At 41.9% G+C, this 70,954-nt stretch overlaps 4 protein-coding genes and 1 long non-coding RNA gene across 7 annotated transcripts; 3 read left to right on the top strand and 2 right to left on the bottom strand.

The window, feature by feature from the left end:
• The first annotated feature begins 21,499 nt into the window (after positions 1–21,499).
• On the top strand, positions 21,500–31,482 carry LOC121985941 (alpha-amylase 3, chloroplastic-like). The gene is made up of 13 exons (XM_042539678.1): positions 21,500–21,878; positions 22,022–22,161; positions 22,808–22,862; positions 22,943–23,065; positions 23,232–23,349; positions 24,743–25,092; positions 25,626–26,296; positions 26,967–27,156; positions 28,718–28,824; positions 29,616–29,865; positions 30,223–30,345; positions 30,632–30,799; positions 30,999–31,482. Exons 1-13 carry the CDS (start codon positions 21,603–21,605, stop codon positions 31,155–31,157), a joined length of 2,730 nt encoding a protein of 909 aa, XP_042395612.1. The 5' UTR covers positions 21,500–21,602; the 3' UTR covers positions 31,158–31,482.
• A 640-nt stretch (positions 31,483–32,122) lies between these two features.
• LOC121985940 (mitochondrial outer membrane protein porin 1-like) lies at positions 32,123–35,384 on the bottom strand. Its single transcript, XM_042539677.1, has 6 exons — positions 35,224–35,384; positions 35,052–35,119; positions 33,457–33,567; positions 33,136–33,225; positions 32,825–33,033; positions 32,123–32,715 (listed from the first exon to the last, which is right to left on the bottom strand). The coding sequence occupies exons 1-6, from the start codon at positions 35,381–35,383 to the stop codon at positions 32,409–32,411; spliced, it is 945 nt and encodes a 314-aa protein (XP_042395611.1). The 5' UTR covers position 35,384; the 3' UTR covers positions 32,123–32,408.
• Positions 32,123–40,070, bottom strand: LOC121985939 (serine/threonine-protein kinase PBL34-like). Of its 3 annotated transcripts, none has more exons than XR_006113298.1 (12): positions 39,271–40,070; positions 37,694–38,031; positions 37,495–37,630; positions 36,802–36,938; positions 36,587–36,710; positions 35,871–36,390; positions 35,224–35,665; positions 35,052–35,119; positions 33,457–33,567; positions 33,136–33,225; positions 32,825–33,033; positions 32,123–32,715 (listed from the first exon to the last, which is right to left on the bottom strand). XR_006113298.1 is itself a non-coding variant. In XM_042539676.1 (6 exons), the coding sequence occupies exons 1-6, from the start codon at positions 39,458–39,460 to the stop codon at positions 35,999–36,001; spliced, it is 1,317 nt and encodes a 438-aa protein (XP_042395610.1). In that variant the 5' UTR covers positions 39,461–40,070; the 3' UTR covers positions 35,777–35,998. The 3 variants fall into 3 exon arrangements, 1 of the variants encoding a protein (XP_042395610.1); XR_006113299.1 differs by having other exon boundaries at positions 37,694–38,213; positions 39,271–39,407; XM_042539676.1 differs by lacking the exons at positions 32,123–32,715; positions 32,825–33,033; positions 33,136–33,225; ... (1 more) ...; positions 35,052–35,119; positions 35,224–35,665 and having other exon boundaries at positions 35,777–36,390.
• Positions 40,071–45,211: 5,141 nt separating this feature from the next.
• On the top strand, positions 45,212–45,555 carry LOC121987857. Its single transcript, XR_006113740.1, has 3 exons — positions 45,212–45,255; positions 45,374–45,464; positions 45,541–45,555. It is a non-coding gene; the product is annotated as an uncharacterized LOC121987857 (long non-coding RNA).
• Positions 45,556–45,836: 281 nt separating this feature from the next.
• On the top strand, positions 45,837–46,691 carry LOC121987856 (pentatricopeptide repeat-containing protein At4g16470-like). The gene is made up of 2 exons (XM_042541573.1): positions 45,837–46,321; positions 46,419–46,691. The coding sequence occupies exons 1-2, from the start codon at positions 45,839–45,841 to the stop codon at positions 46,443–46,445; spliced, it is 510 nt and encodes a 169-aa protein (XP_042397507.1). The 5' UTR covers positions 45,837–45,838; the 3' UTR covers positions 46,446–46,691.
• Positions 46,692–70,954: the final 24,263 nt, after the last annotated feature.

Raw genomic sequence — 70,954 nt, 5'->3', positions numbered from 1 at the left:
TAAGGAAGAAGTTTATGTTGAACAACCACCGGGATTTGTGAATACCGAATCTCCAAATCACGTGTACAAGCTCAAGAAAGCACTTTATGGGCTTAAACAAGCACCACGAGCTTGGTACGAAAGGTTGTCAACATACCTACTAGAGAAGGGCTTTGTTAGAGGACAAATAGACCCAACACTATTTCTACGTAGAGATGGTGAAAATATTTTTGTAGCCCAAGTATATGTCGATGACATAATTTGTGGCTCAAACAACAAGGGCTATTTAAATGAGTTCATCACTCACATGGAGAGTGAGTTTGAGATGAGTCTAGTGGGAGAATTGACTTTCTTCCTTGGACTCGAAATCAAACAAACTAGAGATGGTATTTATGTCCATCAAGCAAAATACACTCAAGAGATGCTCAGAAAATTCAATATGAGTGACTCTAAGGAAGTGTCCACTCCAATGGCGACAAACACTCGCCTTGACAATGATGAGAGTGGAAAACCAGTTGATCTAACGCAATATAGAAGCATGATCGGTAGTCTTCTATATCTCACAGCCAGTAGACCCGATATACTTTTTGCTGTGGGCATGTGCGCTAGGTATCAAGTCTGTGCAAAGGAATCTCATTTAATTGCAGTTAAAAGAATTTTGAGATATCTTAAGGGCACAATAAGAGTAGGTCTTTGGTATCCTCGTACCGAGTCTTTTGACTTGATAGGTTATACCGATTCCGATTATGCTGGGTGCAAATTGGATCGGAAAAGTACGAGTGGGGGTTGCCAATTTTTAGGGTCATCTTTAGTTAGTTGGTCAAGTCGGAAGCAACATTGTGTTGCTCTCTCCACGACCGAGGCTGAATATATTGCCATGGGAGAGAGTGTATCGCAATTGTTGTGGATGATACACACCTTAGAGGATTATGGATTTTCTTACAAGGGTGTACAAGTGCTATGTGATAACATTAGCACGATTAACCTAACTAAAAATCCAGTCCATCATTCAAGGACAAAACACATTGAAGTGCGTCATCACTTCATTAGAGATCATGTAGCTAGGGGAGACATTGCACTCACATATGTTGAGTCAAAGTCAAACCTAGCTGATATTTTCACCAAACCCCTTCCGGAAAATGAATTTAGTCATTTAAGGAGGGAGTTGGGAATGTGTTTGGCTCCTTAGGTCATTAGAGTTTCACCATGATCAATAAGGACTATTAAAATGACAAGAGTAATTGGGACAAAAATTTGGGCAACTTGGGAACATCTCACATACACTATAAGGTTTAACAAAATGTTTTTGTTTGCTAGAAATGGGGTGAGATGCTAGGATCAACAAATTATTCAAAATGTATCATGCATCCCTTGAATAATTAGGTTGAAGAGACATTAATTGAGTTTGGGGAACACCATTACACAATTCATGTGTATTTGGTTCCTAGATCTTACTCATACATTCCAACCAAGGAATCTTGGTTGGACTTTTGTCTAGAAATTGTCTAACATAGTTAATGTGTTTGGTTGATACTTTTTGCTTGATACATTTCATGACTTTGATTGATGTTAGGACAAGTTGATAAAGAAGTATTAGGAACTAAGACTTATTTTGACAAACTTGAAACTAATCATAGAGAGGACGAATTTTGGAATAGGTTATAGGTAGCCTATGTCAGTTTTGGGACTTTGCTTCACTACAGATTGTAGTTTCAGCAATTTCCTAAGTTTGTGGAGATTCACTGATTTTGAAGCTAAGAATCGAGAAGGTTTAAATTTTGAATTTCTAAGCCTTGAATGAGTTCAATTCTTGAGAGCAAATCATTAGGAATTATCCATCTGATATCACTAACTATAATCTATGGGCTTCTAGGATCCTAGGAAGTTGTTGGAACAAAATTTAGGACTTTTGATACGAGTTTCAGATATCAGAAGTCTGAAGTATCAGACACTGATCGGTCGCTGGACCGGTCAGGAGACTCCCTGATCGGTCCACAGTCCGGTCAGGGGCTCTCTTGCGACAATCATATCTGAACGGTCTGCAGACCGTTCAGATATCGAACAGAGAGTTTGCCGACCGATCAGGAAATTTCGATAAGTTCTGTTCGCGTTTTGAACGGTCCCGGGACCGATCTGAAGGATGCCTGATCGGTCCAGGGACCGATCCGCTATCTCCGATCCAAGGATCTGATCGTTCAATTCTTCTCCTGATCGGACGGCCGTCCGATCGGGTTGGTCACCTACCCTCTTAAAACCTCCCATTCTTTGGCGTCTCACGCGAACCCTACCTCTCCGCTTCTCTCGTTTCTTCTTCCCAGCGCCGGCCGACCCTCGTTTCTTTCTCCGACGAACGAAGTAATGCCTCCAAGGTAACTTCCTCTTCCCATTCCATTCATCCTTAGCATTTTTTTTAATTTGGTTCTCACTGCATTTGCGTTTCTGGGTCGGTACTCATATGTTGTGGTCTTGTGCTCCCATGTGTACCCCGGTCATGTCCCATTTCCCATCCTTAGGAAGAAATCTGCAGGGGAGGGTACCTCTAAGTCGGATAAGTCCAAATCTAAGGTTCCTACCTCTTCCCGACCTCAACCATCCAGTTCGGGGAGATTCCCGAACCAACAGTTTGAGAAAAACTTTAAGGACAGGACTTTCAAGTTGCTCCCGTGTAGGTCGGTTGATAAGAAGTACATGAACGAATTTTGTCCGTCCATAACCGAAACTATCGCCTACTACAAACTTGACACCTTGGTATATTTGGAGAGAGACATCAACCTTGACTTAGTCTCGGAATTCTATAATAACCTTCATCAGACTCCTGATGGTAGTTATAGAACAAGAGTGGCTAAGCAAAACATTGATCTCGACATAATTGCCTTCTTTGGGTATTTAGGTTGTCGTTTGTGTTCGGGGACGGTGTTCTCCATCTATCCTGTTTTGCCTGAACCCGTACCTCATCCTCTTAATGTCTCTTCTGACTCAATCTATGAGTACTTCTTTGGTCATCCGAGACTGGATGGTTTAGATGAGTTAGATGACGACTTTCCTACATTTGCAGCCCTTAGACTTTCTGCTCCTGACTACATTCTTTTCAAAATTGTCACACAATGTCTTCTACCTATCACCTCTAAACCGTTGGCAGAAATTCGACCATATCACTGTCTGATGCTTTATGGGTTACGTCGACGTCTAGATTTTGATATTATGTTGAGTGTCTATATGTCTATCATTTCCCATAGCGAACCGAGCGGCGACAACATCTATATGCCTTTTGGGCATATAATTACTGATTGGCTCGAGTCCATGGGTATTGACGTCTCTAGGGGGAGGATAGTGAAGATGGTCAGGCAGGATTGTCGACTTGGGAAACGTGCGTTTTCCAAGTCCGGAATCCTAAGTCAGGATGGGACGGTTAGGTGGAAGGATGGGAGGGCACTGGGTGAGTTACCACTCCCACGACAGGGTGCTCGTGCTCCTGCTCCAGCTGCACTTGTCGAGGCGGATCCAGATCTGCGCTGGCAGATCGCGGAGTTGGAGGACCGATTTGATCGCCACGAGGAGATGGTGGCTGCTGAGTTCGTTGGTCTACGTCTCCACATTGACCGACGCTTTGAGACCCTACAGAGACATCAGCTGGCTACTCATCAGGCGTTTATGGGATGGATGGCCAGCCACCCACCACCTCAGCCTTCTACAGACGATCCATCTTCAGGCAGCGGCGTGCCCCCTCAGGGATTCTCTTATCCTGTTGCTGATGACACTGCTCCTCATGATGAGGATGCGAGTTGATTTTGATTATGTGATTGATTGTTGATTGTGCTACTTTGTTCTAGATACGATGTTGACTGCCTGTCCTGGATGGTTGCTACCTTAGACATTATGTTTATTTTCATGCGTTTTGTTCTCCTATGATATCTTTTTCATGCTATGTATATGACATTGCTTGAGTTCTATCATATCTTACTTCTTTTTGTGGATTATGATATGGGTTTAAGGGGGAGGTGTTTGTCAGTCCTCATATTTTTTTATATATATATACCTTTTCGGTGTTTGACAAAGGGGGAGAGAGTATTTGAAGTTTAGAGACGAATTGTAAACTCAATATGAAAAAGGGGGAGAAGATATTTGAGATATATCCGTCTTAGGGGAAGGATCCCGATTTCCCTAAAATTATGGATATGAAAGCATTTCTGATCTAAACTTAAATCGTGTTGTCAAACAACAAAAAGGGGGAGATTGTTGATACAGTCTGACCTGGATGTTGTTTTGATGTTGACACTGATTTAAGTTTCAATCAGATATTGAATTGACTCAGACAAATCAGGGTTGACTTGGTTGACCTGATTAATCTGATTGGGAAAAGTCCGAGCAAGGAGCTTGGCACGGGAGAAGTCCTGGTGAGTGAAGCCAGGCAATTGGAAAAGTCCTGGTGAGTGAAGCCAGGCAATTGGAAAGTCCTGGTGAGTGAAGCCAGGCAATTGGAAAGTCCTGGTGAGTGAAGCCAGGCAATTGGAAAGTCCTGGTGAGTGAAGCCAGGCAATTGGAAGTCCTGGTGAGTGAAGCCAGGCAATTGGAAAAGTCCTGGTGAGTGAAGCCAGGCAATTGGAAAGTCCTGGTGAGTGAAGCCAGGCAATTGGAAAGTCCTGGTGAGTGAAGCCAGGAAAATCGAGATGGATCAAGGGTGATCGGACATCCGGTGTTGGGAAGTCAAGTATGGAAACTTGGCATGTATAGTCGGAGAAGAGCTCGGTAGCTCGGTCTTCTGGACTGTCAGGATTAAGGGTAGCAAGCTTGGAAGCTTGCCTCTTAAATCACTGACCTTGGATCGGTCGATGGCCGATCCGATGCTAAGTAGATGGTGATCGGTGGCGAACTATCATGACAAGAGATGTCTGATCGGTCTACGGACCGATCGGTCACTGGAACACTCGAGCATGTTATGCCTGATCGGTCCGCCGACCGATCGGTGAAACTCGATAGCATCTGCGAATACTCGATATGCTATCGATCTTGACGGTCTCGGGACCGGTCGATTGATCTGATCGGTCGGAGACCGATCGGGCTTATCTTGTGACACTGATCGGTGCGAGGACCGATCGGTTAATTCTGATCGGTCGCGACCGATCGAACGATCGAAAAAGAGATTTGAGCGTATGGATCGGTCTGCGGACCGATCCATATTCTAATCTGCTTCATGCTTTCTCCGATTCTTTCTGATTCAAAGTTGCTTTTGCCTAAATATTTCTAACCATCTGCTGCAAGATTTTGAGGTGCAGGTTACTGGTAATTTGCAATTGGTTGATTTCAAATTGAGCTTCATTAATAGAGGATACCAGAGAGACTTTTGCTATGTTCCACTGTAAACCTGTTAAAGCAGCAAAGTCGTGGCTGCGATCTGGCGGTGATCTGGCATCGATCAGCTCAACTCATGGTGATTGGGTGGAGCTCAGAGACACCAGTGAAGACCAGAATTCCATTGGTGTGAGCTCAGATGATCAGATGAGAAAGAAGCGTGATTGGCGATGCTATGGCTGGATGCAGAGATTTGCTGCAGTTTGGCAGGGATCCGTTGCGGGCGAAAGGCAGAGATGGCAGAGACATAAAAGGCTGGTTGAAGAGAGGGTTAAGTAGAAGTTTTCTTAGGGAAGAAAACGAAACTCTCTGTCGATCGGTGCAAAAGCTTTGACGCTCGGGGCTGAGAAGCGGCTGTCTCGACTTGCTCTCTGTTTCACTGACCTTCGCGTGACTGTAAGCTTAATTTTCATTCTCCTAAGTCACCAAGCTCAGTAAGTCTTGTGCTATATTCTACATACCTGTTGAGATTTTGTTGAGAGGTCACTCCACCGAGAAGGAGAAAGTTCATAGCCGGGTGTTCACCGGGGTTGATCTACCGAAGATCGGCTTGTCCACCTTACGGACACCGAGGAGTAGGGGCAAGTTATCCCCGAACCTCGTAAACACTTGAGTCACTGTGGTTTGCTTTGTTTCTTCTCTTATTCTTATTCTGTTCTTAACTTGTTTTCCGCTGCGCTAACCACTCGTGTGAGTTTTATCTTTAAGTTTTAGTTTTTGAAGAGGCTATTCACCCCCCTCTAGCCATCCAAGATCCCAACATATTCATCAAAGACGCCTTCTAAGCCATGGAAGATACATTCTCGGCTCCTTAGCTTATCTTCATCCTCGAATAATCTTCCGCTCTGGCTTCTTGTCCCTCGAAACCACTACGCGCTTCCTTCTCGTCCGCCAGCGTACTCTTCTACAGCACCTCGCTTCTCGGACGCATCGATTCAGTCGACTCTGTCCCGTGCCATCTTTCTTGCTAACTGCGTCTTTCATTCAACTTCTTGTACTCCTAAGTTCCTACACATTTAGACACAAGGTCAAATACAATAGGACCTAACTTAACTTAGTTGATTATATCAAAACTATCACGGGGTACTTACAATCTCTTATTTTTGATGTGAGCAACCCAAGTCAAGTTAAGATAAAACAAAACAAAAAAATAGTAAAATAACAGGTAAATAAGTTGCAATTATTAAACATATAATGCAGAAAAATTTATCTCCCCCTAGACTTAGTATAGAATTTTTTCCCCTTTGATCACATTAAAAATAGGGGTATTCTTTGAAAATAAATTTGAAACAAATTCTAAGGGATACAAAAACAGTAACTATCATTCAGAAAAATTATTAAGTTTAAATTTTGAAAATCTGAATTTTGGCAATTTATAAACCATATTTGAAAGAAATAATTTTAAAATTATTTTGAATTGTTGAAACATTCTGAGAATTTTTGTAAAGGTTAAACATCCATATCTAGAATAGTGATAAAAGTTTCATGAAAAAAATGAAATTAATATTATCAGTTAGAAATTATTTTCTAAAGAACAAGGCATATTTTTTAAAAATTCTTATAAATAATTTCGGAGTTTGAAAAATCATGAAAACTTTTCTAAGAATGTAAAATAGCAAGTATTTTTCAAAAAAATAAAATTTCAAAAATTAAATGTTCAAAAAATTTTAATATTAAAAATTAGTATTTTGATAAAAAATACATAGAAAATTCAAGAATGATAAAAAAAAAATCAGAAATATTTTTTTTGATAGAGAACATAACATATATTCACAAGAAAAAATAAAATTTTCAAAAATAATTTGTAAAATAGTTTTAAATTGAAATATATAAGGTTTGTTAAAAAAATTCATAAAAAATAATACAATAGTCAAAAAATTTTGAAATATTTTCCATAGATATGTAATGAAATTCACTTTCTCGGAAAATTAAAGTCTAATTAATTTTGAAAAAAAATTATATGAAACAATTTATTTAAAAATGTTAGACAATTTTAAGTAAAAAATATTAAATCAAATAAAAAATAAAAATATTTTAATCCAAGCATGATTTTAGAACCTAATATAAATTCTTACTTACTAGATTAATTAGAAATTTTTTAAGAACATATTTTTATGATAATTTTCTAATTTAGTCCTTATAATATCTAAAATGTTAATTTAGTTCTTAATAATTTCTAAAATTTGAAGTAACAAAATTCGAACATGCAAATTCTTCAAATTTTCTATTTATTCTTTCAATTTTTAATTTTTAATTTTTATGTTGTTGAAATCTTCGAGTCGACATGATTTTGCTGAAATTCCTTTTAGCTCTTTATTTTCCTTTAATATTTTTTTATTATCATTTTCTAATTTACAGAAATTTTTAGATAATATTTTAATAAACTTGTATAACTGATCAGGAGGTATAGACCGTCGTACCTCACTTATCTTGTGGATCATGCGTTATGATGCTCCCCTTGTAGTGCTGCTTCCCTCTGGCATTGCTCCCCCTTCATCGATACTCTCGATGCTTATTTCAGATAAGCTTGCTTTATCGTCTTCTTAGTGACTTGCTATCAATGCAAGTCCGACGGAGGCTTCAATCTTCGATTCTGACGATGTTTCGTCCCATATCACGTTTAAGTTTTTGTGTATTTTCTGGGTCGATCTTTTCTCCTTGTCCTTATTTAGTTTTGGGTAGTTATCTTTGAGGTACCCTTCTTCATTACAGTGATAGCATCTCACTTTCCTTTTTCTTTTCTTGGCCTAAACTTGATTGAATTTATTAGTTTTAAAAAAAAATCTTACCATTAATGTTGTTTCGTCGTCGTCAAGGGATGTTTTGGAATCTGGTTCGTCCATTTTTGCCTTTAAGGTAATGTTCAGCTCCTTCTTTACTTCTGCACATCTAAATTCATGAATTTTAAAAGTAGAAAATAATTCTTCTAGATTACTTACCTTTAAGTCTCTAGAGATGTAGTATGTACCTACTAAGGTTGACCATTCTGGTGTTCTTGGAAAAACATTAAGCGCATACCTTAATGAATCTTGGTTAGCTACCTTTTCTTAGAGATTTGTGAGTTCAATGATTAGCTCATTTAGCTTGGCATGTAGTTAAGGGATTGTTTCACCTTCCTTCAGTCGAAGATTTGTCAGCTGGTTTAAAAGTAGATCTCTTCTTGCTAGTTTAGCTTCGGAAGTCCTTTTGTGAAGCTCCAGAAATTTCTCCCAGAGGTCTTTTACATACTTATAGACTCTGATCCTATTGACCTCTTGTGGCGGCAGCGCACTCAACAGATAGAATTCTACTTTTCCGTTGGCCACAAACTTGGCTTGTTCCTTCTTTGTCCAGTTTTCTTCTTTTTATTATTTGTTGTTGTTGTCGGTAGGTATAGTAAAACCATTTTTTAAAATTAATAAGATATCAAACTTTTCTTTTCCCAGTGGGCAAAGTCTCCCTCGAACATAGGTGGGTGAATACTTACTCCGGCCATCATCTTCTTTATTTTAGTTAGCGGTTAGTCCTTCTAAAGTGGTTGGGCTCTGATACTACTTGTTGGTCCCTTGAGACCGACAAGAGGGGGGGTGAATTGCCTATAGAATAAAAGTAACTCTTTCTTGATCTTTCAACTTCATTAGAAAACACAATTAAATTGAAGCTAAAATAAACTGAACAACTTTAAAAGAAATAATTAAGAAGGCCAAAATTATTTTGTTACAACCTAGGTGGTTGTTAATCTAAGACAGATGAAAAGCACTAGAAAATCTCCTTCGTTGAAGGCGGAGAAGTCTCTTACACTCATTGAACACTCAGAGATAAACTAGGAAATCAATACAAGAGTTGTTGAATATTTCCTAACCCTAGGGGTCTTTTTATAGCCCCTGAAAAACTCTATACGCAGCTTGAAGGTGCCTTTAAAGTGGTCCAAGGCGCCTTCCATCGGATAGATTTTGTCCACCCAAAATAAAACTTTATCCTCAGGTAACGGCTAGTGAAGGCGCCTTCCAGAGCACCTTCCTTCGACACTATTCATCGAAGGCACCTTCCAAACCATGGAAGACATTCCAAGCCATGGAAGACACCTTCTAAACCATGGAAGGCGCCTTCCAAGAGACAGATCAGCTCCTTAACTGATCTTCATCCTTGAGCAATCTTCTGCTCCGACTTCTTGTTTCTCAGAACCGTCACGCGCTTCCTTCTCGTCGGCCAACGTACTCTTCCGCAGTACCCCTTCCTCAAATGCACTGAGCCCGTCGACTCTATGTCGTGCTATCCTTCTTGCTAGATATGTCATTCGCTTAACTTCTTGTACTCCTAAGTTCCTACATACTTAGACATAAGGTTAAACACAACATGACCTAACTTAACTTGGTTGATCATATCAAAACTACCACGGGATATTTACAACTCCCACTTCTTAGTAAAATGACACAAATATCTTCTCGCATACTGTATTCTTTTGGCATGCACACTCCCACCTAAATTGGATAACGTTGTAGCGATTATGATTTTGTAGCTGCTACAACTGAGTTGTCACATAGTGTAGCAACTATGGTTTCATAGTTACTATATGTATGCTGAGTAAACTTTGAAATATCATAACTTTTAACTTGGGTTGAATCATGGGATGCACAATATATCAAATTGAAGATATCTGAGCAAGTTTTGATTTGATATATATTGTGTCCTGCGATTCAATTTAAATCAAAAGTTATGACCTCTAAAGTTATAATTTGTAATTGTAGCAATTACGATTTCGTAGCTGCTACAACATGATATTGAGTAAACTTTAAAAGGATATAACTTTTGATTCAGTTTGAATCACGAGACGTGTAATATATCAAATCAAATATCTTTAAACAAGCTTCGATTTGGTGCATCTTGTGGTTCAATCTGAATCAAAAATTATGATATCTTAAGTTAAACTTGTAGTTGTAGTAGCTACGCTTTCGTAGCTGTTATAATGTATATGCTGGATAAATTTTGAGATGTCATAACTTATGACTGGTTGAATCACGGGACGCACAATATAACAAATTAGAAATCTCTAAACTAATTTTGATTTGAAATATTGTGTTTCATGATTCAACCTAAATAAAAAATATGATATCTTAAAGTTGAACTTATAGTTGTAACAACTATAGTTTTGTAATTACTATATCTTATATGCTGTATAAATTTTGAAAGGATATAATTTTTAATTAAGGTTGAACTACTTGACACACATATATCAAATCGAAGATCTCTGAGCAATTTTTGATTTGATATATTGTATGTCTCACGATTCAATTCGAATTAAAAGTTGAGACCTCGTAAAATTGAACTTATAGTTATAGTAACTACAGTTCGTAGTTACTACAACTGAGATGTTGCACAGTTGTAACAATTATGATTTTATAGTTGTTATAATGTGATTTAATTTGAGCGTAAATATAGGTGGGAGTGCATGTGTCAGAAGAATATAGTATGTCAACGGATATTTGTATAATTTTACAAAGGATGTTGTACCTTTTGATAAAAATTAAAGTACGACATAATTTGATAAAAAATGGACACTCTTTTGAGTTTTTATCCAAAAAAAATATTATAAATTTTATTTTGAGTTTTTATCCAAAAAATATTATAAAAAAGGAGGTCCTCTTCCTTAGTCAGGTACGCACACATTCGCACTCGTTTTCTATAGTTCTTTTTTCCTTCGTACACTGTTCTTCTGGGGGAAAAGTACCTTATTTGAGTGCGGAGGCCTTGCGCCAGGGATTTTTTTTCCTGGTTTCTGGTCTTTAACGCTCCGTGTGCTTGTCTGAGTGTGCACAGAGCCTAAGTACCGTCGATTTCGTCACCACTATCCCTGAGTTCCATTTGGGGCCCGTTTTTCCTGTGCACATACGCTAAGTGTGTCAAAGTCGCATCTCCATCAACACCAGCATCATCTCAGCCGACCTTCGTCTGACTCAAATTTCAGACAGGATCATCGTAATTGTTATAATGTCATTTAATTTAAGCAAAAATATAGGAGGAAGTGCGTGTGTCAAAAATATAGGTGGGAGTACGTGCGTAAGAAGAATACAGTATGTCAAAGGATATTTGTGTAATTTTATAAATAATATTGTATCTTTTGATAAAAAAAATTAAAGTACAGTGCGATTTGATAAAAAATGGATGCTCTTTTGATTTTTATCCAAAAAAATATTATAAATTTTATTTTGATACAAAATTAAAAATAATCAAAATATGAATAATAAACATAGACACAATGGGGGTGCAAGATGATTAAATGCTTGACGATTAAAAATAGTAACATAAACTTTGTATTAAAATAATACAACTAAACTTAGAAATTTTCACAGTTTCATAATTTTCTAGGTAATGGACATAGAAATGCAGATAACTTTCAAATTTCATTAACTTTAAATTCTTCTAAAAATTTTCATGCATTTTTAAATATAAACAATGTAGAATTTTCAACATCTTGATTTTCAAATCTTCATATCTGTCAAACCAAACAAAAGTTCTCACCTAAAAAATTAGTTCTATAGGAGTTAGGTCGATTAGAAGACATAAAATTTTGTAGCATGCCTAAATCGAGAGGAAAGCATAGGAAGAACTTTAATTTTTCAATGACTATTATATAGGATAAAAATAACCGACTATTGAGAAGAGAGTGAATAGATGCAATAAAAAAGTTTTTAAAAAAAAAACATGTTGGCTGTTGGACGAGGAGTTATATATTCATCCTTCTAAATTTTATCTAGTAGGTGATCTGTGAGACCAAATTATCCATCTCTAAGATTAGTTAGACAGTCACAAAAGAAAATGTGTTTATGATAAGAATGATCATGATAGCTGAAACAAAAAAGAAAATGCAGTGCATATGAAAAAGTGAAATTGAGAAAGATGTTGACGTGATTATTTAATTGGTTTAGAGATGCTTCATACTACACATCTTAGACATTAAGTGCTTTACTCCACGTAACAATCCACTAAACCACCGACTCCTCTACGAGAGCCAATGAGATAATCGTGCATCAAAAACATCTAATCTAAACACATTGACTTGCGCATATGAGATTTCCATGAGTCCACATACAATAATTGCTATCACTTTTAAAGAAGAGGATAAATTACGAAGAGCCCTTTCAATCCTTAGCCAAATTCTTGGATTCCTTAAACGCTTATCCTAATAGAGCACAGCAAATAAGATATTGAATGATGGGTTTATAATACTCAAAAACTTCTTCATAGTTTATAGGGCAATCTTTTTATTGGATTCGTTAAAGTGACACTCTTTTTTTATTTTGTTAATCAAAAGAACGCTTCATCCCACTGATCCTAATCTTTATGTATACTGTTCAATGGATTTTGATTTTTTTTTTTAAAGGTCAATTTCAAATGTAAACTCAGATCCGATCAGATAAGATTAAAATCAGAGTCGTATCTATATTTGACGGGACCTAAAGCGCATACTAAAAAGTAACCTTTTGCTACAATAAATAATAATAAAGTTCAGTTTACAAATAACATATATACTAAATACATAAATAAACTAAAAATAAATATATTACATCAAATATTTAAAATAATTATATAAATACTACTCGTCTAGCTGCTTTAGAGATAAAAATATTTATCAAAACTGCATGATCCAATTATTGGACTATTTCTTTCTCAATCGATAACATTGATAGTCCATTTAGTACATCCTGTAACACGGAGACCAATGCGGTGACTGCAGGTAGTAGCAAGACGACAAGTAGTAACCACCATGCAATTAGGTCGCAATTCGCACAAGCGACTGAGGTAGCGTGTGACAATCCCGTGCTACACAATTAGGTCACCCGAGCAAAGGTCAACCGTCAGCCCGCGTCGCATGAGATAGCCACTGCGAGAATCAACGCGATTAAGTCACACAAAACGATCATTATTGCACAATTAGGTTACAATTAGTACCACGTGTTGCAAGACAAAGAAGATGGTCAAAGAAGAAGATTATGATTACCTCTTATTCGGTGAATTCGTGCCTTAGTAGAAAGAACGCAGAAAAAGAAATCACGTGCAAAGAAGAACAACACCGGAGAAGAAATTATGTGAAAAGAAGAGTCATGCATCAGTGTGTGCCTTGGAGCCGTGAGAATAAGTTTAACGGCCATTTAAGGTCTATATCTCTCGTTTTTTTAGTATAATTAAATAAATGAGTTTTTTTATTGGGTTGGGCCCTGAGACGATTATCTCTCTGGCCTCATGGAAGTTACGGTTATGATTAAAATCAACTTTTTTTTTGATGAAAAATATGACTAGATGCACTCCTTTGAATTCTCTTCACTGCTTTAAAAATATGTCCAAAGCCCCTCACACACGTATCACACCACTTATCTACCATCTCATTAGTTTTCTCTTTATCTACTTATTTTTTATTTGATCAACTTGGAATTTCTTTTCATGTATAACCTAATTTGTCATCTGTCTGTCGAGCTTTAGGATTTGTCTAAACTATCAAACATATATGAAAAAAACTTTATTCTTGGTTTCTCCTTGGTGCCCTTTTGATTTCTTAGTTTTTAATTTTCATTACTTCTATGATATGTTTACGGTGTAAAAGTTATAATTCGTGTTGTAGCCATAGAAACTATGGCAACATGAATGTTGTATTAATAAATCTGTATTGTAATAATTATTAAATGTCACACCAATATGATAGTTATAATGTTATTGCTGTTATAACATGAATGTTAGAATAATAAATTAATTTTATATTGTAGTAGTTAAGAAATTATAGTTGCTATAATATTATAATAGTTATAATTTCATAATTAATATAATGTGTATGTTAAGTGAAAATTAAAAATTAAGAATATTTTTTTTTCCAATAGTTATAATAAATCCTAAAGAAAAGTTTGGCGGTATATGATGAGAAATTAATAAAAGAGGAAGCCAAAGTGAAAATAAAAAAATAGTAATTTCAGTTAATCTCATTGACTATTTTTGAGATAATCGATTTAATGTCACGAAAATTTCCTATTATCCACTAAGATAAATCGAGAAACGCACGTGGTGACCAGCCCAAAAGCTTAGCATCATAGCTAGGGATCGAACTGTGGATACTTGGATGATAACCTAGATATCTTACCGCGGCACAATAGCCCGGAGCAAGCCGAAGCGATAATATAAAAAAAATGATAATCCCAATTAATCTTATTGATTATCTCTGGGGTGACCGGTTCTGTCCCACGGAAGTTTCCCACCGGCCACCAGGGTAAATCGGAAAGCACACGCGGTGGCCAGTTCAGAAGTCCAGCATCATTTTGGTTACACCCCTATGTGGAGGAAAAATTCTTGCAAATACGTCATAGTTAGGGTTCGAACTATGAATATCTAAATGATAACCTGAATATCTTATCGTGGTATCATAACCCCGAGGATCAAGCCGAAGCGATAATAAACAAGTGATGTGGTGGAATTGATCGACAAAAATAGAATGAGATGAGTGAGCTAGAGATTTTGGATAGATTTCAAAATAGTAAGAAGAATTCGAAGGGACGTATCATTTTAACCCACCCAATCGGGTCAGAGTTTAAATTTAAAACTAACCTAGTAATCAATCAAAATCGATTGAAGATGTATTTGAGGGTAGCCATGCTATTTTAATTATACCAAGCGTCCTTTTAAAAAAACAAAAATCAAAAAGAGTATCGATACGATGATTCAATCAAAGGCATACTTCTAATTTTTATCCTAGTTTATATATATATATATTTTCTGATCCTGTCCGAAAATCAAAAAAATGGAATATCAAATATGTGACATTTCCGTTGATCATCTGTAGACTTAGCTCTGACCTATAACACAGATGATGTCAGTACCGAGGTAGAGAAAGGGTCCCGACGTTGGCCCTCCAATGTTCAAGTCAGTCACCGACGATGAAGTATAAGGTGGAGCGACAAGAAGATTGTAGCGTAAACAGTGAATATTGCATACCTCTGCCGATACTTGGACCCCCTCCCCCTTTATATAGAGCTCCTGTAGCACGTGTGCACGCTTCCCAATGCGAGCACGCTTCTCCAAGTTTTCTCTGAAAAGACTTGTCGGTAAAGTATCTCTGACACAGTATTTTAACAGACCGAGCATATCTCTGAAGTGACAGTGGAAGCTTCCGCCGTACGATCTTCTAGCTATTTATGCCCAGTGTCGATGGTACTAACTCCCAAAAGGATGTCGACGAATATCAGAGCCACGTTCCTGTATCTCATTTGCTCGGCCAGAACCCGACCGTGCTAGAGCCACGTTCGCTCGACCGCATTTCACTATATTTGTGTTCGTCCTACTGTCAGGCCGAGTGGGGTAGCAGCTCGGTAGAAGTTTCGCTCTGCCAATGCCAAGTCCTGCTGCCTCACCTAGTGAGGTAGCCACTCGGCCGAAGCTTTATTGTGCCAATGTCAAATCCTGCTGCCTCGCTGAGTGAGGTAGCCACTTGGCTCGGCTTCTGCACATCATCTCCTACTCCATTGAGCGTCGGTCGTTTGACTCCTCCCCGTGTCGAAGGCAGCGACGGATCGAGACCTTCTCCCCCCGGTCGGGGCTTGCTCGCCCGATCGGCTGATATTATCTAAGCATTGATCGCCTTGACTTTGACCTTCACAACGACAACTATCCCACGCAGGGTGGGCCCCGCCTTATCACCACATCACATGTCTCCCCCTCATGTCTAGTCGAAGGAGGCTGCAAGTCTGATTGACTAAACAAAGTTGTATGTGAAACTTTTCATCCGATCGACTTTGACAGTTCTTGTCCTCTGATCGGACTAACGTAACCCAACGGTCGGCTATGTGATCGCTCTTTGCTGATCGACCTATTGAGGATTGTCGATCGGCTATAGTTCTGTCCCCTTAAGCCGATCGGTACAACGAGCATTCGCACTTGGTAATTTTTTTCTTGGGCTTCTCTAGGTGAGTGTGATCCTAGCTTACATCATCCAGATTTCTGGGGAATCGTGCAAATCTCTTGGCATTATGGTTCAGCGTGCCCCTATGCCTTTTAGTTGCCCCCATTAAATGTCGGCCCGTGGCGACCCGCCACATGTCGCGCTCACTGCCGCCGCATGCCTAACGTGATAGGATATCGATGTGACATTTGGCGGTTTAAATTCAACGATCTAATCTCTGCCTGGGTTTCTGCGACCTAGATCGGACGACTCCGGTTGGTCGGCCCCGGGGTTTATAAGCACCGCCTACCTACGTCTCCTTCACTCTGCGTCATCGTCTTAGTCTTTCTCTGCAAGACTCTCATCGTCGTCGTCTTTGCCGCGCTTTGCTCCATTGTCCTTTCTCCGGCAATCTCTCGTAAGCCCTCATCTTCCTTCGATCGAAGCTGTTCATTGATTATAGAATCCTTTTTTTCGAGTTGCCTTTCTTCCCTGTTTTCTGTTGAACTTTAGTTTCGATAGCAAGCTCTTCATAGCCGCCTATCGGTGTCCTTGGGCTATGATATACCTCTACTGAGTCTAGGTTTGACGCCGGCGATACTGAGAGTTTGACAGCCACATTTGAGTTTCCTCCTGGCTATAAAGTTGTCCTCCCTTCTCCTTTCGATTGGCTAAATTCTCCGCCACCTGACTGCATTTGCTTCTTTAGGGATCAGTTTACCGCCGATCCACGATTTCCTATTCATCCCTTCTTTCTTGCCGTATATAAGTACTTCCGTATCTCCCTTCATTAACTAGTGCCGAACTCCTTTCGGCTGTTGTGCGGGGTAATGATCCTACTCCGCCTATACGACATTCTTCTCACTCCCCCAGATTTTTCATTACTTTTATTATCTGAAATTATCCGAGTTGGGAACTTTTCTTTTCCAAGTCCGAGTGGACTTAGTTTTCTTCAACAATATGTCGACCTCCAACAAGCATAGGAGGAATTTTTTTTTTTTTACGTCTTCCCAAGCGGTCGGACTTCCCGACCCACTGGCAGCTCGAAGTGGCGATTCAACCTCCCTTGAAACAGTATAAGAGTCGATCACACTACCTCAACATAGCTTCCATGTTGGACAGTTAGAAGTACGACATCCACAAGTTACTACTGGAGGGTGTCCTCTATATCGTTGGCCTGAGTCCGATCCGCACCCAGCTTCTGTTTAACCTAGGTATGCGACTTCTGTACTCCTTCCTTTGATTCTAGCTGATTTTTCTTCCTCTTTTGCAGCTGAAGTCATGCTATGAGCGCGTCTGGCCGGCAAGGCTAAACTTGCGGACACCGCGATCAATGCGGCTGCTGCGGAGGAATTAGAGAGCCACGACCTTCAGCTGGTCGGCTCTCAAGAAGACCCCCGAGATGAGAGTGAGGCGACTCCAGTCTTGGCGAGTGGCGGAGCGGCTAGTGGATTACGCCCTCCCTCCGAATGGCAACCGGTCGCCCAGGTTGAGGGGGCATCAGGCTCGGTGTCCTCAGGAGAGCCACTAATCAGGCACAAGAGGCGCCAGCGGAGACATCGTCGCGCTCCACTTCCTCAGCGATGCGGTCCGCCAAGCGGGTTGAGACTTTGACCCCCGCTCTAGTTCAAGAGATGGCGGCTCCTACGTCGTCTGATCGGACTCCCTCCCTATCTGATCTACCCCAGGGAATAGTCTACGCCGCCAGTGGCCTTCATACCACCAAAATCGACGGTCAAAAAATCTGGTATTCGCCCGGCGTCCTCATCTTAGCCGTCTAGGCGAGCAACATCTGCACAATCAGCCCCGAGTGGCCAGCGCCATATAACGGCAGTACTGCATCTGTCGACTGAGGAGTGGCATGAATCTAGTACTGAATCTCGAGCTCCTGAGCACCAAATAATCATCCAAGTGTCGCTCGTCCAAATATGGGATGATGCTCGGGCCCGTGCAGCGATGATGCCTCTGGGGGCGCTTGCGGACAGCCACACCCAGATGTCTACTGGGGTAAGTGTTGCATTTTCATAGTTTATTTCCGATCTGCGCTTATGTTCTCTTTGTTGTTTGTAGTACTGGGTGGAGAGTCCGGCCATGTGCCAAAGGCTTGTATTTTTGGAGGAGGAAGTGAAGAAACTGAAAGCATCGAGCGGCCAGTCATCCTCCTCTCAGCAGCAGACGATTGCTGCAGTGGCTAAGCTAAGGGTCGACCTGGAGAAGAGCAACCAGCTGCTAGAAGCCGAGCGGAGAAAAAGCGCAGAGCAGGTCACTCTGCTGGCTCGACTCAACAAACAGGTCCGTACCTTCGACACTAAGATCGAGTCGGCTAATGTGAGGAAGCTTTGGGCCATCGAAAACCTCGACCTAAAGAATAAAGAGGTCCGGACTCTCGCCAAGAAACTCAAGGAAGCTATGGATTTTCTGCTCGCCGAGCGGAACAGCTGATCGGACGAAGAAGCTGCCCTTCGCAGCCAACTCTCCACCAAAGATAATGCGCTGGCCACCGCGAAGGATGAGCTAGAGGCCTTCCGAGCGGCTTTGAAGACTTACCGAGATGCCAAGGTTAGCTGGTTCAAGACTATGAAGAAGAACTACATCCGCTCGAACGCTTTCAATGACAAAGTTGCCAATCGGGCACTTCATCTGTTCGACCTGGAGATCGACAGGACGATCGACCAGCTCAGAGAGGGAGGCTACCTGTCGGCAGCTCTAACTAACAGCATCATTAGTCGGGACAAACTTATCGCGTCGCTGCTTAATGACGCTTTAGATTACCTTGAGTAAGGTTGATAGTTCCTCCCTGTAAAATTTTTAAAGTTTTAATGAATGCTTGTCCGTTCGACCAAGCTTGATCTCCTTGTATTTGTTTTTTCAACTCGTGGCCTCATGACTCCTCCGATCGTCCACGATTAGTCTATCCAGCTAATCGATCCTTTTTATCTTCAGAGTTCATTATGATTTTGCGACCTTCCGATCGGTCTTGGGAGTATTTTGAAGAATAGTCCCGAACGATCATTGTATTTTGAAGACTTCGAGCTTTTAAGTAGCCCGAGTTCACAGTCGGGTATTCATCGACGCTTACCCGCTCACTGAGCCAAGGGTTTAAGGTCGTCGCTCGACTGTTGAGGAAGATTAGGTGGACACTTGGGTTTAAGGTCGCCGTTCGACTGTTGATGTAGACCCGGGTTTAAGGTTGCTGCTCGACCGTTGACGTGAACTAGGTGAAGATTGAGGTTTAAGGTCTCTGCTCGACCGTTGATGTCGACTAGAGTTTAAGGTCGCCGCTCGACCGTTGACGTAGATTAGGCAAACACTGGGTTTAATGTCGCCGCTCGACCGTTGATGTAGACTTGGGTTTAAGGTCGTCAGTCGACCGTTGGCTTGAATTAGGCGAAGACTGGGGTTTAATGTTGCCGCTTGATCATTGATGTCGACTAGAGTTTAAGGTCGCCGCTCGACCATTGATGTCGACTAGAGTTTAAGGTCGCCGCTCGACCGTTAACGTATATCAAGGTTTAAGGTCGTCGCTTGATCGTTGACGTAGACCAGGGTTTAAGGTCATCGCTCGACCGTTGACGTAGACAGGGTCTAAGGTCGTCACTCGACCGTTGATGTAGACCAGGGTTTAAGGTCACCGCTCGACCACTGACGTAGATCAGGGTTTAAGGTCGCCGCTCGACCGTTGACTTATAGCAGGATTTAAAGTCGTCACTCGATCGTTGAGGGAGACGCATCTCAAGATGCCTTCGCTTTTTATTCATATTTTACCCTGCGTTCGGGAGACATACAAAAATACATGTATTTACTCGCGCACCTCTCATCCGGCCCTGTAGGGTTGGAGATGATTTGTGCTCTACGACCTCTCGAGCTGTCTTCCCCCCTCATCCTCCAAGTAGTAAGCACCCCGAACGGAGCTTTCGCACGATCTTGAAAGGTCCCGCCCATCCTTGAAAAGACTTGTCAGTAAAGTGTCCCTGACACAGTACCTTAACAGGTCGAGCATATCTCTGAAGTGACAGTGGAAGCTTCCGTACGATCTTCTGGCTGTCCATGCACGGTGTCGACGACACTAACTCCCAAAGGGATATCGATGGATACCAGAGAGAGTACGCTGTTAGGTCGAATGGGTTGGTCGCTCGGCCGGAACTTCATTGTTCCTGTATCTCGTCCGCTCGGCCGGAACCCGACCGTGCTTGTGCCACATCCGCTCGGTCGTATTTCACTATGTTCGTGTCGCGTCCTGCTGTTAGGCCGAGCGGGGTAGCCGCTCAGCAGAAGTTCCGCTCTGCCAATGCCAAGTCCTGCTGCCTCGCCGAGTGGGGTAGCCGCTCGACCAAAGCTCTATTGCACCAATGTCAAGTCCTGTTGCCTCGCCGAGCGGGGTAGTCGCTTGGCTCGACTTTTGCACATCGTCTCCTACTTCATTGAGCGTTGGTCGTTTGACTCCTCCCTGTATCGAAGGCGATGACAGATCGGGACCTTCTCATCTCGATCGGGACATGCTCGTCTAACCGACCAATACTATCTAAGTGTTCATCATCTTAACTTTGATTTCTTCCACGACAACTATCCCCACAAGATGAGTCCTATCTTATTATCACATCACTTCAACTATCCCCACAAGATGAGTCCTGTCTTATCATCACATCACTTCTAATGTTTCTTTGAAAAATTATTTTTTCACAGTTTTATTTGACTAAAGATTTGGTTCAATCTAATGTTTCCTTTGAACAATTATTTTTTCGCAATTTTATTTGACTAAAGATTTGGTTCAATCGATTATCCATAGAAAAATTAATATTAAAGTTCAAAAATACATGGTTCAATCAATTGACCAAGACTATCCAATGTCTATGTGACAACACAATGTAAGCGAGCCGACTAAGCACAAACATAACCGGTTTAGCTTTAATTTCGCCTCCTCGGAGATTTTAGGTGGACCGATGCAACCGGTTTAACCGGTTGAAACATCAAATCAACCGTGTCGAGCGTTACGTAGAAAATAGCGTTCCGTTACGTTACGTCCCCAATGTATTGCATGTGACTCCACGCAACGCGATTGGCCGCATCCAACTTGTATACGCTTCCTCAGCATCCCGCCAATTATTTGGCACCGCCACACTGCTCATCTCGGATCCCGTCCAAGCAACCGTTTTGTCGAGTGGGAGGCCACGTGTAAGAATGAGGATCCACTTGCACGCTGCTCTGATCTCTTTGTGCCACTGCTGACTCCACTTGCGCGTAGAAACCAGGAATATCCTCGAGCCTATTTCTACGCGCTTCTCGTGGCTCGCATTTCACTTCGCCTAAAAAATCTCTCCTTCGATCCTCTTCTTTTTCTCCTTCTTCTTCTCTGTCTATGCTCAATCTTCATCGCTAGATGGCGCTTGTTCATTGGAAGCCCGTCCTCCACCGGCCTCTTCAGGAGGCCCCCGGAGTAATCCCCCGATGGAAGAGGCGATCGTTTCTCGGGCGCCAGATTTGCCGACCGAGACCCGTCTTCCGATCTATCTGTTGCTCCAAGTCCTCCAAGGATGATCGGAAGCGGACTCGCCCAATCGTCAGCTCTGGCGTTACCCAGACGCCCTCCCTCGCTGACGTCGATGAGGCCAAATTATTGTTCACGGAGACCTTCCCCTTGAAGCGGCCACAAACGGTTAGTTTGATTTTTTTTGTTGTTTCCTAACCAAATGGAAATGAATCCTCTGGCAAAGGACGATTTTTCCATTTGTTTGGCTATCCTCCTTTGATGAACTTTTAGTACCTTTTTGATTTTTCATTTTTATTGGTCGATGATAGGAGAAGGGAAAAATAATAGTGAGATTGGATCCAGTAGTGGAAGACGGGAATGCGTCCAAATGGAGGTTGAATGTCGGTTGTAATTTGGAAGGGAAGTGGATTCTACACTGGGGAGTAAGCTATTGCGATGATCTTGGAAGGCAAGCTTTTCACAATTAATTTTTTAAGCGTTTCTTTTTTTGCTAGTCTCTTGCCTTTTCTATGGACTTCCTTGTTTCTTCTTTCTATTTAAAGTACTGATGTTTTCTTCAGTCGCACACAAAGGAACGATTTTCTTTATGCACTTCAGATAAGCTTTGTCCATGGTTAAGTTAAGAACGTACGGTTTCTGAGTTGGCTTTATTTAATTATGGAGTTCAACTGCTGCCAATTTTTATCAGATCATCTGACAACGAGGAATTGACATCTCTCCTAACACTGCTTTACTATTTGAGTGCTGCATCTTTTAACTTTTACTTATTTTGCAATTTCAGAATTTTCCATTTGATATCTTCTAACTTTCGGCGTCTTTTTGTTGTTTTGCAATTTCAGACTTTTCCACTGGATATTTTCTAACTTTAGGCATTCGGTTTTCAAAATTTTGTTAAAGTGCACATACTTGTGCTAACACAGCTTTATAATCCGTCTTGAACTGTTGTTTCCTTTTTGAACACATCAACTGGAATTCAGACTAACGGTTTGATCAAAGATTGTTGCTGTGATTTGTGTGTATATTTAATTGTTGCGTGCTATGCACAAAAAGATAGCTTTGCAGCAAGATATGATTTTACTTCTGCATATTTGTAGTGAATGGGACCAACCTCCTCCTGAAATGAGACCGCCTGATTCTGTCGTGATTAAGGTATCTCTTTTCTTAACTTCACAGCCCCTCCTTATCTACTTGAATATTCTGATGGAGTTAACAGCATTGGCTATTACCAGGATTATGCAATTGAAACCCCTTTAAAGAAAGGAACATCTTTGTCGGAAGGGCATATAATCTATGAAGCACAGATTGATTTTGATAGCAATATCCCAATTTCAGCTATTCATTTTGTTTTAAAGGTACGACATGCTTGCACAGCAAAGTTGCACATCTAACTTACCAGATTAAAAATTAGATGGGTTCTTCAGATGTACAGTAGATGTCCTGTTGAAACTCGGTAGTTTCATGAGTAACTTTTGCTATGTTCTTCTGAGGTACTTTATAAATGTCTATGTCAACTGACAGGAAGAAGAAACAGGGGCATGGTTTCAACACAAGGGGAGGGATTTCAGAATTTCATTCACAGATTCTAGTAATGGGGGCAACACCGTAGATGGAAACCGAGGCTTCAGTATATGGCCAGGTGGCGATACTTATACCTCTCAATATATATCTTGTCGAGCTGCTACTTAACTATTTTCTAGAAAAATTCTATTTTAATCTCAAGGCATAGAGATAGGGCCATTAGTAAGCTAAAACTCTAATAATATTTATATTTGTATGAGCAAAGTTTTATCATCCTACATACATTATCGCACTGAATGACACTTAAGTTCTTTTGCAAGTCAACCTATGGCAAAGAAGCAGCTGTAAATTCTTCTAAGTCTTCTCATAATCATCATAATACTATGCAGAAGCTCGAAGAAATTCCTATCTCCCATTTAATTGAACACATAACTTTCATTTAGTGGCTTCTCATAATACTATGCAGAAGGTCAAAGAAATTCCTATCGCCCATTTAATTGAACCCATAACTTTCATTTAGTGGCTTCTCATAATCATCATAGTACTATGCAGAAGGTCAAAGAAATTCCTATCGCCCATTTAATTGAACCCATAACTTTGCTCATCCATTGCGTCAAACAATTATTATATGTAATGCGGTGAGTAACAATTTATGTTTTCAGGACATTCAGGGCATGTTCTTAGGAAAATTTATTATTCTCTTTCATTGTTGCCTACTGTCATATATAAAGTGCGGTATTATTTAGTGATAATTTTACATTGTAGTATGTGGTCCGGTCACATTTTTTTTTTTGGTCTAACCCAACTGTTTTTCCACACATATAGAGAGTGTACTGACTGTTAAGAAACCAAACACAGGGAGATCAATCAAGGACTACTCTCTTAGGAGTGCTTTGGTATTTGCACGAGGTACTTATACCACAAGATTATTATGACTACGATATGTAATTATAGCAGGTTCCTATTTTTAGGTGAAGCTTCAAGGACATGAGGGGAGTCTTCAACATTGGTTTCATTAAGATTTATGTTGTCTCAATAAGTTGTATATTGGGATTTGGTAAAACATGGTAAAGACATTTATAGTAAAACATTGTAAAGCCATTTATTTGTACTACATGGTTTCTCAAATGTCTATGTTGGTCTCTGCCAGATTCTCATATGACTATAACTAGTATCTGATTGGGAAAAACAAGAATAATGAATGCAACAATCACTGTTGAAATGACTCAACAGCCAATTTGCAATTTCTTTACTTAATTTTCAATGCAGATACATTGATAAGATATCTGCTTGCCTGGTCTTAGTGACCTTATGACACTATGGAATTTGTATTATGGTATTATTGATAATTGTTTGTTTCTCCCTATTTCTTATTGATGTGTTCAGCATATGCGGCTCCATTTTTAATCTGTTCCGTGTCTAAGATTTCTTACTCATTTACTTTGGGCAGGATGATGCTGAACAGTTCGTCTCTTTGCTAAATGGCAATGTTAATTTTTTTCTGTTTTCAGGGGCTCTTAACCAGATACCTGGCATGCTGTTGAAAGCTGAAGGGTCCACTTCCAAGCAAAAATATTCTAAAGATACTAAAATTTTGAAGCATAATAGGATTATTGCTCGGTTTAATAAAGAATTTCCCATCTTAAAGGAAGAGTTTGTTAGCAATTTTATGACAGTCTCTTTGACTAGAAGTGAGGACACACATCAAAAATTTGTACAATTTGACACAGATTTACCTGGTGATGTTGTTGTTCATTGGGGTGTCTGTAAGGCGGATGGAAGAAAATGGGAAATTCCAACTACACCACATCCACCAAGGACTAAAATATTTCGGCAAAAGGCTCTTCAAACTGTGTTGCAGGTAAAAATAGTTACTTTTGATGTTTACTAAAATCAGATAGGCTTCTTTTATGATTTCTATTCCAATATTATATTTGTTATTCAGAGATAATTGATGCACATTTAACCTATGAGTTTTTTATTCTATGAAGTGAGAGTTTATATCATCATCATCATCATCATTTTGATTGCTTGGTTCCTTTAGCTTGAAAAGAGATTTAAGATTGCTCTTGAAATCTAGGTCTGTTTTTTTTTGCTTCATTGCATAGATGCCACTTGTGATGCTAAATGCACAACAGAGAATTACAATCAAGAATATGTTTTTATTGTTGTTTGCAACTCTTGCACATAGGATATATAGTTTCTAGATCATCCCTTCAATTAGGTAACTTAACTGTCTCTTAAATATGTACATTATTTTTTACATTGTCACAATCATAATTTTATCCACACTTTGTCTAATGATCCATTTAATTTTTTTTTCACATATTAGTGAGCATAACATTTTTTTTTCTTTGTACACTAGACTCAGAAACATTATCATTTATCTTGCAGCCAAAAGAAGATGGCCAAGGTAATTGGGGATTGTTTCCAATCGATGAAGAAACTTCTGCTGTAGTTTTCGTGCTGAAGCTTAATGAATACACCTGGTTGAATAACATGGGAGCTGATTTTTTTGTCCCTACTGGAAATGTGATTAATTCACTTGCTGAATTTGGTAGTGCATTAGGGACTGAGACTTCTGAACTAGTAAATGATAGTACAGGGCAAGCTCAAGTCACTGCAGAGAAAGATAATTCTGTTACATATAGTTATGAAATTATCAAGGAAATAAAGAATTTAGTAAGCGATATATCATCAGAAAGAAGTAAAGGAGCAAAGAGTAAGGAAGCACAGGAAAGCATTCTACAAGAAATTGAGAAATTGGCTGCAGAAGCTTACAGTATCTTCCGGAGCTCTATTCCAAGTTATGCAGATCCTGTTACTGATTCTGATCTGTTGAAGCCTGCTGTAGAATTGACTTCAGGGACAGGCTCTGGGTATGAAATTCTGTGTCAAGGATTCAACTGGGAGTCTCACAGATCAGGAAAATGGTATGCCGAGCTTAGTGCAAAGACTGTGGAGTTGTCTTCACTAGGTTTTACGGTAGTCTGGCTACCACCACCTACAGAGTCGGTCTCTCCTGAAGGCTACATGCCTAAGGATTTATATAATTTAGATTCCAGGTACAAATTAAACTCTAAGCAAAGTGTAGTCAGATTTGGTTGAGGAGATTAGCGTAAAGGAGAGGCCAAAGAAGATTTTAATTAGTATATTTAAAAGTGATTTAGATGACCTGAGCATCACTGGTGATATTAGCTTACATTGTGCACAATGAATGGACAAGATCTATGCAACCAACCTTAGATATTTAGGACACAGCTTGTTGTTATTGTTAGCTTTGTTTGTTATTGTTTCTGTTAAATTCCAGGTATAATATATTCCAGGGAAAAATGCTTTCCGTGTTATAGTTGAAATGAAAATGTTCTCGTTGAACTCACTTAGGTTGGTTGGGTGGGTAGTAGTGGTAGTTTGATAAATGGAATATTAGTAGATATAGGGTTTTTGCTTTCATATGAGAATGGACAACATAGACTTGTTTTATCATGGATGATTTCTCTGGAACTAGAATTTTTTATTTGTGAGCACGCCACTATACATGAAATAATGAAATAATATTTCAGCCTACAAAATAGAGATATTGAACCATTAGCAAATGATCATTCCTAAATTCAAGCCCATTATTCTGAGTAAAAAACAAAATACTGTCAAACATAGGCCTTGTTTGTCATTTGTGTTGTACATACCAGATAAAGAATGAGCATTGCTGATAGTACACATGCTGGAAACATTCAGATATGGAAAGATTGACGAGCTGAAGCAACTTGTGAAGAGGTTCCATGAAGTTGGTGTCAAAGTTCTTGGTGATGTTGTCTTAAACCATCGATGTGCCCACTACCAGAATAAGAATGGAGTATGGAACATTTTTGGCGGCCGTTTGAATTGGGATGACCGGGCTGTTGTTGCTGATGATCCTCATTTCCAGGTAATTGCAGGTCGTGCTTATTGCTAAACAATTTTGCCAAGTGCCTATTTTTTACTGAAATCTACACATTGAACTTACGATACTTTAGAATGCTTGTTATGTTCACATTTTTCATTTGGAAGATGTGTTAGATTGTGCATCTAATTTTTACATAGAAATGAATTTGGCAGATTCTGTCTCATGTAATGTTGGCATAGTAGTGTATTTACACTTTTTGACTGTGATAGTTTGGTATGTTTTGTATGTTTAAAATGCTCTTATTTGCTGTATAAACAATTCAGTTTCTTCATAAAATCCTTATTTTGTAACTTTAAACTCTGATTTCCATTTTCCCCTCTTAATTCACTTGCATTTGCATTTGTTTTTCCAATTATCAATCTGTAGCCTTCTAACATTTTGTGGTAGAGTTTCTTCTTCATCCACATAAATCTAGGGAACAAGTTCTCTTGTAGCCAATCCTAAATAGTTGTGGCATATAGCTTATTGTTGTCTGTTTTGTTGTAGCACACAGAACCATGGTTAATGTAGACTTAAATTCATGCTGGATTTATTTCCAAAAAATTCTTGAATTAAAATACAGTTAAGGATAGAAATAATTGTATTCATAAAAGTAGTCAATTGAGCAACGTAATAAATCAACTAACAAAAAAAAGGTACAAATGATATTAAGTAAATTTCTACCAAAACTCTCCTATTATCTTAAATAGGACAACAATTAACTTGGGAACCATCTTTAAAAATGTATGTTCTAGAGAGATCTTACCAAAACAATCTTTTAAAAACTATATTCCTAATTTGCATTATTCTCCTCTACTAAGGAAAACTTGTCTCCATTCGAGTTGTCAACGTCTTTGATTAGGCTGCCCTTTCTAATGTGTTCGGAATAACAAAAACTCCATTTGAATTTTGTTCTTCATGGAGCATAATATCTTCATTTTATTCTTCTTTAGACATCTCTTCTAATGTGTGAAAAATCTATGTACTTTGTTTGCATTGACCTTCTTACCTTATTTGGTGAGTCAACATCAGTTGGGGAGGTGTTTGGTGGAACCAAGCCCAGGGAAGGAGGCAAAGACACAAATGGGTTTGAGAGCCAATGAGATTGATGGATCTTGAAAGGGGAGGTTTTGTAGGCAATCGGATGGAAGGGATTTGTGAGAAGCATAGGAGAAGGTGAAGTATCAAATATCGAATTAGAAATTATTAAGCTGCAACACCAAATTGGCGGAACACCAAAATTGAATGAAACTCACACGGAAATTGATATCAAAATTAATGAAGCATGCAGACATCTCACGCACAAAGATTAAACAAAAAGAATTTTATTATTTGAAATATGATAGTATATTGAATGAAATTGAAAATAAATTTAACAATAAGAACGGGAGCTTTGCACACAGCTTTTGGTAACTATTCCCACCTACACGCTTCAAATGGCAAAAATCTTGCCCTGTTTTCCATTTATGTATCAATAATAATTATAGTTGGAGTACAATTAATGGTTATAATCAAACATCATACATTCAACATATTATTCATGACATCTTTCCTCTTTTTCCAGGGTAGGGGAAACAAAAGCAGTGGAGATAGTTTTCATGCTGCACCAAATATTGACCACTCTCAAGATTTTGTGAGGAATGATCTAAAGGAATGGCTTTGCTGGTTAAGGTTTGTTGATGTATAATTTGATCATCATACTTTGCTTGGTAATCCCTGCTACTGCAGTTTATAGTGTTTGTCCATGCAAAATTGCCCCGTTCCTGCAACTTGATCTATAACAGTTGCAAGTGAAATTAATGGACTGGTCCAGTCTTTTATTTTTCTTTAAAAAAACAAATACTAGCATCATTTCTATATCTTGTATGAGGTTCCAATTATTTCATTACCTAAATAAATATTCTGCAACTCAAGCTTCATGTTTGCATTTTTATCTCTATCATTAAAATTAGCTGGTATCAAATAACAGGGTAAAGGTTGCAAACATCACGTAAGCTAATTAAATGCCTTGATCATTTGGTGTATTTTTATCTGACTAAGAAGTGGAATAGACACATTGTTATGCCTTGAATACTTAGTAGTTCATTATTAAACAAGTCACTAAAATGGCATCATCTGATTTTGGTGGAAAAAAGTACAGTTATACACACTTTATGAACCTTGGCTTTGTTGATTATCTTGTATTTTTGTCCTGTATTCTTAGTTTAAAAATGACTAGTTTATTGTATATTGCACTTGGGAAGACCATTATTTGGGTTGATAATTTTCTCTTCCATCCAGTCATTTGGTGCTGTTGTTCTAGGTGGTTATAAGGTATTTTATGTGTTCTACGGTAGAACAGGTGTTTAGATGTTACCGTTACCTAGTTGATGCTTCTTTGACACAAGGAGACCGGGGGAACATATCTTGCATTAGATTAAGTAGTTCTTATTTTCTCATTTTGCTCTTTCTAAAACTGTCAGAAAAGAAGTTGGATATGATGGTTGGAGATTGGATTTTGTTCGTGGGTTTTGGGGCGGCTATGTTAAGGACTACATAGAAGCATCTGAACCTTATTTTGCTGTGGGCGAGTACTGGGACTCTCTAAGTTATACATATGGGGAGATGGACCACAATCAAGATGCTCATAGACAGAGAATAATTGACTGGATAAATGCTACAAATGGTACTGCAGGTGCCTTTGATGTCACAACAAAAGGAATACTTCACACGGTAAGATCACATCTTTACTTTTTCAGATTTTTTTCTCTCCATATTTGATTCCTTTCCCCCATTCCCTTGTTTGACAATTTTATGTCAATTTAGGTTCTCATGTAACTTGATGACTGTAGATATTTTGAACAAATACGTACCTCGTGAGATATAGCAACTTAAACAAATAATATCTACCGTTGTTGGTTATGCATGTTTGTTCCTACATCAGCATCACATTTCATATTACAGCTTCCTGCTGCATTCCTCTCAAACATGACAAAAGTTTAAGTTGCAACTTTGTTGATCCACACCTCCATCCCTGTGTTTACATTGCTGTTGAAGAAATTACACATAATTCTAATGTTTTGCTTATAGGCTCTAGAGAGATGCGAGTACTGGCGATTGTGCGATGAACATGGAAAACCACCTGGAGTTGTAGGTTGGTGGCCATCTCGCGCTGTTACTTTTATAGAAAACCATGACACGGGTTCTACTCAGGTATGAAGTTTGATCCAGTACTTCACATGGAATATTATCTTATTTAATCCTGACATTGACTTAAATATTTAAATTACATTTGATAAATATTTTCTGATGTATGTTGACGTCTGGTATTAACCATTACAAATTGCCAAGTCATTTGTACGTGGGTCAAATGGAATCATTATTTTCCTTAGAGCTTATTAATAAAGAGAAGAAAATATAATCCTTCTATTCACATTCTCAATGTTTGTATCATCTTGTACCGAAAACCCAGTGACGGTTTGCTGCAATTCTTTCTCAGGGTCACTGGCGATTCCCTTCCGGAAAGGAGATGCAAGGATATGCTTACATCCTCACACATCCAGGAACACCAGCAGTCTTCTATGACCACATCTTCTCTCATTGCCAAAATGATATTTCTAAACTGATCTCAATTAGAAACCGGAACAAGATCAATTGCCGGAGTATGGTATGTATCACTCTCCATTCAAATATTGTTCTATTGCATTGTGTTGAGTATCCAACGAAGATTTAGATTCATTAGAATGAAAACTTAAATTGTGACTGGGTTTTTACATGTGGAGATGTGTCAGTACATGTTGATAGCTAGATCTTGTTTTGTTCGCTTCACCTTTTACACATGGCATGTTTGCTTGGCATTGACTCAGCTCAAGATTACCAAAGCTGAGAGGGATGTCTACGCAGCTGTGATTGACGAAAAGGTAGCAGTCAAAATTGGGCCTGGACATTATGAACCACCAAATGGCTCCAAGAGATGGAATGTTGCTGCTGAAGGTGTAAATTACAGAGTATGGGAGACATCATGAACTCTATAGCCATCACCTATATCATGTGAATTCATGTCATTAGATTTGTTAGAGGTTTCAGAAAAGAACATATTTAAGAAGAATACCTTGAAGAATCAAATAGCACGAGATGTGGATCCTATTTTTTATCCCAGCACTCCTGCAGAGCTAAAGTCGTATAGTTTTTCCCTTTTCCCAAAATAAGAGAAAACACACATCATTTTATAGGATTGTTCTTCGTCATTGTACTATTTTTTTTCTTGTAAAGCAACAATGGCTTAAGGTTCTATTGTGTATGTAAAAAAAAATTATTGTGATTTTTATTTTCATTACTGGCTTCTGTTTCTTTCTTGTGCCCTTTATAAGTCCTTGATCAAAGGCACGACGTAGTGTTGAGGAATAAGAAAATAGGATTTGTTAGATAGTATTTTATTTATATAATAAAATGATTAGTTTTTCCATTTTCACAAATGTATAACCCCCCCAAAAAAATCGGAAAACCAATATTTTTATAAAAAATCCAGAGTTTGATCCAGAGTAAAACAGTTCTAACTCCAATTTGGATTTGACAATTTTTACATATAACAAATGAAGTCAAATTGAGACAGTTTCTCTATAAAAATCTGAAGAACATAACATTTTTTGATGATGTAGCTTATGATTATGCATGTGCCATGGCGAGAGTAACTAGCTATCTCATGGTTAATGTAGTTTCGGTTCTATTATTACAATTGTATAACATAGGTATTTGCATTTTTTTTACTAGAAAAAAACCTAAAAACTCAAAATTTTCATATTTTCCCTTTTAAATAAACACATTTAAGTACCCTTCTTCCTCTTTTTCTCTCCCTACTCCGCATTAATGGATATTATAAATAAGTAAATTTTGCTAAAATCTCCAGAATTACAAGGCTTAACACGAGCTTATGAAATCACAGAATTTTGAACTCTACCAACGAGCATCCAAATAAGTTCGAGGCAACAAATAAAGAGAAAACACAGTTTGGCATTACCTGTGCTCAGAACGAGTTTAAAAAGATAAAAAAAAGTCAAAAGGGTGGTCGCCATCTCAGTTTCTAATCACCCCACAAGAATTTCATTATTACATGCCAAATTGCATTAGTGGAAAGCCAAAATGTACCATGAGTAGCAGCTAAAAACAATTTGCAAGCAAAATCTGACCGAGTCACGATGAAACCACCATCATGAGTTGTCAAAACTCCATTCGGTGCATGGAACTTCGAAATTGGAGCAGGCAGATGAGTCCCCGTGTCAAGGCTTGAGCACCAGGGCCAAGCCAACCTTCGAGCTCTTCTCGATGGCCTTGGTGTCCACCTCCCCGGAGATGGTTAGGAATGATTTTGGCCTCCATTCATGCTGAATGAGAGCGCTAGCCTTACCGTAACTGTTGAAGCGCGCCTTCACCAAGGTCAGAGGGTCCAAGGCATGCTGTGTCCCAAAGGTGAGGGTGTTCTCATTAGTCGGAAAGTTGTGAGTGAACTCTGCGCCGACTGCTGTGTTCGACAATGGACTGACCAAGTGGTAGTATGATGCGCTCAAGCTATCGCCCTTGTTGTTCCTGAGTGCAGATCATGTCTTAAATCATGCTCAGATCAAAGCTTTAGGACATCAAAAAAGTTGAAATTCTTTCAATGTCATACGAGCCTCAGCTCTGAGAAACTACTCACAAATTCAATGCAGCAATAAGGTCAGCATTGATGACGCTAAACCCAGCATTGTACTTGGTGAAATTACCTGATGCTGTATCATATGCTACATCAGCACCAACAGCGAAAGTTTTAGTACCAACTACACTGGACAGATTGACAACGGGATTGGCAGTCAATCCAATGCTGGCGTTAACCCCAGTATAAGCATGCAGATATTGAAGTTCGATCTGCAATGAAACCGAAATGAAAACTTGGTTGAAATGGCAAATGCCAAGTCTGAAAATCAATTCAACGCTGCATACAACGAGATAGAGGAGACATTTCGTTACCTTTCCAGACCTTTGATCTGGGACAACAAAACTAAAAATTGTCTTTAAACCAGGAACTGTGAATTCATCAACGGTAACTGTTGTTGTAACCTAACACAAATCGCAAAATAAGCACTAACGTCAAGTGGAAAGAGATATTTCTCGTTAGAAAGGATTCAAAGAATTGTATAGCCAAGAAAAATACCAAGAAAAACTTGAATTAAAAGAACAGACATTAACCAGTAGATGGCCAATTCTACACATTCTCAAAAGACAATCAACTGAAGGAAAGCAGTAATAACTGATGAATTAAAGGAAAAATATGTCAGCAAGAAGTGTTACATTTGAGTCTGACTTTGCCTTCACATCAAACGTAATATTATTGTTCTTTATCACAGACTGGATCTCCCCAAAAATCAAATCACTTTTCTTTGTTCCCGAAGCAGTAATTGCCTGTAACAAAATAGAAAAGAATTAGTTAGGAAACACAGGGAACACTAATAAAGTAGAAAAAAGAATCAGGGATCAGTACCCAAAGAATTATCAAGGGAGGTTGTACAATGTTTAGACAATGCCATTACTAGATGGTGTCTAATATAATTTGTTAGATCAATAAGTCAAGAAATAATCAGTAGCATAAACATAATTGTTTCATCTCCCTTGGCATGAAATCTCATATTTTCTTAAGATTGGAGACCTAATTAAACATTTATAGACAAACTTATAATGTTATAATGCTTCCTTTTATTTTAATGTGCATATGTATGGCCTCCTCCATTCAAGAACCAAAAAGGTGCTTGACACAAAAATGGTAAACCTGTAGTATTAATATGAGCGATGCATTATCATGAATTCAAAATAAAATTAAAATAAAAGCAAAACTGACAAAAGGCACAAGTCAAAAGGGTGCCCTTTATTTTCATTATTGTCAAAAGGGTGCACCATGTTGAAAAAATATCAAAACTACATCCGTTCTATTTTGCATCCCAAAGATATCCAAAATTGCTCCAAACAATGTCATTTTTTTGACCAAGCTGGATGAATTTTAAATAAGCTAGAGCAGTTTTGACCACTATTGAAACACTTTTCACCAAAATTATTTAGAGTAGTTTTGCTCCGTGATGTAGCAGTTTTGACTAAAATTACTATAATAGTATTGGACTAAGGGTATCTTTGGGATGAAAAATAGGATGGGGCGCCCCTTAGATATTTTTTCATCACGAAGCACTCTTTTGATGCTAACCCCATTTAGTAGGATAGGCTTGGTTGTTATTGTTGTTGGAACACTCTTTTGATGATAATGAAGATAATGGGGGTTCCCTTTTAATTTTTACACATAAAATAGGAACAAATTGCAAAATGAAACTTCCATACATGTTCCATTCTTAAAGCTTTTTATTTGCAAAAAATAAAATAAAATAAAATAAAATAAATAGCAGAACAGAAGAACCAGCAGATTGTCCTAAATACAAGACAAAACCATGTCTTGATTGAATCCATAAATCTAATTGAAGGCCTACATAAAGGAATTTTCCAGATTTTGGAAAACCTGTCATGCCAGTGTTAATTTGAAGTGCTGCATTTGCAAAAATAGCATCATTCAATCAGTGAAATAAAATAAAAGGATAAACAGAAAAAGAAAAAAAAAATTATTGCCGGCTAAAAACACAAAGGCATTAGGGCCAAAACGAAACTTCCTACCGCATTTATTTTATTTTAGAACCTTTAATTTGCAAAATTAGCTGCACAGAAGAACCAGAAGATTGTCCTAAATACAACAAAAGCATGTTCTGATTACATCCAACGAAAGACCAACACAGAGGAGCTTTCCTGAGTTTTGGAACTTCAAAAATCATTAAAAGGTCATAGAGGAATCTACCAAAGAACAACCAAGCACAAAAAGGAATAAGTAAGAATCAACAGGTCTAATCACTCACAACGCCAGTAGAGGAGTATGTCGTGACTGTAAACTTATGATCTGTCTGGTAATCCTTATATAGAAGATCTGCGCCAACAAATAAGACAAAAGAGAATCAAAATGATCGACAAAAAACGATAATCATAAAAAAAATCAGTAGAAAGAGAGAAAGGGAGAGAGGAAATGATCACCCCTAGTCCTCTTGCCGATATCGGAGTATAGACCCGGAGCCATCGCCTTACTCGATCGGGATATCAGCGGAGGCGGCGCAGCGTTGAACCAAAGGCGACGGAACAAAGCAGCTCCTCGATGACTATAAAGAAACCCGACAGTGTTGGAATAGGTTTTCATTTATTCCCGTTATATTCGAATGCGTAACCAATCTCATTCCGTTATCCACTTCCGATACAGATGGGGCTGGCAAGCTTGATTCTCGTCTAGATGGAACTGTGTCCGTTCGATCATCTAATTGTGTGGCTGAGATGAGATGAGGTTGGGATATCGGAAACTGGGCGTTATGTGTGCATTCGCATAAGGCAAATGGTAAAGTGAGTGGCTATTTTGATACGTGGACAAAAGGGCGAGCGAGGCGTGGGCGTCTACCTGGTTTATTCCTCTGGCCTCGTTAAGTTGCTGTTATTTAAATTATAAGTTAATTAATTCTCATAATAGACTAATTAATTCTATAATAGACAATATAATATATATACATACATAATGAAATTCCTAAAACAGCTGCGACTATGACGAATCAAACTAGATTACTCATCAAAGTAGCAATTTAGAGAACCTGTGACCAAGAAATGATAGCACAAATATGGAATGCTTCAGCACAAACCATATTCCTCGAGATTGTACAGTCGATTTTGCAGTTCAGCAAAAGTAGCACCACTTTGATTGGTTGCCATTTGGTTTCATTGGCAGATGTTATCGAGAAGCATAAACACCGCGCTAAAGGCTCCTGGTCTACCGCTTGAGTCTACCGTTTGAGTAGGAAGCAGATCGTTCCGCATGCATAGTCCGGAAAAAGTAGGAAGAGCTAGCGATGTCTTTGAGGTTGAGCAATGGTCTGAGCGAATCAACCACCTCGCTCATGGGCGGGCGCATCTTGGGGTCTCGACTGAGGCAGGCATGTGCGAGTTGAGCTACCTTCTGTGCACCTTTGATTGAGAAGTTGCCTTCCAGACGAGGATCAACAAGTTTGTAGAAGCGTCGTCTTTCTCCTAGATAGTAGCGTGCCCATTCCACCAGGTTGAGCTCCCCATTTGGTTGATTTTTGTCCATTGATCTCCGACCTGTCATCATTTCGAGTAGCACGACGCCGAAACTATAGACATCACTTTTGGATGTTAAGTGACCTAGACAAAAGGAGTTGAAAACTAGTCAAATTAAGTGCTAGGAATGACCTATTATTATAGCATACCGAATTTTTTTGCATAAATTACTTTGGAAAAAAAAAGGCAAGAATACTATGAAAGATCAGTGGCATTAGAAGAAAATAATCAATAGCTTGATTAAAGATGCACGGCGAGGTTCTAACAAGAATGAATCTACCTGTCATGACATATTCTGGAGCTGCATACCCATACGTTCCCATCACTCTTGTTGATACATGAGTCTTGTCACCCTCAGGACCATCTTTGGCGAGCCCAAAATCTGAAAGCTTAGCCTCATAATCCTGGAGCAAAACTTTGAGTCAAATTGATACAAAGAAACAGGAAAAACATAATGGGATGGATGTTGTAGAAAGGCATTTACAATCAATATACCACATCTAGAAGAATGTTTGATGTTTTGAAATCACGATATATTACTGGTCTTTCTGCCTCCTCGTGAAGAAAAGCAAGACCCTTCGCTGCACCAAATGCAATTTTCATTCTAATTGACCATGGCAAAGGAAGGGATCCTGTATAAGATGGAACACACTTTATCAATAATAGTAACTGTAAGATTATAAATGATCCTATTGCAATAAAAATTGAATTTCTAATGTCACCGAGTAACGACAGCTAAGACATTCCAAAGGACTACAAAGCACACAGCACCCAATCAATCACAATCAGAAGTGTTATTGGCAACATATGGCAGGGATCTTATATATTGCACGGTCAATCGATTGATCCAAACAAGGATTGACTTCCATAAAATAAAAATAAAGAGGCAGCACTTGGTCGATGCAAGGTTTTGAATCATGGAGTTCCAAAAGCTAACAGCGAAAGAACAGCAGAAGACGATGAGAAAACATGATTAAGGACCATGCTTTGGCCTAATATTGATTAGAATTATGCCTTTTATCTGCAATAAAGATAAAAACAAAGTAACATAAAAAATAAGCATAACGATTTGGATAATCAATTTAATATTGATAAAGAAACAGTCCTACAGCAATTCTTTCCGAAAGTACAATAAACAGAACACTTTAAACAACCGTCAGATAAGTCAGGGAAAAAACAGCTTCATACTTCTGAAAAGATGATTTTCCAAACTTCCTCGTGGCATAAACTCATATACTAGCAATCTCTGATCATCCTCGATACAATACCCAATCAACTTTACCAAATTTGGATGCCGAAGATCACCAAGAAAATTAACTTCAGCCTGCATGTCGAAGGTCACTATTAGCTAGTGAAACTATAACATAACCATGTTGAATGACTATACCAGCCACTCTTTATGCCCTTGAAGTCCATCATGGTTAAGTGTCTTGACGGCGACTGTAAGTCCTGTACCAGGTTTAACAGGAGCTATACCATTCTCTTCAATCCATCCCTTGAACACGCAACCAAATCCTCCCTTTCCCAGAAGGCTCTCTGGCCTGAAGTTTCTTGTGGCAGACTTCAAGTCATTGTAGGTAAATTTGCGCAACTGCGAAGCAACTTTTATATCTTCACCTACTTTAGAAGTAGATGAATTACTACAAGAACTACTCGCGGTCATTGAACCAGATACTACTGTAGCTGACTTATCCTTGCTGCTACCATGAACTGTTGATTTAATTTCTGGTAATGAGAACACAAAAACTAGTCAGTAAAAGTATAATAAGATTAAGGGACAGTTTACCAGGTAGGAGAAGAGAGAATAGATAAAGAAGAGGGGAGGGAGAGGATTTGATCATTTCACGCATTTGCCCTTTTCCTTCTCCTCCCGCCAGAGAAATAGGGTCTACTAATCATACAAAAGCCTTGGAACAACAAAAAGAAAACTTATGTCATCTATGACAAATTTGAAACACTTACTGGAGACTAAATTTGAGGATTCAAATAAAATAAATGAATTGAAAACATAGATTTCACAGCACCAAGAAGTCAAATGTCTAACTCTTAAATTAGCTTATCATAATCCTAAGCTTCCGAATTGAACTACCACTCAAGCATTTTATCAAATAGGTTTCCAATAGGTCAACCACTTAACACTAGCAATTTCAGTGATGTTGTTATTCTGGATTGCTATTATTCCATTTCTGTCATTTATCTTCATGAATCATGGAAGATCATGAACTTCAATTATATCAGCTAAAAGAACAAAAAATTAAATCATTTGTTTCAGAAGATGAAACATGAACTTAGTATCTAATGAGAGAATAGGATAGCTTTTGGCATGGTCACTTTATCACGCTTAAGAGACCATCAATGGAAGATTTCTAGTCACCTACAAATTTCATCAGAAAGTCCAATTTGCTACTCAACATGCATGTTTCCCTCAGTAATTCAACACTATTCTAGCCTCAAGATAGCTAAAGTCTTTGGTCTACCCACATAACTATTTGAAGGACAAACTCCACAACCATGTAAAATTTTAAAAACTATCATTTCTAGAAAATCAAAACGTGTTGACCAGTGATTATCGAGCAATAAGAACATAGAAGGCGATGATAAAAGCGCCTTGGGAATCTGGGTAAACAATAACAAGGGGAGATAATATCAACAACTATAACAAATACATTAGATGTTGACAGTAATTACCAAGTAATAAAAACTAGTGTCAGGAAGAAACAGTCAAAGAAATAATAAAAGTTGAAATCCAATATGAATCAACGATAAGTATCGCAGAGCATGAAATACTCATTTTTGTGGATTGCCGAAAAACCATATTGTGATAACTAAAAAGGTTATGAGCAACTATAGCACAACAGAGTGACAAGGAGAGAGACTCAGACAGAACATTGCCGTAGCAATATCCTAAGGGCTTTGTAAGAAACGCAAAACCGAAGTTAAACTCGCGGGCCAACAAGAGCTCACCGCCCTGAGTGCTGATGCTGCTGAGAGATGCATCAACTTTGGATCTCGCCGAAATGCAATTCCCCATGGACCGAAACTTAGTCCAGCAGCCAATGTCCTCGCCCTTCTTATTTTCCTTCTCGTGATCCTTCTTTGGCCTCCCACCAGTTGCCCACGCCTCCAACTGAACCTCCTTAGAGGCCAACTCCATCCTTCAAAGTCTCTCCGTACGCCTCAAAATCCATCCGAACTCACGACCCAAATATCCGCTCAAAATATTGTATCACGACTACATACAGCGAACCAAAACTTCAAACACTTTCTGTGAAAGAGCATCATCGCTCAGAATTCGCTTCTGCGAAGCCGACTGTATAACTCTAGACGCCGAAAAAACTAGCAAAATGAGGCAAACAGACGATGCTTTGACATGCATAAGGCCGAACGTTTATTTTGAAGAAGCCTCCGCAACCGTACAAGGAATCTGTGTAAGAAGAAACACACGGCTAAAAACGGGTAAAACGGCCGACGTCGCAGCTGAAAAATGGAAAGGATGCGCTTTCCCAGCCAGAACAGTTGGGTGGAGTGCAGAGGGGATCGGAACAGGAAGCGCCCAAACAGACGGCGTTACTCCGCATCTCGATTTGGAGGGAAGAAATGAGAACAAGGAAACCGAAGAAGCAAACGGCAGAAGAGAGTGAGTGAGAGAGGCGACGAAGAGTCTGAAGGAGGACGAAGCAGGAGAGCATTGGCAGAGGAATGACAAGCGGAAGAACATCGCTTCCCCTTACCTGTTCACGACAAAAACTTCCGACCCATGTCCTCAGCGATAATTTGCAAGAAATCAATCATGACCTGGACCCGTTATCTTTCAATGAGTTGCAGGTATCTCTGTGGGTTTTTTAAGTCTAGTATCGAAATTAATGGAGGAAAAGCACGAGCAGAAGCGCCACTGGGAATTTGGCAGCGAAGCCCGACGGAGGAAATGTGCGTGAAGCGGATCGCGCTGCTTTTTGTTACACCTCACGCCGACGCCACCGTACCGCTTTCTATAAGCCACCGTATTGGCCGTCCGATCCAGCCTTGGCGCGACCATGGCCGTCCCTCCGATGACTTCACAGGTGTTCGACGAGGAGCGTTACTTTTTCTGTTTTTTTTTTAAAGAAAAATCTTAAAATTTTAAATCCTAAACCCAAAATTTGAAATAGTAAATCTTAAAAAAAAATAAAAAATTAAACACTAAATATTAAATCCCAAATTAAAAATCCTAAATCCAAAGCTTAAAAAAAATTTTTAAAAATTATGTATCCGTACTAAATATAGTAAGCATCTAAAATTTATTTTGTTTTAATTTTTTTAAACTTAAATACTACCATCGAATTCCTGAACCTGAAAATAAAATCTAATAAATTCAAAGCTTAAAAAAAATTTAAAAAAAATTATGCATCCTAAATACTATATACTATATCCATTAAGTATCTGAAATTTATTTTGTTTTAATTTTTTTTAGCTTAAATATTATAATCGAATTTCTGAACCCTAAAAATAAAATTTAATTGTCATACTTCGGATAAAAAAAATTTTAAAAAAAACACTCATAATAATTGAGGCGCATCAAAAATAATATATATAGTTTATTTTCTATTTGTTTTTTTTAGCTCTCGGTTATCCCTTTAGGGTGTAAGAGTTGGATTATAATATTAAATAAAAAAATCCAAATGAAAAAAAAATAGGTTCTCATGGGGTGCGCGACGTAAGGGATGCAATATATCAAAACTCTTTCTCTCTATAGACACACACATACAAGTTACACGGGCCATCAACGTTAGGTCTTACCGCACATAGTGTTGGGTGCTAATGTTATGCACCCCTATGTGTGCCCAGCGTAACAAAAAAAATTAATTTTAATTCTTTTGTCTTGCAGGTACACCATCTAGGGGTTTTATCTTTAAAATTTAGGGGTTGAATTATAATATTAAGTATAAAAAAAATAGGTGCTAACAAAGTGTGTGGGGTAAGCTTGTAGACTCCGCTCTGACCTGCAACACAGATGACATCAGCGTCGAGCTAGGAAAGGAGTCTCTGACGTTGGCCCTCCGACGCTCAAATCAGTCACCGACGATGAAGTATAAAGCGGAGCAACAAGAAGACTGTAACGCAAACAGTGAATATCGCATACCTCCGTCGATGCTTGAACCCCCCCCCCCGCATGCATACATGCTCCCCAAGGTGAGCACCCTTTTCCAAAGTTTCTCCTTAAAAGACTTGTCAGTAAAGTGTCCGTAACACAGTACCTTAACAGGCCGAGCATATCTCTTAAGTGACAGTGGAAGCTTTCGCTGTACGATCTTTTGGCTGCCCATGCCCGACGTCGGCGGCACTAACTCCCGAAGAGATGTCGATGGATACCCGAGAGAGTATGTTGCTAGGCCGAGCGGCCAGCGGTCGACACTTCGCTGTTTCGGCATCTCGTCGGCTCGGTCGGAACCCGATCGTGTTTGTGCCACATCCGCTCGGCCGTATTTCACTATGTTTGTCGCGTCCTGCTGCCAGGTCGAGCGAGGTAGCTGCTCGGCAGAAGTTCCGCTCTGCCAATGCCAAGTCGAGTTGCCTCGTCGAGCGGGTTAGCCGCTCGGCAGAAGTTCCGCTCTGCCCATGCCATGTCCTGCTGTCTCGCCGAGCTGGGAAGCCGCTCGGCTAGGCTTTTGTACATCGTCTCCTACTCCATTGAGCGTCGGTCGTTTGACTCCTCCCCATGTCGAAGGCGGCGACGAATCGGGACCTTCTCCCTCCGGTCGGAACATGGTCACCCGACCGATCGATGATATCTGAGCGTTGACCGTCTTGACTTTGACCTCCACCGTGGCAGCTATCTTCTGCGGGGTGGGGTCTCTCTTCATCATCGCATCACATGCCTCCCCCTCAAATCTAGTCGAAGGAGGTTGCAAGTCCGACTGACTAGACAAAATTATTTGTGAAGCTCGCCACCCGATCGACTTCAACACTCCTTGGTTTCTGATCGGGATAGGGTGGCGCAACGGTCGACAATGTGACCACTCTCTGCCGGTTGGCCTGTTGAATTTTGTCGTTCGGTCGTAGGTCTGCTCCTTAAGCCGATCGGCACAACGAACATTTACACTTGTGAAATCTTCTCTTAGGCCGCTTCTTTAGGTGAGCACGACTCTGGCTCACGTCACCCAGATTTCTAGGAAATCGTGCAAATCTCTTCGCATTAATGCTGGGCGCGCCCCCATGCCTTTTAATTGTCCTCATTAAATGTCGACTCATGGCGATGCGCCACATGTCACACCCATTGCCTCCGCACACCTGATGTGATAGGATATCGATGTAACGTTTGGCAGTTTAAATTCAACGGCCTGATCTATGCCTGGGTTTCTGCGACCTTGATCGGACGGCTCTGGTCGGCTGGCCCCAGGGTTTTATAAGCATCGCCTGCCTATGTCTTCTTCACTCTGTGTAGTCGTCTTCGTCTGCAAGCCTCTCGTCGTCGCTGTCTTTGTAGTGTTTTGCTCCATCGCCCTTTCTCTGGCAATCTCTGTGATCTCTCGTAAGCCCTCATCTTCCTTCAATTGAAGCTGTTTGTTACTTGTAGAGACCTTTTTTCTGAGTCGGCTTTCTTCCTTATTTTCTGTTGAACTTTATTTTCAATGGTAAGCTCTTCACAGCCGCCTATCGACGTCCCTGGGCTCTGGTATACCTCTACTGAGTCCCAATTTGACGTCGGCGACACTTGGAGTTTGACAGCCGCATTTGAGTTTCCTCCTGGCTATAAAGTTGTCCTCCCTTCTCCTTCCAATCGGCCAACTTCTCCATCACCCGGTTGCATTTGTTTCTTTAGGGATCAGTTTATCGTCGGTCTGCGGTTTTCTATTCACTCCTTCTTTCCCACCGTATGTAAGTACTTCCATATCTTCCTTCATCAACTAGTGTCGAACTCTTTTCAACTGTTGTGCGGGGTAGTGATCCTGTTCTGCCTGCACATCATTCCTCTCACTCCTCGAATTTTTCATTACTTTTATTTTCTGAAATTGTCCGAGCCGGGGACTTTTCTTTTCCAAGCCCGAGTTGGTTTGGTTTTCTTCGACAAGATGCCGACTTCCAACAAATATTGGAGGGAATATTTCTTTTTGTACGCCTTCCCGAGCGGCCGAACTTTCCGACCCACTGGCAGCTCGAAGTGGCGGCCCAACTTCCCTTAAAACAGTATAAGAGCCGATCGGACTACCTCAACGCAGCTTCAATGTTGGCTGATAAGAAGTACGACATCCACAAGTTGCTGCTGGAGGGTGCCCTCTATATCTTCGGCCTGAGTCTGATTCGCACCCGACTTTCGTTCAGACTAGGTATGCGACTTCTGTACTCCTTCCTTTGATTCTAACTGATTTTTCTTCTTCTTTTGCAGCCAAAGTCATGCTACGCGCGCGTCTGACCGGCAAGACTAAACTTGTGAATGTTGCGATCAATGCGGATGCTACGGAGGAGTTGGAGAGCCACAGCCTTCAGCCGGTCGACTCTCAAGAAGACCCCCAAGATGAGAGCAAAGCGGCTCTAGTCTTGGCGAGTGGTGGAGCGGCTAGTGGATCACACCCTCCCTCTGAACGACAACCGGTCATTCAGATTGAGGGGGCGTCAGGCTCGGCCTCCTCAGGAGAGCCACTGATCAGGCGCAAGAGGCGCCGGGTTGAGACATCGTCGTGCACCGCTTCCTCAGCGATGTGGTCCGTCGAGCGAGTTGAAACTTCAACCCCCGCTCCAGTTCAAGAAACGACGGCTCCTACGTCATCTGATCAAACTCCCTCCCTATCCAGTCTACCCCAGGGAATAGTCTGCATGCGCGCCGCCAGTGGCCTTCATGCCACTAAAATCGAAGGCCAAAAAATCTGGTATCCATCCGGCGTCCTCGTCTCGACCGTCTGAGAGAGCAACCTCTGCACAATTAGCCCCAAGCGGCCAGCGCCATATAACGGCGGTACTATATCTGCCGACTGAGGAGTGGCGCGAATCTAGCATTGAACACTACAAGAAAATTGGGATTTAACAACACTTGAAAGACAACGTTTTTTTAAAAAAGCGTTGTCTTTTTTTTTTACAACGCTTTTAGTGAAAAGCGTTGTCTATCTCTTTGTTTTCTTACTAATAGACAACGTTTTTTAAAAAACTGTTGTCTATTACTGATTTTTATAGGTCAAAGACAACACTTTTTGAAAAGCGTTGTCTATTAGCAATTTTTTAGTGTCTATGACAACAATTTTTAAAAAGCGTTGTCTATTGTCAAGTTCTCATCTAAATTTGGGATGATATGAAGCGTTGGATAAGAAGTAGAAAAACCCTAGATTTCACTCAGGCACCCACTTATCTCCCGAATACCCCCCGAACCCCTCTCACGCGTCTTCGATCTCCTCCAGAACCCCTCTCACACAAACCTCATCTCACATCCTCTCCGGCGAACTCTTCCATGAACCTCCCCTCCTAACTCCTCTTTGCCAAATGAAGCCAAGCGACATTTCCTTTCCGGCATATAGGCAAGAGAACGTGTTCCTAGGGGCACTCACCGTGAGGGAAACCATCACCTACTTGGCCCACCTGCGACTTCCGACTGCAGGCAAGAGGGAGGCAGAGATGGCAGCAGTGGTGAAGGTGGTGGAGGTGACGATCCTTGAGATGGAGCTGCAGGAGTGCGCAGACCGGTTGATCGGGAACTAGCACATGAGGGGGATCAATAGCGGGGAGAAGAAGAGACTGAGCATCGCGCTGGAGATCCTGACGCGGCCGTGACTCCTCTTCCTCGACGAGCCCACCGCCGGGCTCGACAACGCAGCCGCCTTCTTCATGGTGGAGACGCTGAAGCACATCGTGGTGGACAACAACAAGACCATTGTCTCCTCCATCCACCAGCCCAGCAGCGAGGTCTTCAGCCTCTTCGATGACCTCTGCCTCTGATTTAGCGGAGAGGTCGTCCTCTTTGGAGATGCTAAGTTGGCTACCCAGGTAACACTTTTAACAAATATCGTCGTTCAAGGAGAGGGGATGATCGCAGTGATTGAATTATTGATCTATAACTTGAGGAAAGATCTAAACTCTGATTTGGTGTTGTAGTTTTTCGCAGATGTTCGAATTTTTTTGACATTTTCCCCTCAAGCTCGCTCTTGCTTTCGTTTGGAAGTTGAGCGCTAAAGATGATCAGATCGCCCTGAATGGTTAAATATGTTCTGTGCGATTTCTAAAGGATTGTTGGTAGTTGCTCGTTTTTTAACGTGAAATTATCTTATGTAGGCTGTGATTGTTAAAGATAGGATAACACACGCTTGTAATCAACGCTTTCGATGTCGACGACTTTCGCACCGCTTCCTCCCTCTTCTCCGCCATGGGCCATCAAGGCGACGCCAACCTCAACCATTACACACTTCCCCTCCTCAACTGTGCCTCGGAGAATCAGATTAAGCTCTGAGAAACCTTCCATTCCCTCGCTATCAGGATTGGTCTCGCAGGTGATGTCTATTTGTGCAACACCATGATGGAGGTGTACGCTAGGAATGGTCGAGTCCCCTTGGCCCGCCGGTTCTTCGAAGAAATGCCTCTTAGGGATGTGGTAACTTGGACGTCCTTGTTATCCAGCTATGTTAGCGCGGGAGACTCTCCCGAGGCCTTCCACTTGTTCTGCCAAATGCGAGCGGAGGGTCTTGAGGTGAATCAAGTCACAATGGCGGTCTTGCTTCGAGCATGCTATGGTTCCGAAGACAAGGTCACAGGGTGCCAACTACAAGCATTTGCGAACAAGGCATGCCTCCAAAGTCATGAGTTGCTTCAAAATTCAATTTTGAGCATGTTCAGTAGATTGGCTTGCTTCGAAGAGGTCATGAAGTTTGTCATCATTCAAAACAGGAGCATTGCCTCTTGGAATATCCTCCTATCATCCTACTCTTTCATAGGGGATGTTTCCAGAGTAGTCAAGTGCTACAGGAAGATGAGACTAGAGGTGACTCCTAGCAATGAGACTCTAACTTTGCCCATCTCTGCATTCGCCAAGTGTGAGCATCTCCCTGGTGGAAGAGAGGTACATTGCAATGCCATCAAAACTTGACAGATTGACTCAGTTCTACGTGTCACTCTCGTCGATTTCTATACTAAATGTGGTGAATTGAAATCAACAGTCATGTTGCATGATGAATGCCAAGTGAAGAGCAACACCATATGGAGCATCATGATGTGGGGCCTTATTCAGAATGGTGAGTTCTTGGAAGCTGTCAACGTGTTTGAAAGAATGCAAAAGTCTGTAATTAAGCCTTGTAAGGATGCTCTAAGGGCCTTAGTTGTCGCATATACTAACTTGGGAGCTTTGTTGTTGGGTAGAGGAGTTCATAATCTTATGTAGGTTGTGATTGTGTAAATAGAATTTTTTTTGTAAATATTATAGTTTTTGTAAACATTCGAATTTACTATTGTGGTAAAAGAAAAATAATCATTTTTAAATATAAAAATAATAATTTTGTAAATAGATTTTTGTTTATTTTAAAAAGACAACGCTTTTAAAGCGTTGTAAAAGTATTGTTGTTTGCAAAAAACAACAACGCTTTTAAAGCGTTGTAATAATGTTGTTTTTGAAAAAAAAACAACAACGCTTTTAAAACGTTGCAAAAGCGTTGTCATTGCTACAAACGACAACGCTTTTAAAGTGTTGTCGTTGAGCAGACTTTTAACAACAGTGCTTTTAACAACGCTTTTTCAGGCACATAGACAACGCTTTTAAAGCGTTGTCTATCAACTTTTTTCTTGTAGTGGAATCTTGAGCTCCCGAGCACCAAATAATCATCCAAGGGTCGCTCGTCCAAATATGGGCTGATGCCCGGGCCCGTGCAACGATGATGACTCTGGGGCGCTCGCGGACAGCCACGCCCAGATGTCTACTGGGGTAAGTGTTGCATTTTTATAGTTTATTTCCGATCGGTGCTTATATTATCTTTGTTGTTTGCAGTATTGGGTGGAGAGCTTGGCTATGTGCCAAAGGCTCGCATTTTTGGAGGAAGAAGTGAAGAAACTGAAAGCGTCAAGCGGTCAGTCATCCTCCTCTCAGCAGTAAATGAACGCTGCAGTGACTAAGCTGAGGGTCGACCTGGAGAAGAGCAACCAGCTGCTAGAAGTCGAGCGGGGAAAAAGCGCAGAGCAAGCCACTCTGCTGGCTCGGCTCAACAGAGACGGAGGCTACCTGTCGGCAACTCTGACCAATAACATTATTAGCCGGGATAAACTTATTAGTTAGAGCCATAGAACCAATCATTTGATGATTGTTATATGGACTCATTGTATCATATTCCTATGTACATAAAGACATTTGTTATGGTTATTATACTTACTTATATTAGTGCCAAATAATTAAGTATAATAGCGTCTTTGAGTAGAAGGTTCTTACCTATATCAATCGATAGTGAGATGATATAGGGAACACTACTCTTAATCATTCCTAGTCAAGTATTAACATTCAGGGACAATGTTAATGCGACGAGACTAGCATGTAGGTCAACTCGATGACTTGATCTCATAAGTCATGGATATAGAGATATCAAGTTGACACATGAGTATGCATTAGAGAATGTATACTGAATGACCCGCTATGATAAAGTATCATGGATCGTTATATGAGTGTCATATACTTTCTCATGTGGCTATTAGTATAACTATTAGTCCTTGGACCTGAAGTCACCATGGTTCCCTACATAAGGAGTTATATACTTTGGCTTCATCAAACGTCACCCGTAACTGGGTGGAATATAAAGGCGATTACTGGGTATGTAACAAATTATGCGGAGGGATGTGAGTGATACAGATGAGATCTATCCCTCCTATATAACGAGAGTGACATCGTTATTCTTGATAGAGTAAGACCACTAAGTGCATGGTCATGCCCAAATGAGTCAATATGAGATATTGAGCTCATTTGATTAGAGTGAGTCTACTTGGAGTTCAAGATTTAGATTGATCAGAGGATGACATGGTCTATGTCTCACATTGATCAATCTAGATGTCAAGGATAGAAGGACATTTGTCATATATTGTGAAGGGTCACAATTAGAAGTCACAAAGGTGATGTTGGATCTCAACATTCTTGTAACTTGGGTAGCAATGATGTATTGCTAGATGCCGCTCATTGTTTATGTTTCTAAATAAGATTTAGAAACGTTGCCAACGTTACAAGAACCTATTGGGTCACACACAAAGAATGAGTGGGTGGAGATTAGGTTCATATGATGAACCAATTGGATTAGGTTCACATGAACCAAAATTGGATTAAGAGTAATCCGAATTAGACTTATTGGGTTAGACTCAATTGGATTCAATTGTTGAATAAGTCTAATTTACAGTTGATGCATTGAGTTAATTTATATTAATGAATTGTGATTCATTAAATTGAAATTGACTTGAATCAAAGATTGGATTTAACTCAACAAGGAAGATGTGTGGTCAAGTTTGACTTGACCAAATGGGAAGTTGAAACATCAAGTTTCACTTGACTAAATGTCACTTCATGAATGATGACTCATCCTACATGGCATGGCCAACAAATACATTCTTGCCACATCATCTCCACATCATCAAGGGAGAGCAAGAGGCATGGAATGTCCATGTGTGGCCGACCATATGAATGCAAGATTCATTGACATTGAATGTAATTTATTGGCATTCCATGTATGGTCGGCCATATGAATGCAAGATTCATTAACATTGAATGTAATTTATTGACATTCCATGTGTGGCCGGCCAAATGAATATGAGATTCATTGGCATCGATTTGGTGATTTATCGTCTTCTTCCTCCTTAGTTCCTTCTTGTTCTCATTTCTCCTCTTTGCCGAGAGTTCCAAGCAAGAAGGGTGAAGGTGAGTGAGTTTATCCAAGAAGAAAGGGTAAGTGAAAGTTACATAGAGAGTTTAGAGAAGTGTATGAGAATCCTCTTCTTCTTTTTCTCTCCTTTCTTCTTCCAATCCCATCCAAGAGCCCTTGGGAGTGTTAGCACACTTGTGGTGCTCTCTTCTCCATCTAGAGTGGTTTGAGAATCACTTCTTGTTGGTGTGGATACTACTAGAGGTGTGTACATTTGAACACACTCGAGATCCGGCACCATTTGGACGAGCGGGATTTGCGAAGGGCTTCACATCAAAGGTATACCTCTCTTTCAAGTAGATCTAGAGTAGATCTAGGATTAGAGAAACTTGTACACGAAATTATGTTTTTAATCTTCGCACGGATCCGGTGGCATGAGACTTCAGGATTTCCGCAATACAAAAAGCGGTTTTTGCGACTCGAAAGTCCTAACAAAACTTACCGCGTCGCTGCCTAATGACGCCTTAGATTACCTTGAGTGAGGTTGAGAGTCCCTCCCTATAAAATTTTTGAAGTTTTAAATAAAAAGATCAAGCTTTGAAGCCATCTGAACCGTTCATCAGGATCAAGAGAGATCTGAACTATCCATTAAAGATCTGATCCATCCGGGCTAGGAGAGAATAGATCAAGCCCCTTGATGAAGATTAACACCTTTTGATCAGATTTTGAGCAACTTCCACCATTGGATCGATCTAGAGAAATCTCAACCGTTGATTCATATCTAAGATATGATTTTAAAGGGGAGAAGCTATAGTGTTTCATTTGTCAAAATTGCTACAGAGTGCGATCGCACTAAACAGAGGAGGGGGCAATCTTCTTCCTCGATCCACCTTCCACCGCTGGCATCTAATGGAGGTCAAGGGCGCTTCCCTTTCTCCGATCATCATCCATCTTCAAGCCGGTGATGCCACTTCAATTATCTGATCCAGATCTAATCACGAACTTTGTCGCAATTTTGAGAGGAAGAAGAAGAAGCGGAGAAGCAAGAGGATTTGATCTGGTTTCTTCGTCTTTCAGCCGACAATCTGCTTCCTTGAAGCTCTGCACTCATCTGAACGATCATAAGTGTTTGATTCTGATCCCTCTGATTTCTGCATCAATTTCTAGTTTCAACTATGTTACTAGATAAGAATTAATCATCTAAATTGATCGGTTCTTCACTGATCTATGAGTGCTTGGGGTTTCCTCCAGCTTATCTTGGTTCATCACTTCTCCCAGATTTCATTCCTACATTTCTATTTTTCCAATTTCCAGCTTAGTTTTTATTTTCTTGGCTATTCAATTTCGTAGATCTAAATTGGTAGGGTTAGATGAAGTTTAAATCTATTTTCCTTATCTTCAATTCATTTGAATATTTACTAATTCCTTGAATAGAGATTTGGATCTGATGTTTGTGCTGGTTCTTGAGCTGTTTTCCAGTGACTGTTCATCTAGATTCAAATTTCCTATTTTAGTAATTAATTGAATCTAATTAGATTTTGTTCTTGTTTAGTATTGTTTATTTCTGTGGCATTCATCTTCACGGACCTGGATAGATTACATGTGACGAATGGTTGGATTTCTATTACATGTTCTTGGTAGCAAGAGGAGTTAATTATGTTTTGCTATGGTTTTGTTCTTGTTTTAATTCTGTTATGTTTAGCTCTATTTAATTCAATATGTCATAGTTAGGTTAGTTTAGTTTCATACTTGTTTTGCTATTGCATTCCTTAATTTAATTCCGTTGATGATGATTTTCATAGCGTATGGTGACAATACGTTGTGGATTCGTTGTTGATGATTAGTTAGGATTTCCTTCTATTACTTTAGATTTAGTTTCATTATTTGCTTTACTTTTCATTTGACTGGTTAATAACTCAACAAAATCCAAAAACCTCATTTTTATATAAAAATCCAAAGCAATAACAAATCAATCTTGAGATACCATTATTGCTATATTCGTTGGGAGACGACCTGAGTCATCTCTATACTACATTACTATAGAATGAATTAAGTCACTTAATTCTTTTGATACCCATTTCATGATAAAATTTGGGTTTATCAGAGGTGGAGCCATTTCATAGAAATATTTTAAGTAAACCGTAATAACTAGATCTACGATAGAATCTGAGTTTGTAGCTCTTGACAAATATAGTGAAGAGACTGAATGATTATGACAATTCTTAGAAGATGTTCTTAAATGGCTAAATCCAGTACCGACAATTTGCACATATTGCAATAGTCAATTAGCATTTGGCTGTGCACAAAACCATCTGTATAATTATAAGTATGGGCATATACATCATAGACATAATATCATTAGACAACTACTCTAAAAGGGAGTTATCACTATTGACTATGTGAAGACAAAGGATAACCTAGCAGATACGCTAACTAAAGGGTTAAATAGAGAGTTAATCGCAAGGGGTGGGATTGATACCGATGAGAAATGTTGGTGCAAAGGAAACCCAACCTATATAGACCGGAGATCCAAGAACTAGGTTCAAAGGGTTAATCTAACTACACAAACAAAGTTGCTCACTGTGGGGAATAACCCAATAAATCAGTGAAGGATGGAGGTTAAGCATATGACTTTTAATGATCCAGTGGAGTAAGGTGTAATACTCTTAAAAGATCAACTATCTCAGAAAGAAGTGGGGTCGTTTCGAAGAGAATTATAGGCACAATTCTTAAAGCTTCTCACATAACCATGAGTGTTCATGGCCAAGAACGAACACACTCATGAAAACTGAATTATATCAGGAAGAATCCTATGTGAGATATGTAAATGCTTGTTGATCCGGTGGTCAAGGCAGGGGACCCTATTACGAGGGGTCAACGCCACGTGGAGGTTAAAGGGCCAGGGTGTCCACCGGAGAAGGGTGGGCCGACCGGACCTATGAGGAAGGGGTAGGCCGATCGGGCGCCCTGACCAGGGTCAAGGTTCCGACGCTCTGTTGACACAATAGCTAAGAGCCGAGCGGAAGGCCTAAGAGAAGGTGACATATTGCTAACAGTCCTTATGTAGCACCCGCCCAGAAGTCGTCCCAGCATATCGAGGCAAATGACAGGCGGGACGTGATGGGCAGGCCGCCCGGCCGGCACAGGGGATGAGGGCCGTCCGGACGACGCCTTCGTCCAGCTGGCCGGACGGACGTCCCGACCGGTGGTGGGTAAAGAAGGGCAGGAACATCTTCTGACAGCCGTCAAATCTTAGGGCTAGGCCATACTCCAAGTCTGACAACGAGGTGTTCTGCTGTCCCATCGAAGACATGATTAGACTGTAGCGGTATGGCGTCAGGTAAGCTCTCTGACAGGCACATACTGAAGTATGGGTTACGACATATATATTCCTCGGTGGGCGTGCAAGCACTCTTTGACTGCTCTATATAAAGAGCCGCATACTTCGCCGGAGGTACACGTTCTAAGAGCTTAAAAAGCCACTTTTTCCACTTGCTTACCTGACTTGAGCGTCGGAGGGTCGCCGCCGGGAACCCCTTCCCGGCCCGACTTCTGTGCAGGATCGCCAGAGGTTCGTGCGACCAGACGGAGGCCCACGCCATCGACTAGGAGTGCGCCACGTGCCCAGCGTCCTTTGGTTCAGCGATTCGGACAGGATGAATTTGGCGCCGTCTGTGGGAACGCTCCTGCATCCGAACGGAAACAATGGACGAGGCTGGACGACAACACGCGGTGACACTTTCAACGGAGGAACTCGACGCTCTGATCGAGATAAGGGCCGCCAATCTTGTGGAGCAAAAACAGAAGGCAGCCGCCGGCGACCGAGCGGAAGCACCACCTGCCACCGTCGCATTTCATCGGGCTCTGTTCCGCACCCCGGAAGCCGTGGCAGCCCACCGGGATAGGGGATCTTCTTCGGATGAAATACCTAGACGAGATGACAGAAAGGGGAAAGCCCCCCCAGCGGACGCATCGCCCGAACGGATCAATCGTCAATTTTCAGAGGCTATTCTACGAGACCCCCTGCCCAAGCATTACGTGCCTCCGACGATCGGCGAGTACAATGGGACAACCGACCCAGATGATCATCTGGGTAAGTTCGATAACACAGCTACTCTCCATCAATACACAGATGGAGTAAAATGTCGAGTTTTTCTTACCACTCTCTCGGGATCGGCTCAACGGTGGTTCCGGAGATTGCCGGACGGATCCATCACGAGCTTCAAAGATTTCCGAACGGCCTTCCTCCACCATTTTGCGAGCAGTCGACGCTACCAGAAAACGAGCGTGAGCCTGTTCGCCATCAAGCAAGAAGCCCGTGAATCACTTCGAGCTTACATCCAGCGGTTCAACCAAGTGGCGATGGACATTCCAACGGCCACCTCGGAAACCATGATGAATGCCTTCACACAAGGCCTGGTGGATGGGGATTTCTTCCGATCGCTCATCCGAAAGTCGCCCCGAGATTATGATCACATGCTACACCGGGCGAACGAATACATTAATGTGGAAGAGGCACAAGCGGCTAGGAAAAAAGAAACTCCAACCGAGCGGGCTCCTCCAGCCGAGCGGAAACAACACGCCACTCATCAGCCGCCCAGAGGACCAAGGGCCGAAGCAATCCGATCCCCCCATGCTAGGTCCCACGTGCAAGAGGTAGCCACCGCCCGGCCAAAGCCAAAGAAGAAATGGACCCCGATGTTCTGTTCTTTCCACCGGACGGATACGCACAACACAAGGGATTGTGAAGTCTTCCCTTCGTGGCTTATCCCGTGCCCCGGAATGCCGGACGATGGTCTCCCTCAGTCGACAGGCGGCAGAGAACTCATGATGCCGAGCGGACAAGAACCAATAGGCCACAACAACAGGCTCCCGATCGGCATCGTTCTCCAAGGCAGGAGAATCGCCGAGCGTCCAGAGAATGGTCCCGACCGTCCGCTCGGGAAGAGGAAAATAGAAGCAATACTCCCCGAGGCGAGATCAACGTTATTGCTGACGGGCCGACCGGAGGAGACTCCAATCAAGCTAGAAAGGTAAGCGTACGGTAGCTCCAAATTCATGCCGTCGGCTGCAGCCAAGAACGGGAGAACGGACCTGAAATCAGTTTTGGGCCAGGGGACTTGGAAGGAGTTGAAGTACCCCACGACGATGCTCTGCTCATCAAAGCGGAAATAGCCAATTACACAATTCACCGCGTATTTGTTGACACAGGGAGCTCAGTCAACATCTTATTCAAGAAGGCGTTCGATCAGCTGCAAATTGATCGAGCCGAGCTGTTACCCATGACAACTCCGCTCTACGGGTTTACGGGTAACGAAGTTCAGCCGGTCGGACAGATCCGGCTAGCTACCTCGTTGGGAGAAGAGCCGCTCAGGAGGACAAGGACAACAAACTTTGTGGTGGTCGACTCTCCCTCTTCCTACAACGTCATTCTGGGACGACCGGCGCTCAGCGAATTTCGAGCGGTCGTCTCAACCTTCCATCAGAAGATCAAGTTCCTCGTGGAGGACAAAGTGGGAGAAGTACGGGGAGATCAGCTAGCAGCTCGGCGATGCTACATCGAGATGGTCCGGGCAGAAGCCAATTCCGCTCGGAAGACGCCCCGGATCGAGGTAAACGCCATCACTGAGAAGCCACCTTCTTTAATTTATGAAGAAAAAGAGGAGGTACAGATTCACCCAACCCGATCGGAGGCCACGACTTTTATTACATCCGATCTGGAGGAGAAGCAGAAAGAGGAGCTGATCCAATGCCTCCGAAGAAGTCATGATGTCTTCGTCTGGTCGACACATGAGCTGCCCGGAATTTCGCCGAGCATAGCGCAGCACGAGTTACATGTCCGACCGGACGCCTGACCGGTAAAGCAGAGAAAAAGAGATTTCAGCGCCGAGCAGAATGCCATCATCGGGGCGGAGGTGGAGAAGCTTCTGGAAGCCGGCCATATACGCGAGGTGCAGTTCCCGAGCTGGATGGCGAACGTAGTATTAGTCTCCAAGCCGGGCAACAAATGGAGAGTATGCATAGATTTCAGGGATCTCAACAAAGTTTACCCGAAAGACTTTTATCCCCTGCCCCGGATAGATCAGCTGGTGGACTCTACGGGCGGCTGTGAATTAATATGTATGCTTGACGCTTACCAAGGCTATCATCAAGTGCCGCTCGCCCGTGAAGATCAAGAAAAAGTCAGCTTGGTGACGGCCGACGACACCTATTGCTATAAGGTGATGCCGTTTGGATTGAAAAATGCGAGAGCCACTTATCAACGCTTGATGAACAAAGTGTTCAGAGAGCAGATCGGGCGAAATCTAGAGGTATATGTGGACGACATTCTCATCAAATCCGTCCGAGCGGCCGATCTCCTGGAGGACATGGAGGAGACTTTCCGAACACTGAGGAGGTATGACGTCAAGCTAAATCCCCAGAAGTGTCTGTTCGGAGCGAAATGAGGACGTTTCTTGGATTACATCGTGACCGAGCGGGGTATTGAAGCAAATCCCAGCAAGGTGAAAGCTCTGCAAGACATGCCGCCACCGAGAAGCACGAGGGAAGTGCAGCGTTTGACCGGTCGGATAACGGCTCTCTCCAGGTTCATCTCCAAAACTGCCGACCGGAGCCTCCCTTTCTTCAAAATATTGCGCAAGGCCACTAAGTTTCACTGGGATGAAGAATGTGATCGGGCGTTCGAAGATTTGAAGGCCTATCTGAACTCTCTCCCAGTATTAGCCAAGCCGACTGCTGGTGAGCCACTTTATATGTACTTATCTTCAACCGAGCATGCAATCGGCTCGGCTTTAGTGAGGACGAGCGGAGAAGAGCCCGTGTATTTCCTTAGTCATATTTTAAAAGATGCTGAATCTCGCTACACTGGACTCGAGAAGCTGGCTTTTGCTCTGATCCTCGCCGCTCGGCGCCTCCGTCTATACTTCCCAGCGCATACTATCATCGTCAAGACCAATAGCTCGCTCGGACGTGTGTTACTGAATCCAGAAGCATCCGGGCGGCTCATCAAATGGACGACGGAGTTAAGTGAATTTGACATCCAATACCAGCCCCGCTCGGCGATCAAAGCGCAATCCTTAGCCGATTTTGTGACTGAGGTGCAAAGGCCGGAGCCGGAAGCTATGTGGAGAATATATGTGGATGGGTCGTCCACTCGGCTCGGAAGCGGGATTGGAATATTGTTGCTCTCCCCTCAAGAAGAAAAGATGCACTTATCCATCCAGCTGGATTATAAGGCTACCAACAATGAAGCAGAATATGAGGCCCTTATAGCTGGCTTGCAGGCTGCCCGGCATATGGGAGCCGGTCGGGTAACGCTCCACTCGGATTCGCAGTTGGCCGCTCAGCAGCTCTCCGGTACCTTCGAAATCAATAGCGCTCGGCTCAAGCTCTACGCTGAAGCCTTCGAGAAGCTGAAAACCGATTTTAGAGAAGTTATTGTCCAGAAGATACCCAGAGCAGAAAATCAAGCAGCTGATGAGTTAGCCAAACTCGCGAGCTCAATAACGCCGGTCGCCATTCAGCAGCCAATTGAAAAAGTACTGTTGGTGGCACACGTCGACAGGATGGAAGGCCTCACATTTCCAAGCGACTGGCGGACGCCCATCATAGAGTTCCTTCGCTCGGGCGCCACACCATCCAATGAGTATGAAGCCCAGCTGCTAAGGAGGAGAGCCGGTCGGTTCACACTCATCGGCGATCAGCTTTATAAAAAGGCTTTCTCACGCCCGTTGTTGAAATGCGTGAGCTCGGAGGACTCGACTTACATCCTCCAAGAAGTACATCAAGGATCGTGCGGAGGACATCCGGGCGGACGAGCACTAGCCAAGAAGATCCTGCTAGCTGGATACTTTTGGCCGACCTTACAAGCAGACGCCGCTCGAACCGTGTCAACGTGCCTTTCATGCCAAAAGTACCATAACTTCAACCACCGACCGGCAGAAGAAATGAAGGCATCAACAGTTTCATGTCCGTTCGATCAATGGGGAATGGATATTGTTGGTCCATTTTCGATGGCGACCGGGCAGCGGAAATTTTTGCTAGTGGCGGTTGATTATTTTTCCAAGTGGGTGGAGGCCGAGCCGCTAGCCAAGATCACCGAACAGATGGTCAAAAAATTTATCTGGCAACACATCATCTGTCGGTTCGGCATCCCTCGCCGATTGGTTTCCGACAATGGGCGGCAATTCACAGGGAAGATGCTAGAGGATTGGTGCAAAAGCTACGGCATCGAGCAACACTTCACGTCCGTGGCTTATCCCCAGAGCAACGGTCAGGCCGAAGTAACCAATCGGGAAATTCTTCGCATTCTACGCACTTGGCTCGACCATCTGGGAGGAAGTTGGCCAGATGAGGTGCCGGGCGTCTTATGGGCCATCCGAACGGCTCCAAAGGAAGGGACGGGCGTCACGCCTTTCCACCTGGTGTATGGCGGCGAAGCGGTCATTCCTGTTGAAGTCGGGGTTGAATCCGCTCGGATCCAAAGCTATGATGAGGGCAACGCCGAGCGGAGGAACACAGGGCTGGATCTGGTCGAAGAGGAAAGAGCCAAGGCGTCCGTCCGGCTGATGGCGTACCGGCAACGGATGAAGCAAAATTACAACCGCCGCGTAATCCCCAGATCATTCCAGGTCGGCGATCTAGTCTGGAAGAAAGTCAAGCCGGTCGGCGACGTCGGCAAGCTAGAGGCACCGTGGGCGGGCCCCTTCAAGATTATTGAAAAGCTCCGCTCGGGAGCCTATTATTTGGAGGATGAGGACGGGCGGCAGCTGGATCGACCGTGGAGTGCAAATCATCTCCAGCCTTATCGAGCGGGGTGAAAGGTGCACGAATGTAAATAATTTTTGTATATGTTAGTCGCCCATGTTGTTGTAATGCAGGGAACAAAATTAATTCGAAGGATGGCCAATGTGTTCGCTGAGCGGCAGCGTCAAAATTAGCCTTAAAGGCCGTCGAGCTCCGACGTTAAATATCGAGAGACGAGCCGGCGTCTATAAACGTCCGAGCGGAAGCCCGTCGAGCTCCGACGTTAAATATCGAGAGATGAGCCGGCGTCTATAAACGTCCGAGCGGAAGACCGTCGAACTCCGACGTTAAATATCGAGAGACGAGCCGGCGTCTATAAACGTCCGAGCGGAAGACCGTCGAGCTCCGGCGATAAATATCGAGAGACGAGCCGGCGTCTATAAACGTCCGAGCGGAAGACCGTCGAACTCCGACGTTAAATATCGAGAGACGAGCCGGCGTCTATAAACGTCCGAGCGGAAGACCGTCGAGCTCCGACGTTAAATATCGAGAGACGAGCCGGCGTCTATAAAGCGCCGAAGCGGAAGACCGCCGAGCTCCGACGTTAAATATCGAGACGAGCGCGTCTATAAACGCCCGAGCGGAAGACCATCGAGCCCGACGTTAAATATCGAGAGAGCCGGCGTCTATAAACGTCCAAGCGGAAGACCGCCGAGCTCCGACGCAAATATCGAGACGAGCCGGCGTCTATAAACGTCCGAAGCGGAAGACCGCCGAGCTCCGACGATAAATATCGAGAGACGAGCCGGCGTTTATAAACGCCCGAGCGGAAGACCGCCGAGCTCCGACGTTAAATATCGAGAGACGAGCCGGCGTTTATAAACGCTCCGAGCGGAAGACCGCCGAGCTCCGACGTTAAATATCGAGACGAGCCGGCGTCTATAAACGCCCGAAGCGGAAGACCGCCGAGCTCCGGCGTTAAATATCGAGACGAGCCGGCGTTTATAAACGTCCGAAGCGGAAGACCGCCGAGCTCCGGCGTTAAATATCGAGACGAGCCGGCGTCTATAAACGCCCGAGCGGAAGACCGCCGAGCTCGACGTTAAATATCGAGACGAGCCGGCGTCTATAAACGCCCGAGCGGAAGACCGCCGAGCTCCGACGTAAATATCGAGACGAGCCGGCGTCTATAAACGCCGGCGGAAGACCGCCGAGCTCCGACGTTAAATATAGACGAGCCGGCGCCTATAAACGCCCGAGCGGAAGACCGCCGAGCCCCGACGTAAATATCGAGCCGACGTCTATAAACGTCCGAGTGGAAGACCGTCGATCTCCGACGTTAAATATCGAGAGACGAGCCGGCGTCTATAAACGTCCGAGCGGCTCGCATTGCAAGAATCTAGCGCAAACCCCTTTGAGGTAAGGCGCAAAGCTAGAGATGGTTAATTAGAATTAAAAATTTGAGCAAGTGAACGAATGACGTTCGCGCGCCGAGCGGCTACCTAGTTGCATGGCGAAAGATGTTATTGAAGGCAAGCGGCTTAAGTCCACGTTATAGCATAAAGCCGAGCGGAGGAGGTATAAAGAACACTTAAAATGTGACGAAAGAAGAATTTCTTGTCAAAACAGAAGTTGGAGGAACAGAAAAGATTATCTATTATGCACTGGGTGAACCAAAAAAGTTACTACAAATAAGTTGGGCCGAACGGCTGGAATACAAAAAAGTTCATAAAAAGAAAAAACGCTTATCACGCGTTAAAGTCAAAAAGAGTGTCTGGGATGGCGCCCATCACGGCCGCGAGGTCCTGGGGGGGGGGATGGCCAGCTCGGCGGGCAGGTGGCCCTTGGTCTTCAGGTAATCTACCGCCGCCTTGATCGCTTCTTCGAAAGTGAGGGATATCTTGTCAGTAAACTTCTCTCCGAAATCTTCCGAGCGGAGATATGCCTTCCTCACTTCGTCCGAACGGGCCGACTCCCCCTCTTGATATTCTTTGAGCGCGGCGTGGGCAGCGTCGCTCGCGGCTTGGAGATCTTTCAAGTCTCCATCAAATCTTTGGAGATCGGTCGAGCGGCTCTCCTTCTCGGTAGCCAGCAGAGCATCCAGATCCTTGATGCGTTGCTCCAGCCCTCGGATCTCCACCTTCATTCGGTCCATATCATCGATGGCCTGGAGCTTCCGGGTGGTCGCCGTCTTGATCTCCTTATCTCGTTGCTTGATCATCGCCTCAAGCCGAACGACCTTGCTCGCCAGATCGGAAGCCCTTCTCCGTTCGGCATCCAGTAGTTTTTTGGCCTTCTCCAGAGCGGTCGTCGACTGCCCAGTACCCCCCGCAGCTTTTTGTTTTTTCAACTCGTCCTCCAGTTCGGCCAATCGATCGCTAATGGCGATCTGCTCCACCCAGTTCTGCTAGCAAATGTGGACAGGTTAAAAACATAATGCAAATACGTAAACAAAGGAACAGAGCATACCCCGGTGGCCTGTTGTAGGTTGCTGTCGCCGAGCTGCCCGGGAGTCATCTTGGCTATTCGACGCCGAGCGTCCACCCAAGCTTGGGCAAGAGGGCCCGTCAAGGTGATCTGCTGCTCAGGGACCATTGGTCGATCAGCAGCAGTCATGTACGCCTCCGAAGGAAGGCGCAGAATGGTTTTAATTAGATTCTGGCCGCTCGGCTCGCTCTGAGAAGCGTCGGCCTTACCGGACGGCCCACCGGTGGACGAGGAGGGAAGCTCGCCCAAATGCTTGATACGGCGCAAAGTCCTGGAAGGGCCGGACGGCGGCGCCTCAAAGCTGGCCCTCGGAGAGTCATGTGGGGTCGGTGTGCTCTCTAAGGAAACCGTCCCGGACAGCACCGGAGCATCCGCGTCCCGCTCGGGCTGTGGCTCGTCAGGTGGAGTTGAGGTAGAGGCGGGTGCCGGTCGTCGCCGCTTCCGTGTAAGTAGCGGAGCATCATCGGCCGAACGGCCCTCTACCTCGGCTTGAGCCGAGGGTTCTATGTCGCCCGCGGCCTCGTCGTGAGAGGCAGAGGCGTCTAAGGCTTCGGGGACAGTTGGAGTCCCCTCACCTTCTTCGCCGGCCGGATCAGCTGGAGCAAGGCCCCGCTCGGCGACCTCCTTGTTCTTCACCGCCTCAATCTGAGCGGCTTTCAGCTTGAGCTTTTCGGTTGCCTTGGCGCGCCACATGACTTCAGCTACAAAAGAAAGAAATAAATCAGTTAGAACAAAATGAACGGGAGGATAAGGGAACTTACTCATGCTGCAGGGCAGATCGGCTGGGGTAGAAGACAAGCCGAATATGTGCATTACTCCCGGAATGAGCAGCTTGTCAATATGATAGCGCTGACCAACTAGCCGTTCGGCTGCATGAAGGTAGGCCGCGTCGCCTCTAAACTTGCCGAGCTCCGGTTGCGCTGGCAGTGCCGTCTGCCACTTGGTACGAAAAGTTGGTCGCTCGGGAAAACGTATATAGAAAAAATGCTCCTTCCAATGTTTGTTGGAGGTCGGCATATTATCGAAAAGGACGAAGCCTATCCTAGACTGGAAAACAAAGGTGCCCCACTCGGCTTGCTTGGGATAAAAAAAGTAGTGGAAAATTTTTGGGTCTAAGGGGATGCCGTTCAACTTGAATAAAACTATCACTCCGCTCAGCAGCCTAATAGAGTTGGGAACTACCTAGCCGAGCGGAATGCGAAAATAATTGCAAACTTGTAAGAAAAATTTGTGGGGTGGAAAACGCAGTTCGGCCAGAAATTGGTCTCGGAAGAAAAGAACTGCGCCAGACGGCGCTTCATGAGGGCGATCGGCCGGTGTGGCTAACACTATTTGGTGGTCGATCGGCAGATCATAGGTTCGAGTGAGGCGCAGGGTGTCCTCCTCGTCAAAACGGCTTTCCATGGTCGAATACCAAAGACCCGGAGCACCGCCGGTCGACTGCGAAGTACTAGTCATGATCGAAAGACAAGAATGCGGGACAAAAGGGGAAGGTTCAAGCGAGGAATGGATGGAAACCGAATGAAGGAGACGATTAACAGAAAGAAGAAAACGTTGGGAGCGAGAAAAAAGGTCTTACGAGCAAGGAAGACGGTCTGAAGAAGCTGTATGGTCGCTGAAGAGCCGAAAAGCAAGGTCGCCGGAGAAGAAAATGAGCAGAGGGGCGCCGGAGGAGAAGGAAACAACAATGCGGCGGTATCGGAGTCGCGGGCTTTATATCGCCTCCCGGGAGCAATCTCCACCGTCCGATCTAGGTCGTCGATAACGAGGGCATCATCCATCCGTTCATTTCAAACGGCGGCTGTCCCATCGGAAGTGACGCCACTGCCATACGCTGACAAACGCACGATCGCCACGTGTCAGCAGGATATTGGCCGCATTTAATGAACTCCCCTTACCGTGCGCAGCACACGTGATGGGTAGTAGGGGAGAGCATCGGACATGGATTCCAAGAGAACACAAGGCATGGGAAAGATACCGCCGAACGGCTGAGCATCCATTAGCCCGTCCGAGCGGACTAAGGTATCGGTCGTCACTTGATCAGATCGGCAGTCCAGTCAGTCGGACTTCGCCTCCTTCGACTAGACTTGAGGGGGAGGCAAGTGATCCGGTGGTCAAGGCAGGGGACCCCATTACGAGGGGTCAACGCCACGTGGAGGTTAAAGGGCCAGGGTGTCCACCGGAGAAGGGTGGGCCGACCGGACCTATGAGGAAGGGGTGGGCCGATCGGGCGCCCTGACCAGGGTCAAGGTTCCGACGCTCTGTTGATACAATAGCTAAGAGCCGAGCGGAAGACCTAAGAGAAGGTGACATATTGCTAACAGTCCTTATGTAGCACCCGCCCAGAAGCCGTCCCAGCATATCGAGGCAAATGACAGGCGGGACGTGATGGGCAGGCCGCCCCGCCGCCCGGCCGACACAGGGGATGAGGGCCGTCCGGACGACGCCCTTCGTCCAGCTGGCCGGACGGACGTCCGGACCGGTGGTGGGTAAAGAAGGGTAGGAACATCTTCTGACAGTCGTCAAATCTTAGGGCTAGGCCATACTCCAAGTCTGACAACGAGGTGTTCTGTTGTCCCATCGAAGACATGATTGGACTGTAGCGGTATGACGTCAGGTAAGCTCTCTGACAGGCGCATACTGAAGTATGGGTTACGGCATATATATGCCTCGGTGGACGTGCAGGCACTCTTTGATTGCTCTATATAAAGAGCCGCATACTTCGCCGGAGGTACGCGTTCTAAGAGCTTAAAAGCCACTTTTTCCACTTGCTTACCTGACTTGAGCGTCGGAGGGTCGCCGCCGGGAACCCCTTCCCGGCCCGACTTCTGTGCAGGACCGCCAGAGGTTCGTGTGACCAGACGGAGGCCCACGCCATCGACTAGGAGTGCGCCACGTGCCCAGCGTCCTTTGGTTCAGCGATTCGGACAGGATCACTTGTATAGATGACAGAATAGTTCAAGGATATCATGTTTATTATCAGCTAGTAAGCAAACACATTTTCATAAGGGAATGTTCGAAGGGTAAAACCTATCTATCCTACACTAGATTCAACTGTTAAATACTATCACATACCCTGTTTCCATTTATGTGTGGGATTATTAGAAATGTGAATGGAAAATGAAATGGAAAGGAAGGAGATTCCTTTATGTATGGTTTAGTATCACATTGGAAGTTTTAAGACACTATGGTTGGTTTATATTGTTGCACATGCATTAATAATGTGAACAAGTGCATGGGGAGAGACTCTCTCTCACGCGTGGGTGCATAGGGGGTGTAATTCTAGGGCCCAAATTTGTATTAAACTAAGTTGACTCATGTGTGAGCACGACCTGCGCCCGTTGAATGTTGGACCAGTTGAGGCAAAATTGTCTAAGTGAATCAACCAACGTTTTATCACTTAAATCTCATTTTCCTACTTGCTCAAGAGTATAACAGAAGCATTAATTTGAAATTAATGGCCGACATTAAATCTGATATGGGTAATAAGGAGCGGATTTCATACAATAATGTGAAAAGAGATATAAGGAGAAGAAAGAAGAAGTAGGGAGGCTTGGGTGAGATAGATACGCTTGGTAAGCAAATGCCGCCCGAGAATGTAGGACCAGCCGAGCTAAAATAGACTAAGGGGCACGACGTATGTAGATATGCTCGGCAGGCAAAGCTCAGTCGCGCATGGAGTACCGGATGAACCGAAATAGGTGAAATATTAGCACGCGCACGTATACCCGGCAGGCGAGCCTTGGTCGAGCATGCAATCCCGACCGAGAATATAAGCTCGATCGAGAATATAAGCCCGACTGAACTAAAACAGACAAAGGGCTAGCACACTTAGATGCGTTCGATAGTCAAGGTTCGACCGAGCATAAAGTACCGGTCAAACTAAAGCAACAGAGTGTTAAGGAACCTAGGGGCGCTCGGCAGGCAAAGCTTGGCCGAGCTTAAAAGGCATTTAGGCTTAAGTAATCTCTAGCATATGATCGGTCGAATGAAGGCCGATTGAACATAACAAGGCTCAAACATGCTCGACAGGCAAAGCCCAGTCGAGCATAAACACAATATAAATATAACACACTCAGTAGTAGAAGCCCGACCGAACATATACATAATACGCTCAATAATAGAATTCTGGGTGGGCATATAGACACACACTTTTCTAAGGCTATTAGTATAAGATCGACCTAGTAAATCCCAGCTGGGCATAAACAACCTTGTTACATCCTTTACATATACCTGATCAGAATTAACTTAACAGAAAATATTCACAATATACAAATACATTTGTTATATTAATGATATATGAACAATATGTGATCATATGACAACCTATTTCATTTGACAGGAAATATTTTCTAAAACTTCTGCAGGTGAACTAAACGACAAAGTGTTGGTGCGGCTAGCACTAACGATTTAACCCAGGTTTTGATGAATGACAAATAGGTTAAGTTAGTCTTGTTGTTGTCTGACACTTTGATCGAGTGTGCAGGAGAAGTCCAGACAGGTCGACGGGCTGACCGGATGTCTGGCACGAAGTCCAGCTAGGTCGACGGGCTGACCGGATAGCTGGCGAGAAGTCCAAGCGGGTCGACGGGCTGACCGGACGCTTGGCGAGAAGTCCAGCTAGGTCGACGGGCTGACCGGATAGCTGGCGAGAAGTCCAAGCGGGTCGACGGGCTGACCGGACGTTTGGCGAGAAGTCCAGACGGGTCGACGGGCTGACCGGACGTTTGGCGAGGTCAGGTCGACGGGCTGACCGGACGTCTGGCAAGTTGGTAAGTTGAGGTAAGTCACTGGAGGAGAGTGACCTTGTGAGGACGCGCCCCGATTGAGGGACATTAGGCGTCGATCCATTTTAGATCCATTTCGGATGTCTAAGTCTGAGATCGTGACTAGTTCCTGGTCCTCGAAAGACAGGAACTAAGTCATACTCTTTATTATTAACTGTTATTGTGCTAACAATTGTTTTGTATGTTATTTGGACTAACCTTGTTTTGCGGAAAAAAGGAGCAAATTTGCCTTCGGATGTCCGAAAACATCTTCAAGTAGTGAATGCGCTTCGTCACACTCCAGGCGCCCGGAAGGGATCCAGGCGCCCGGAACAGTATATAAAAGAAGCCCCAGGCAGGAGCTTCAAAATCAACTTTTACTGAGAACTCTTCTACTGCTGATCTTGCTGCTCGACGTTCAAGTGCGACATCAACTACGCTCCGACAAAAGTGCTCTTCCGGTTTTTTATTTAATTTTTCTTTGTCGGTATTGCTTTATTACTAGCATTTCCTGTACTTATTCTGTAATCATATTTCGACTTGTTAGTGATTGCCCAACGAAAGTGGTCAAGGACCACGGGCCTTCGAGTAGGAGTCGTCACAGGCTCCGAATGAAGTAAAAACATCTGTGTCTATTTTATTTTTCCGCTGCGATTATACTCGTCTTTTTCGAATCGATATTCACCCCCCCTCTATCGAATCTAACGGTCCTACACAAAGAAGGTACATCTGGGGTACAAAAAAGATTCCTTGAACTATTATTGCAGATGATGTCATCTTCTAACAAACTCTAACGAACCTGGGTCCACCTCATGACTACGGAGGTTATATGAGGTGGTATAAAAAGGAGAATTCTGTCCGAGGGCAAGGCATCTCATCTGATCTCATCTCACCTGATCATCGGAGGATCAGTAAGCAAACTCTAGAGAAAAACTCTCTTATTGTTCTTATTTTTCTTCCTCTTCTTTCATCTTTCAAGGAGAAAACTGACTTGAGTGTCGGAGGACCTAGCCAGTGATTCCCACCCCGGACTTGGGTTACTAACGTTTTGTTGACGGATCTCGTGGTGCACAGGCGAGGTTCTCTCTCTAGCAGATCTGCTTCGCCGGAGTTCTTCTTCACCAGATCTACTTCGTCGGACTTCATCCTCTTCAAATCTACTTCATCGGGGGTTTCATTCTTCAGATCCACAGCACCAGGATTTTCTTCATCAACCTTCCTAGTCATCCCTCGGAGTCTCGCCGGAGATCCACCGCACTGGAGCTTCTTTAGATCCTCGGGACTCATATTCTTCACCATCTTCATCCACCAGAACACCAGCGCTTCATCTCGTCAGATTTAAACAGGATCAAAATCTATTAATGGTGAGATCTGTAACGTTTCAGTAATAATATATGACATTAAATTCATTAACATTGATTCCATAACGTTTCAACAATAATGTCTGACATTAAACCCATTAATGACGATTCCGTAACGTCTCAATAATAATGATCGATATTAAACCTAGCATTGAATGACCATAACTTGGCCATTTATTGTAGCCATGGGTGGGCCATCCTATAAAAGGAAGTCGTGAGAAAGTGTAGAGGAAGATAAGCTTCACCTTTGTTCCTTGATTTTTTTCCTCTCAGTTGTGCATCCGCTCGGCTGAACTACTCATGATAGTACTCAGGTGGACTCTCAATTCGCCACAAACAACTAGTGCTTGGTTGTGTGCATGATTCTACCATTGTATCCTGGGAAACATATGACTCGAGTCAAAGCACAATTAGAGGTGAGGCGAAACTGTTTCAAGGAAACTATGTTGAGCATAGGCCTCGACATCTCCCTTAGCAAAATTCCTTTCCCGACTCGGCTTTTGACTCTTGACTCAATGACTCTGCTTTTGGACTCGGCGTTATGAAGCATCAATCTTCCTGACAACCTAGCAACTCGGCTTGACTTTTAAGGCTGACAGACTGAAATTATCTACTCAAGTCATCTCAACAGATAAATCTAAATTTAATTTGTAAATTTAGTATTTTTTTTTTTCAAAATCTTCGACAACGGATTATCCAACAATATATATATACACATACGTCCGCGTGCGCGTGCGCTTGCACACACACACACAAGATGCGCGGCTGGAGCAGTGTGTGCCCAACGTATCATTAGAATTTTTATTTTCTGTTTGTTTTTTATCTCTCAATTACGCTAATCAGATTTTATCTTTAGGATTTAGAGATTGGATTAGTATTAAGTATAAACAATTTTTGAAATGAAAAAAATTAGGTACTCATAAAGTGTCTGACGTACAGGTCGAGGCCCCTAGGATGATCCAAGGTGCCTCAATTAATTTTTTTTTAGGCTTCCAGTTGTGCCAATAAGATTTTATCTTTAGAATTTAGAGGTTGAATTATAGTATTAAGCATAAAAAAAATTAAATTGAAATTTTTTTGATGTGTATAAGTGTGCAAAACTAAGGCAATTGAAGATTTTAAAAACAAATAAATATTTACTATAGTATTCACTTTTAATAAATTTAAATGTCATATTACAAGATAGTTTATGTTTAATACTCACGTGGAATAATTAAATTACATATCTCTATCTATTTCCAAATCGGGCGTTAGCTTGCATTTTTAACATCATTTAGTTAAATTTATAATTTCAAATAATATTTTTTTTTAATCAATATAAATTTATTAATTTAATTATCATAAACATTGTTTTTAAATTTCTAACGCATTTTCTGAAACTAAAATGAACATTTCTAAAATATGGTAAATGAATTCAATTTTTCATAATGTTTAAAACGAACATTTCTAGTTTTTTTAATACAAGTTGATCCGCTGCTAATCAAGTTGTACATTTTAAAATCTTTATTTTAATTATTATGAGTATTTAGATGTTTAAAAAAAAATATATTAGATTTTTCTATTAAAAATCTTTTTATCTCACATTAAAAAATTAATTATAAATTTTCATTTCTCGTTTCCAACGATAAAAGGTGACTAGTCACAACTCCGCCGATGCGGTCTCTCGTTTTCCATTCTTACCTATCGAAATCAATGGAAGCAATCGAGGTCGAAGAGGTTCGTACGGGAGCGCTTCGTTCCTTCGATTCCCATCCTCCTCTTACTTCTATTTCACCGGAAGAAGAGAGCCGAAATATCACCCGAATCGACGACCGGCGGCTTCAATATCATCCAAACGCTCAGGAATGCTACAATCCTCAGGTACATTATTCGATTCGTTTTTTTCTTTTCCATTCTTGCCAAGTTATCTGGTTAATAGTAATGGGGGAGTACGGACGAGGCTAGAGAGGACAATGCATCTCGGTACTAAGTTCGATTCGACATAGAAGTACGCAATTTTCAATGTCGGTCGTCAATAGAGTTAGAGAATTTAAAGAAAAAATATTGCGATAACTTTATGATTCTCGTGTATGTTTAACAATCTGAGAATCCCTAGATAGCTTGTGCTAATACTCTTGATTTACGGCGATTTAAGGAAGGGAAAAAAAACCCTATTCAGTATCCAGCGATGATGTTGGGCCATGATTAAACTTTCATCCCCGCCACATTTAGTGATGGCATTGCAACGAGTTTTGTCTAATATCCTTGATCAACTTCAGGTGCCCAATAAGATAGTTTTGGATTTGAATAGTTGGCTACCGTTCCCAAATAAATTGAATTATTTTTATTATAAGGATATATATCAAGAATTTAGAAGGAAATTTTTAGGTGGCTGGCCAAGACTTTTTTCGTAAAACATATATAGTATACAGGATATATGCGATGAATATATATATATAATTTTGCCTCAAAAAAATATATCGGTGCAAAAGACATAATATGTATTAGTATAAATAATTAAGTTCATACATACAAGTTATATGCTGTTGCATCAAAAACTTAATTTAGTATTTCACAATCACAAACATTAGTTTTCATTAGTGAAGAAAAATTACTAAATATTCTTCATGAAGTTCTTGATCATCAATTGAATTGATCTTTATTTTTTTAATTTGACTAGTAAACCACCTTCCTTGCTCTCAAATAGCCTAAAGGGTTATATATCACATATGGGATCATCTGGATCTGGTCCCTTTTCTAAAACAGGTATAGGCAGCAATTTAGACTGCATTTTTAAGATACTATTATATATACATGCATACTCTTAGAATGTAGCATCCTCCATCTTTAGTCTGTTATTGTTGCCGCTTCAAAACCACATCAATCCCTTTCTTTATACTATGATTACACTCAGAGATGAGGTAGGTGAAGGAGGAAGTGGAAGGGAGAGGAAAAGTAGAGATTTAAAAACTTAACTAGGGTAATGAGAGGAGAGGAGAGGAGAGGAGAGGAAGGGTTCTTTACTTTCAATCCCTTTTTGCTGATTACTTGGGTTAGGATACTGCTGTATGAGGGATGAAATCTTGATAAAAAAAAGGGGTTTGGGATGGGGAAATGTTGTAATACCCATATTCATCTATCCGCTGACTGCCCATGAATTTTATGTTCATTCATGAATTTTGCAATCCTATCATCTTCAGGTTTTCTTTTTTCAAACAACCTCAGAAAAATCTATATAGATGCACATGAAGAGTCAATGATGAAGAATTCCATACCACTAAACAATCAAATAGATTGCATAAACGATCAAATCATTAAAAGTTATCATAAATTCTGTGAACTGACAGTTCCACACTAGTATTTTTTCAAGTATACTATTTCAATGACTTGGAACTTAAAACAGTGTCCTAGGTGCAGATAAATAATAGCTTGAATCGGGAAGCATCATCTTATATCCTTAACTTGAATCATAGTGATTTTGAGTAAAGGTGGCTCAATTTGAAATGTGAATTTGATCAGTTTTGTCATGCATTTTCTATATTATACTAGCAAAAATGTTTCTTTCTAAGCAGGAATCTGGTCAGATTGTTGTACGGAGCCTTAGGTCCGAAGTGGTCTAATGAAGAGTTGGTCCAAAACAAAAAGAAGCTAGTAAGTGAACTTTGGAGTCATATTCCTTGTTTCTACATGCGCACTCAATTATGAGCCATAAAGCTGACTCAATTATGTGTGGGAAAGCTGTAAAGTTACGTACAATAACCAACACCATTTACTGTCCCACATGGAACAGGAATCCTTCTCAAATATTAATGAGATTGCCCCAATTAGAGTAAATAACCGACTGAGAAAACTGGAGGAGCATGAGTATCTGGTTTTTTTGCATGAAAAAGTGAGGTGTCTGGAAACATATAACATTTGACTGTAACATTCTATCCTTTTGAATTAGTTAATAAAATAATTACATTAATTTCTTTAAAATAATATCATTTCTAAAAGCTTAAAATTAAAGGGTCACTTGATATTGCTGCAAAAGAATAATAATCGTATAAAAGGAAAATCTTGCAGATATTTGTGAATTGACTGTCTTATCTTGAATATGGCATCAAAGAACCCATGATACTTGGGAATTTGATAGCAATAGTTATTATGGTATTTCTAGAGAATAGTTATTGTCAACTGTAGTAGTTAGGTGGTAATGGGTGACGACAGTTGTCAAATTCATTCCCCTCCAAGAACCATGCACTTGAGAAATAAAAAAAGTGAGGTCCTGTTCTGTAGCACAAGGAATTGCTAAACTGATAGCAAAGGAGCAATTGGAAGACAAGATCCATAAGAATTTCAGAAATTAAAAGTGAAAGAAAAAGCCCCAAAACGGCTCTTATTTTTAAAAATGCTCAAACAAGGTTCCCTGCCTTTTTTAGGTCTTTTTGAACAACAGACGCTTTATCTAAGATAAAGATCTGCATTCATTTGTTAACAACTTTTGAACCTTGGAAGTCGCCATAATATAGCCCAATCAATTAGGAGGATGATG

This window comes from Zingiber officinale, chromosome 5B, assembly GCF_018446385.1.
Source record: "Zingiber officinale cultivar Zhangliang chromosome 5B, Zo_v1.1, whole genome shotgun sequence".
Lineage (NCBI taxonomy): Eukaryota > Viridiplantae > Streptophyta > Magnoliopsida > Zingiberales > Zingiberaceae > Zingiber > Zingiber officinale.
Note: the sequence above shows the minus strand (reverse complement) of the source record. Positions and strands in the feature narration are given on the sequence as shown.

What these genes read in the sequence shown, in the direction of transcription:
- LOC121985939 (XM_042539676.1), bottom strand. Translation starts at nt 39,460, where the DNA reads ATGGAGTTGGCCTCTAAGGAGGTTCAGTTGGAGGCGTGGGCAACTGGT. An exon ending in CAGCATCAGCACTCAGGGCG is followed by an intron (nt 38,032 to 39,270) that starts GTGAGCTCTTGT and finishes TCTCATTACCAG; the next exon opens with AAATTAAATCAACAGTTCAT. An exon ending in TCCAGAATATGTCATGACAG is followed by an intron (nt 36,391 to 36,586) that starts GTAGATTCATTC and finishes CCTTTTGTCTAG; the next exon opens with GTCACTTAACATCCAAAAGT.
- LOC121987856 (XM_042541573.1), top strand. Translation starts at nt 45,839, where the DNA reads ATGCCTCTTAGGGATGTGGTAACTTGGACGTCCTTGTTATCCAGCTAT. An exon ending in ATCTCCCTGGTGGAAGAGAG is followed by an intron (nt 46,322 to 46,418) that starts GTACATTGCAAT and finishes TGAAATCAACAG; the next exon opens with TCATGTTGCATGATGAATGC.
- LOC121985941 (XM_042539678.1), top strand. Translation starts at nt 21,603, where the DNA reads ATGGCGCTTGTTCATTGGAAGCCCGTCCTCCACCGGCCTCTTCAGGAG. An exon ending in CTATTCATTTTGTTTTAAAG is followed by an intron (nt 23,066 to 23,231) that starts GTACGACATGCT and finishes GTCAACTGACAG; the next exon opens with GAAGAAGAAACAGGGGCATG. An exon ending in CTGATGATCCTCATTTCCAG is followed by an intron (nt 27,157 to 28,717) that starts GTAATTGCAGGT and finishes CTCTTTTTCCAG; the next exon opens with GGTAGGGGAAACAAAAGCAG.
- LOC121985940 (XM_042539677.1), bottom strand. Translation starts at nt 35,383, where the DNA reads ATGAAAACCTATTCCAACACTGTCGGGTTTCTTTATAGTCATCGAGGA. An exon ending in TATCGGCAAGAGGACTAGGG is followed by an intron (nt 35,120 to 35,223) that starts GTGATCATTTCC and finishes TTGTTGGCGCAG; the next exon opens with ATCTTCTATATAAGGATTAC. An exon ending in AGGCAAAGTCAGACTCAAAT is followed by an intron (nt 33,226 to 33,456) that starts GTAACACTTCTT and finishes GATTTGTGTTAG; the next exon opens with GTTACAACAACAGTTACCGT.